At 34.1% G+C, this 66904-nt stretch overlaps 2 protein-coding genes across 2 annotated transcripts; one reads left to right on the top strand and one right to left on the bottom strand.

The window, feature by feature from the left end:
• Positions 1-8320: 8320 nt before the first annotated feature.
• Positions 8321-26911, top strand: LOC136207286 (branched-chain-amino-acid aminotransferase-like protein 1). Its single transcript, XM_065998574.1, has 30 exons — positions 8321-8578; positions 8745-8814; positions 9022-9150; positions 9230-9290; positions 9388-9475; positions 9731-9815; positions 10133-10189; positions 10974-11090; positions 11652-11722; positions 11816-12197; positions 13851-13987; positions 17897-18185; positions 18344-18442; positions 18929-19006; positions 19374-19466; positions 19791-19928; positions 20721-20779; positions 21100-21202; positions 21780-21968; positions 22049-22149; positions 22418-22472; positions 22627-22713; positions 22910-22961; positions 23167-23252; positions 24115-24168; positions 24669-24752; positions 24913-24984; positions 25556-25636; positions 26241-26276; positions 26602-26911. Exons 1-30 carry the CDS (start codon positions 8478-8480, stop codon positions 26719-26721), a joined length of 3174 nt encoding a protein of 1057 aa, XP_065854646.1. The 5' UTR covers positions 8321-8477; the 3' UTR covers positions 26722-26911.
• Positions 26912-35311: 8400 nt separating this feature from the next.
• On the bottom strand, positions 35312-36861 carry LOC136206137 (transcription factor bHLH96). The gene is made up of 3 exons (XM_065997068.1): positions 36227-36861; positions 35680-36132; positions 35312-35582 (listed from the first exon to the last, which is right to left on the bottom strand). Exons 1-3 carry the CDS (start codon positions 36755-36757, stop codon positions 35484-35486), a joined length of 1083 nt encoding a protein of 360 aa, XP_065853140.1. The 5' UTR covers positions 36758-36861; the 3' UTR covers positions 35312-35483.
• Between the last annotated feature and the right edge of the window lie 30043 nt (positions 36862-66904).

Below are 66904 nucleotides of genomic sequence, written 5' to 3'. Positions count from 1 at the left end.
GATCCGTTGCATTTAATCCTAGAGCACGCGAATAACCACCTAGAATGACGTATGCGCCGAATGTGTCATAAAAGCCAGGATCATTGTCGGTTGACAATCCCAAGGCAAAACTGACACATGGATTCGATAAGATCCACTTTTTACCGCTATAAATAATGGGCAAATCTCCATTGTTATCTCTTTACACTTACCGAATTTTTTGGCATAAGCATTCTCTCTCTAAAAACTCTCAAAACTTCCCAATCTTTCTCTGAAACTATGACTAAGGTTTCCATTAACATCTCCGGTGCCGGTCATCCTAAGACCAGTTCCGATGAACCTTCCAGGCAAACTACTTCGCCTGAAGCTACAAAGGTCACTACGTCGAGCAAAGGCAAAGCTGGCCAAGCCACCTCATCTAAGGGAAAGCCGACCAAAGTCAGAACCTACATCAAAGTCTTCGCGGACGTTAGAGAGTGGAAAATAGACTTCTCACGATGGTTCTCTGAGGCCTTCGTAACAACCGAGCAACCATTCTGTGAATGGATATCGAAGAATGGCTGGACCGAGCTGTTCTCCATTAGAGATCCCACTTACCCTGACCTAGTAAGGGAATTCTACCACAACTTACGGGTTGCTAACGATAACCAAGACTACCTAGTAATCGTGGTAAAGGAGCAAACAATCTTCATCAACCCTACCTACCTTGCCAATTTGCTGAAATTGAAGAATGAGGGAACAAAGCTGAGAAGGAAGGGTGATCATGAAGGAACTGGGTACGTTGCCACCTTCTGCAAGCCCGCTGGCCATTCTGGAGAAATCTCAAGTTCATCAATGGGCCAACACCAAAAGATGGCACACTATCTGCTGACCAATTACATCTACCCCAAGATTAATTGTACCAACTCAGCGACAAATTTCGAGCAATGCTTCATATGGCATATGCTGACCTACAAACCCATCAACATGCCAGTTTTCTTAATAGCCGGCTTCCAGAGGAGCACTTGAACTTTAAGGCTGGGCTCACTCATAACCAGAATCCTCAAAGATCATCAAATTGATCTCTTCGAGGAAACTGAGGCCCAAGGCTCTGAGATCACAGCGGCTTCGCTGCGTGCCTTGAAGTATGACCAACCAATTAAGAAAGGCAAAAATGCTGATGAAGCTGATGAGGAGATAAATGTCCCAAAGAAGGGGAAAAGGACAAAGGCTCCAGCTGCCCGAAAGAGGAAAGCTGTTGGGACTCCTTCAAAGAAGGCTGAGCCTCAGGCCAAGAAGCCTAAGTCAGCTGCTCAAAAAGGTCAGGAGAGACCTAAGTCAACTGAGAAGAGAAGCAGGCAAGATGAGCCTGATACGGAGGAAAGACTGTGTGCTGAGCAACCTCTGAAGAAGAAGAAGTCTTCAGAGCTGACCCCAATTGATGATATCCCCACTAACATCATTGTTCCTGATGATTCACACTACACAGAGTGTCAAGGAACTGAAGCTGAGCATCAAGAAGATGATGTGGAACTGGATGATCACTTCATCACTCAGGTGGAAGAAGAATTAGATAACTCAGATCAGGATGATGAGGAAGAAGAAGAAGAAGAAAGCGGTCAGGATGACGCTGAGGAGACAGCTAGTGAAGAGGAAGCTGCTGACCCAACTAACACTGAGTTGGCTGCAGATAAAGGACAAGTACAAGCTAATCAGCCCAATGCTGATCAAGAAGAAACCTCTCCTTCTCACTCAGGAGAATCTATCCAAGCTGATCCCACTCCTTCTCGCAGAAGAAGATTAGTAAAGGCAACTCAGAAAACGGTCATTGACCTCCCTATTCAAAAGCCGACTAAAGATCCTTCTTCTCTTAAGTTTAAGTTTTTTTGTAAGCAAACACCGTCTTCTCAACAAGCTTCTCTTGAAAAGCAAGCCTCTGTTTCTTCACCAAAGGAACAAGCCGACTTGAATGCTTCCGCAAACTCAACGAGTCAGATCGAGCAAGTTCTCATTAATGCTGTTGCTCCAAGCACTGTGCTGACTCAGAACATTCCTGCTCCAGTCAGCACTGACAGCATTAGGATGACTATTTCACCGACCATCACTACTGCTGATCAATCCTCTCTTCCAGAAAATCAAGTACAGCTTGAAAACACACTTCCAGTCACTGACCCTATCATAACTCTGACTCCTCCACAAACTGGTCATACTGAAAAAACTAGGCAACATGATGATGAATCCCTCAACTATCTGCATGCCACCGAGTCTGGTAGAAAACTCATCAACTCGGTGCAGTCATTAATTAAGGACATTCATCAATCTGCTCAACCTACTGCTGGGTCTAGTAACAATGCATCAACTCAGCTGTCCCAGGTCACTCAACTCTTAAATGAGGTTAAAGGACTGAAGGATCTGCTAAGTGATATGATTTCAATTCAATCACATCAGCCCAAGCAGGACTCAATAACCAAGCTGGCTGAGCTCCAGCTGACAACTGTTCAACATCTTAACACTCTTCAAGGCCAATTCCAGACCCTGTCAGCTGCGAATACTCAGTATGCCACTTCTGATAAAGTTAAGATGCTTTTTGCCCAGCTTCACACTGAGCAAATCAAGACCAACAATCAGCTGGCCTCCTACTCTCAATGCTCGGTGGAGCAAATAAGCGAAGCAGTTCATCTGCTGAACTTAAATAAACAAGAGATGGACACTGACCAGATGAAGCAGAATGAGATTCTGGTCACTACCCAAAGGACCTTCACACATGTGCGTCATAATAATATCCAGCGCCAATACTATGACTCAGCACTGCTCAAGACCTTTCATCAAGTCTTTGATGCGCTGTCAGATACAATTACCTGGGTAGGTAAGTCTCAAGCCTACATCCTGAGCCTGCTCAGCGCTGCTGAAATTGGCATACCAAAAGAGGTCTTGAATGAAGGCGTTATTGTCTTTGACGGCATTAATGAAAGTGCCGACAAACTTAAGGAGCTGTCTGCCGTGCTAACCGCCGCTATCTTAACCGACTCTTTTAGAATTCCTGCTCCTCCCGATGCTGACAAAACGGGGGAGAAAGAACAAGCTAGAACTCAGCACGAGGCTCCTAGAAGCAGTCAGTCTAGGCAAAAGAAAAAGAAGTAGAAATAGGCTAGCTCAGTTTTGCTCAACTTAGTCTGTAGTCTATATGTCCTTTTCTTTTATGCTCATCCTTTTCTATGTATGCTGACTACTTCACTTTAATACAATACTTGCATCCTTTATCCTAACTTAAGTTATTTCATATGATGCCGAGTATTATGTTATTATGTATCTTCAACTAAATCAGCTGTGTTTACTGTCTATAATACTTGTTGATTGTATCCCATGCTGATCAAATGTTTGACATTGTCCTGTAATGTTACAAAACATTGTCTCATAAAAACCATTGAACAAAATATTTACCCAGCGCTCTCTGAATGATAAACCTTCCGCTTAAAACTGAGTAAAATAGAATATGTTCCATGAGCTGACCTATATCTAAAAACTGACCTCAGACCTACTCGATTAAACCTTAGAATGTTTAGAGTTAAAAACTAAGTCAGTAGCTCAACCCTGACGGGGGAGTTTGCTAAGCAATAATAGGTCAACTATCATGGGGGAGCTCAACACTGAGTTCCTCGCTGAATAGTTTTGCCAACATCAAAATGGGGGAGTTTGTTGAAACACCTTTCCACATGATTTTGATTTGACAAAATTGTTTAAGTAAAATTAAATATAATCTAAACACACTAAGTTTAAATGCTTTGATTTGTTATACTAATGTGTTTGTTCAATGTTGAGTTAAAATTGTTTATAAGACATAAAGAACAAAAAGCCCAAGGCCCATACGGAAGTCAAGGCCCAAGTCAAATAGATCAAGACAACTCGGCCCGCGTGTGCAAAACGCTGTCGTTACGATCAAAACGCAACTCAGCAAGAGAAGGATCTAGAAGACCTTCGTTGAACAACTTCGGAGTGAAGCCGCTGAGTTGAATCGACAAAGAGTACAAGACAGCAGCTGAGCAAGAACAACTTCCAGACAAAGTGTTTCCACTTTGGGTAAAGTTCAAAAGACACAGAACGCTGTCTAGTTGACCTTACCGTAAATGGAGAGACATTCTGCCGAGCTGACTAAAAGCTGCTCAACACTGACCGAGGACAGAAGATACTCAAATCTGATTGGCCGAGAGTTCTGAGCAAAACTGAGTGACAACGACAGGAAGCCGTTTCCCTCCAACGGTTATTTCGAAATTCGAAATGACCGATGTCTCAGATGTCTCTATAAATAGAGCCCTTTAGTTGCTTCATTCTACACAGAACATTATCAAGCCATTACGCTGACCAAAATTCTGCTCAAGTTCTGTGAAGAAAAGCAAAGCAAATTCTTACACCAAATTCTATATCATTTGTGTAAAAGTCTAGAGTGATTATACAATCATCTAAAGTGTCTTAGCAATTGTTATTTAGGACAAATCTTTATCATTTCTAGAGATTAGAAAGGAGAGGCTGAGTACTCGGTTATAGTACTCAGCAAGAGATTAGGAGTGAGTAGAGGTATAGAGGAAGGTACTCTTGTTATACTCAGCTTCTAAGTTGTAAAAGGTTTGATGCTCTACCGTTAAAGAGCTCAGTAGAGAATTCGAAATCTCGGAACGTGTTCCGGGGACAGGACGTAGGCTTGGAGGCCGAACCTGGATAAATCTGCTGAGTAACATCTTTCTAACCTTAAACTCCTTCATATATATATTGCTTGCTTAAACAAAACTGACCAAGTAAAGAGGTCATGCTGAGTTGTGTGCATTAAGTATTTGAGTTCAGGAATAGACTCAAGTGCTATCTCCTGACTCAAAGAAAGAAGCTGACTTAGTCACCAGTTGACTAAGCTAGTGTCTTATCGACTCAGCGCGCTGTGTAATCCTTTTCAAAGAAAAATAAGCCAGCCTTAACGTACTTAAATTTTAAATAGTTCCTATCCCCCCCTTGGAACTAACTTGTTACGTTATAAGGGACCAACAGAATCGACCCCATCAATCCGCTTGGGGACATAAATCTGCTTCATAGGCCGCTTTCCCTTATCCACCACAACTTCTTTCGGAGGAGGCTGAAACCTAGATTTTTGTGTAAACATGTTGCCTCTGCATGGCCCACTTTAGAGTAGAATTTGCAATAATGAGGCCAGTTTTCATATTCAATTTGCTGCCAAACCCCATAGTTATCATCCCCAATCCACAAGCGCTTCTTAGGCTCTACCGCAACATCCAGCTCAACTAAAACTCGAACCGATTATTATTTTAAATTTTTAGCTTAATTACATATAAATATATAGATGCATTGTGGTTTTGTCTATTTACAAATGGGTATCTGTGGTATTTTTTTTTTTTACAAACGCAATTATGTGGTTTGCAAAATTCTGCATTTGGGTTCATTTTGTCAGAATTTGGCCGATAACGACCTCAAAATAAAGATTTTCAAGAGTTAAATGATATTTTAAACAGCTTTAATTCTGCAACTTTTTAGTTTTGAAATCATTTAGGTGTTTTTTTATGAAGAGAAAACTTTAAAAATGATGATTTAAAAAAATTATAAATATGGTTCCATAGTAAATATAATACTAAACAACTTTAATTCTTGAAAATTTGCATTTTAAGGTTGTTATCGGCCAAATTTGGCAAAGTAAAAAAATACAAAATTTTGCAAATCACATGATTGCCTTTATAAAAAAAATACCATATGTACCCATCTGTAAATCAATGTAACCACAGGACATCTGCTTTTAAGTAACCCTAGTGTAAAAAAATATTAATTAAAAAATAAAGAATAAACGCTTATTTTACAAGCAAAAAACAACTTTCTTTGTAATAAAAAAGCAGACTTAAGTGGAAAAATTAAGAAAAAAAAATGGTTGTTACTTATTTTGATAACAAACCAAATTTAGTAAAAATCATTTTAATGGTTAGTTACAACCAAATGACTTAAAGTAATAACCAAATTACAAATACTAGAGGTGCTCTTAGTATCTATTTAATGTTTTTCTAATTTTCGGACATTTTTATCTTCTCCACTTTTTTCACTCGATCAGGCTCTTACTTTTTTTTTTCCTATCCGCGTGCCCTTTTGCATCATCCGTAGTCTTATAGAGCCAAATGCTCTTGTTAGCATAATTCCATAAACGCCCCACGAATAATTGCTTTTATGGAAAAGAGCACCATCATCAAGTTTAGCATCCTCCACGTCATCATTATAGACAACGACAAGCAATTTGACTACGTTGCATTTAGTACGTACTGTGAGAGGTTGCACATCAAACTTTGTCTATCCTTAGTCTCCCATCTGTAAACAAATGAGATGACTGAAGTAACGAACCGAACCATAGTTCATAGTTTAAAGAAGAGTCTGGGTTATCTCGATTTCTCATGGGCAAAAGAACTACACAACGTCCTATAAACCTACCAAACAACATCTAGGACAACTACAAAAAAGCCATCTCAATATCATAATTTATAAACAGAAACTAATCTAATCCTAAAATACACTTTGGCAGATTGCAAATAGGATATACAAAATAGAAAATAAAAACTAAATTACAAATTATAAATATAGAATTTGAAATTAGAAGGTAAAGAGTAAGTAGTATATCCATATTGATATAGAAAATTTGAAAGAATAACTAATGATTAAACTAATAAAGTTACTGAATTGTTGGAGTTATTGAGAATTAATAGTATAAATTAAACTTAACTTTAGATTTTCTTTAAAAAAGATTCAAATTTTGACTCGTGAAACTTGCTAACCCGTGAACGGTTTTCCAATTTAACGTTTCAACCGGCTGGTTCAATAAGTTTTAAACGGGTTTATTTAATATCTCCGGATTGGGTTGTCTGCTAAATTTGGTTTAATCCGATTGAACAGGCCGAGCCGGTCCAAGTCTTACAACCTTGAATATGAAGGTTTCACAAATAAGTCATTATGTGTTTTTTTTTTAAAGATTGAGATTCTCCCTATTAGCAAATAACGAAAATTGGGTTGACACATAAGTTTGTTTACATGACATAAATGTAATTTTGCCCAAAAATTATTTGTCAAATTCTTTTATTCAACCCTTATTTTATATATATATTTTTTTTTCCTTCAGGGGAGGTGATATAACATACCAAAAAAATTTAGAAACATGACATAAATGTAATTTTGCCCAAAAATTATTTGTCAAATTTTTTTATTCAACCCTTATTTTATATTTTTTTTTCTTCAGGGGAGGAGATATAACATACCAAAAAAAATTTAGAAATTTTGCTTATTGCTTAGTAGGCAAATATAAAAATTAGAATTTAGGTGTCATTTGATAAAACTGAAAATTAAGTGCTGAAAAAATAAATACTGAATTTTAAGTGCTGAATATTATAAGTGCTGAAAATATTGAATGATATAACTTTTATAAAAATATTAGTTGATAATGTTTAATTTAAAATGTTAAGTTAAATATTTTGACTTACCAAAATAAGTGATTTTTAACTTAATTAACTAATTTAAGTGGTGGAAAAACAACCGTTATCAAACGCACTTAAATTAAATAAGTGTTGAACACTTTAATTTAAGTAATTAAGTGTTTTATCAAACAAGGCCCTAAATTTATAGAGACCTAACAGGTAAAAAGAATTAGAAATTTAGATTTATGGAGTACCTTTTGAATTTTGGACAAGCCTCGTAATGGTCCATTTTGAGATTAAAAAAATGGGTAATTAATTTATTAGTCCATATATTTTAAAAAACACATTGTTTAGTCTCTGTATTTTACAAAACATACGGTAAGGTCCTTAACATTTTTCTCAGTGAACTGTTTAGTCATTCTGTCCGTTTGTTAGATTTTTTTTACCATTTATGAATTCGGAAATGACTAAATTATCCTTTACTATTTATCAATCAAAAGCAATTCACACCTCTATGTCTTTCTCTCGCAACTCGCGCTTACAAAAAAAAAATGGAGAAAAGATTGAATCCCTAACCCATAATTGAAGTATGGTCCCCAACCCATAATCGAATCATTCATGCTCACTCTTCATATTTGAATTGAAGATAGAAATCGACTCAAATCTCTCTCGCTTACTCTTCTTGTTAGAATTGAAGGTGAAAATCCAAATTGAATAAAAGAATCTTCATAAGAGTCTAATAGCAGGGACTAAACAGTTCACCTAGAAAAACGTTAGGACTAAACAGTTCGTCGAGAAAAAGCTTAGAGACCTTACCGTATGTTTTTGAAAATACATGGACTAAACAGTGTGTTTTGTCAAAATATAGGAACTAAAACATTAATTACCCTAAAATTTTTGAGACGGTGGGACCGAAACTACCAGGATGGTTCCCGCGGCCGGAGGGGCCGGCCCCCCAGGCCCCCCTGCTGCTAGCTTCAGTTAGCTGTATCTGAACTCTGTAAGTCTAACGAGATTGGACCTACTCGACCCACCGCGATCCTAAATCCCTTCGAAAACCCTAAATTTTCTCTGCCTATGGCGGAACCAATGCTCGACTCTTCTGTCCCTCCGGGCCTCCATTTGATATCTGCATTCCTTGCCATGGAGATTACAGATACTTTTATATCCCTAGCAAGGTACTTCTAATCCCTTGGCTCACTCTGGCATTAACTAATCGCATCTAGAGTTCTCTGAGCTAATGCTAGAATATTCGCGTATCATCTATGTTATACTCTGAGCTTAGAGTTTTGAAGCTGATGAATGTGATTGTTTTATGCATGTATTGGATTGATTGAAATGTAGAGCGTGTGGGGGAGGTTTGGTTACAGAGAGAGTGCAGAGGTTTATTTGGGACAATTGTATAAGCGCTGCGGTAATTAGTTGGTATTACGTGTTATGAATTTTGATTGATAGCCATGATTGAACTCCATTTCACTGTCTGTTTAAATATGAAGATTTTGTTCATTTGCAAAAAAGATTTCGGGGACACTAATTTAGCATTTTCAAAGATAAAAAGCAAATATTGGTGATTAATAGGCCTTCTTCATTATCACATCCTTTAGTTGCATGACCATTGCAGATGGGAGAAGGTAAAGAAGCTTATGTGAAGAATATTGTTAAGAAGCTTATTTTTGAGGTCGAATCAAGCCAGGGTACTGTATTGGATGAATTATATGAACGGTATAGTTATTACATGACTTCATTGAAGGTAAAGTTTATGTTTGAAGATATGTTGATTTCAAGCTTCTGTATTTGGATTAGAATTGACTTGATTTCTGTCTGGCTAGGATGATACATGCAAAGCAAATGTGAGGGTGTGCAAATGCATTTCTTTTATCTTTCCGGATGGTAATAGATTTTATTTTGTGATCATAGAGAAAACTAGATCCTTACAATTAATTAACCTCGGCCCTTCCGAGTTCTATTGATGAATTGACACTTTTAGGTTGTTTTGGAATTCCAAGTTGTCCCAAATTGAGAAAACTGGTGGTTCCGTTGCATAGTTCGCTCAACATGCTTGAAGGTGACACCGGGTATGTTTAATTTTTTCTATTGCATTCTTTGCATGGCCTTGACCGCATTATACCATAACAATGCGAATCAAACTTTAGCTTTGTAATCATTGTATCAAGTGATTCATTATAGAGTACAGTGGATAGGTTCTTCTATCTTTTATAATCTATGTCTACTGCAGTTGAAAAAAAATATCTGTTCTTTCTATTTTGCAAATCCTGTCTATGGCACAAAATAGACGATGTTGTATGACTTCCTGTTGGCTTGTTTCACAGGTGTTCTATTTGGCCCTCAAGTCTATATTTGTCAGAGTTTATACTTTCTTTTCCAGAAAATTTTTCAAATAAATCATGTTTTGAGGTAATTACATGACCAATGATATTATATTCTTATCATTTAATTACTTAGTTTTATCTAAGTTCATACATTTACTGATTTACAGTGTGTATTTAGCTTCATCCCTTAATGTGAACTTTGAATTCTTATGTTTGTCGAACACATACAGTTGTGTTTTATTGCATACAATGCTTTTCCTTCCTTTTATGGATTGAAAACTCTTGATGCGCATGTTTTATTTATGTATTTCCTTCCCCCATGTCTCCTTCGTACCAATATGATTTGTTTTGAATGCTATAATTATTGAAGATGTTTGGCTTACCCAAATATAATGAATGCAGGTTGGTTCTGGTGTTGGTTTGGTCGGTATTTGCCTTTCTCATGTAAAAGCTTCTGAGGTATGTTGTATCAGTATCATGTCCATGTCTTTAGAGAATTCTGCTGCCAACTCTAGTGATACCATTTGTTTGAAACCTAAAATAGCAGAACTTATTCCTGCTTTTTCACTGATTCTTAACTGTTATATGACCTGGTTTTGAGAATTAATCATGGCTTGAGAATAGGAAGAATTTCTGATAATTTAAAGATAATTGCAAGAGGGCGAGCCTTGGCGCAACGGTAAAACGTTGTTGCCGTGTGACCAGAGGTCACGGGTTCGAGTCTTAGGAGCGGCCTCTTGCCAATTAAATTGACAAGGGAAGGCTTGCCCCCAATACACCCTTGTGGTGGGACCCCTCCCCGGACCCTCGCTCAGCGGGGACGCGTAATGCGACCGGGCCGCCCTTTTAAAGATAATTGCAAAAGCTTCTTTTGGGGCTTTGTAGCTGATATGTGCGATTGCTCTGGCTTATATGTGAATTAGATTTCATGCCTAGTTATCTCTCATCTACATAGCTATTGTATCGACTCCAAAAGGAAAATTAAGTTACAACAAGCTCGTTCTGGTGTTTGTTCCTGTTTTTATTTCTAATTTTTCTTTCCTTATTCTTCATTAGTTGTCATTAAATATTAAATTCTTTGTGGTATTCTAGGGAAAAAGAAATAATCAAACCCACATAGTATGACTGGCTTCCCCTGCAGAGCATGGAGATATAAATTATAACATGATTTTCCCTTCACTAGTCTCACATTTAGATGGTATAATGAAGAAAAATGAAAATCTGTTCTGCGTATCTGATACAGGTTGTATTAAGCGATGGTGATTTGTCAACTCTGGCAAACATGAAGCTTAATTTGGATTTGAACCACTTGAAAGCTGACACCAGCATGCCAAAAAGATCCATGCCAGATCTAGATACGGTGAGCGTGAATCTATCCTATTTGTGATCTGATAAGTTGAAGTGGTATTGCATCTGCAATCTTTCTTGCTAGGCAGATGAATGATTTGATCATTTTGCTCCACTGTAACTGTATTTAATTTTTTTCTTCAAGTTAAGATTGAATGTTATAATATATGACGTGGAAAGACCTTGAGGAATTTTGTGACTCCAATTGTCGAGATGAAGCGATCAAGTGCTTAAAAGGGATGCTCTTTCTTAAATCTAATGATTCTTGTTAAGCAACTGTATTCATCTGAAAGTGAGGTTGTCTTACCATAATATTCTCTTATAGCGTGTAAAAGGGAATTAGGGAAGTAATGGGCTGTTTTTAAATCTTGCCACTTCATTCTTTTATTTGTACATTATCTAACTATGAAATGTAGAATTTGCTGAGGCTGTTGGAAATTTATTTTGCTTGCCTTCTTCATGGAACTTAACTTTAATTTGTAAAATTATGTCGGGTATCATTTTAATCCTGTATGATCATGAGAAATATTATATACAAATCGCAGCAAAAGCTGAAATGGTTCATATATCTTAGGTGCACTGCATTCATCTCCCATGGGAATCTGCAAGAAAGACTGAGCTACAGGAGTTCATGCCTGATATTGTGTAAGTGATATATTTTCTGCTATTACACTTCAATTGTCTTTATAATTGTAATTTTTGACCTTATAATGCATCTCCTTTTTCTTTACTTTGCAGCTTGGGTGCAGATATCATTTATGATCCATCATGCCTTCCATATCTTGTTCAAGTACTCGATATCCTCCTGAATAAAGTCAAAACATGTTCTGGGACACCAAAAGACGAATACCAGGTCTCGGAACCAGATCCTAATTGTGTTGCTGTTCAAGCTGAGGGACTTCATTATGATTCTTCAAATGCTGAACAAAAGAAACGCCCTGTGGCTTACGTTGCCTCTGTCATTCGCAATATCGACACCTTCAATTGCTTTCTTCAACTCGCAGAGCAGGCTAACCTTACTGTCACAGACATAACTGAAAGGCAAAAGCCGCTTGACTTGCTTCCATATATGCAGTCATACAAACGATCAAGTATACGGTTATTCTGCGTCGTAGGAAAATGAGAATTCTATGTAACAACAATCTCACTGTTTTGTTGTCTTTTTTGTAGCTTTGCATTTTAATTATCAAATGGATGAAGCTGTAATTTGAATATCATATGCTTTGCCTGTGAGAAGTTTTATGGTATTGCTGGATTATATGCTCCCTTAGCTATACAAAAGAGACTTTTTTTTTTTTTAAATTATATCTTAAAAATCTCTAACCACCATTTTATCTCTATTTTTTTTTTAAAGATCTCTATATTTTTTAAAGAGTATGTACTCTCTTATTTTAGATTTTTACCTTTCTATTTTAATTTTAGGGTCCTGATATTTACAGCCCTAAGGGCTGTAAATAAAACCCCACAAATTACTATATTTAGTGTTAATTTAGTATTTTAAGATAATCTTATAATAAAATTTATTAATACTTAAAAATTAAATTATTAAATACTTATAAAAACTAGTAAACTAATTATATTTCCAATACAAATAAATGCTTTAGAATTAAGATTTTATTTTATTTTATTGAAAATATATGGAGAATTAATGCTTATATACAACCCTAAGGGTTGTATATATCATTTGCCTTAATTTTATACTTAGCGCCTGTCTAATAAGATAGTTGAGCATTTAAAATACTTGTTAGTTTTTAGTTTGTTTGATAACTTAATTTAAAATTTAAGTTAAAAAACACTTATTAAAATAAGTTAATATTTTTAACTTTTTCTAGCAAGTTAAAACATTTTTTTAAGTAAAGGCTGGGAGTGTGCGGGGCTATAAACGGACATCCCAGCCAGGCTGGCACCCCCGCAGTCTAGCCACGTGATCCCGCAAAATATATAAATAAAAGGAAAAGAATGAAACAAGGAAAAGCTAAGAGAACCTAAAAGTTACAGCATTACAGATGTCCTGTAAAATCAAGTCATGACAGAAAGTGGGTGCTGAGTCCCACCAAAGGATCCTCACAGAGGTGACCCCATGTCTAGCAAGCATGTCTGCAGCCCTGTTCCCTTCTCTGGAGATGTGAGAAATTATAATCTCCATGCTCGAGCATTGCATTAAACATTTCAACCAAATTTGTCGCACATTCGATCCAGAGCTTTAACCAACCTTTTTCCCAGGCAATGTCCACTACGAACGCCACCGCTCTGATCTCCGCCGTGTGTGCGAAATCTGGGCTGATCGAAAAGGAGAAGCAGCCCCTTGCAAAGTCGCACGATGTTCTGAATATTCCGCCTGCGCCTGCCGGATCCGGGGCACCGAGCGCTGAGCCGTCTGTATTGACCTTTAGCAAATCCCGCGGAGGGCTGATCCATCTAACGCCAGTGACTTTCTTAAGAGGAGGTATAATTGGTAGTAGAAGGAGCTTGCTTAGGATCCGTTTGTCGTAGAAGCTATTGCAAGCACCTTTACATATGCCATTTGATTCCCGTATCATAGCCTGAAGCAGACGAATAGAGTTTTGGATTGAAGAGAGCTCATCTTCAAACACACATTTGTTACGCTGTCGCCAGATGAGCCATACGCAAGTAACAGCGGCTGCTTGCCAGAGAAGATGAACCTGTTTGCCAAATCGTAAGCAGAGTAAACGATTAAAGAAGTCAACAAAAGTACCTGCAAAGTTTATGATGATGTCGAATGTCTGTCCCAGGTGTTGCCATAATGTTTTAGCAAAAGGGCAGCCAAAAAACAGATGATCCGTCAATTCCACGGAACACAGGCAGAGAGCGCAGCGGGAAGCAAAGCCAATTCCATGTTTCTGCAAAACCTCATGCGTTGCAAGCTTATTCTGCAGCAATTTCCAGCAGGTAATTGCGGGACGGAAGGATATGTCTGCCCCAAATGAAGCCGTACCACTGAACGTCCGAAACCTCATGCTGAGCCTCTTATACAGGTGCTTCATGGAAAATTTACCGTTTTGCTCAGGCTCCCAATAACAGATGTCGTTTTCGTTCCAACCACGTGGAATCGCCTGAATACGAGTACGAACCGATTCCGGAATATGATCAATGTTCATCCACAAATCCCCAGCAAGACATTCGTTAATGCCACTGAGCAAAGCCCGCTGCGCAGGAGGAGTTAAGCCGATTTGATCCGCAACTATCGGCCAAATCCAATTATCCGTCCATAATTTGAGCCCGGTGTGCTAACCAATCCACCAGCGGGATTGAGCTCTCAGCTCTGATAAATGCTTCTACAGGAAGCCCAAATTGATGAGTTGTGAATGTGCAATCTCGGCAGGCCTGGAGGAGACAAGAGCCGATTTTTTTATAATATTAATGATGTATGACTTGCCTTGAATAAGTTTCCATCCGAGCTTCCCCAGCAAAGCCGAATTGAAAGCACCAATATCTTTAATATCCAGGCCCCCCCGCAGCGGTAGAGCGGCAACAAGTTTGGCAGGCGACAGTGATCAGCTTACGTGTTTCAGTGCAACCGGTCCAGAGGAAGTTCCGTAGGTGTCTGTTGATCCGATTAATGAGTTTTGTCGGCCACTTGTAAATGGAAAAGGCGTGCACTAAAGCCCCAGTGAATGCAAATTTAATCAGTGTTAATCATCCATCAAACGAGAGCGAACGACCTTTCCAATGGTTAAATTGTGCTAAAAAGCGGCCAGTCATCCCGCTTAGATGTTTGGATTTGGGCGCGCTAGAGAACAGGGGGACGCCAAGATAGTTGAAGGGGAGACGGGCCTGCTGAATCCCAAGCAATGAAGCCAACCTAGCACGCCTGCGGTTAGAAACCCCGAAACCGAAGAGTATTGAAGATTTGCTCCAATTAACCACTTGACCCGCGATTCTCCCATACAGGCTAAAGAATGATTTAATGCATTTATGATAGTAGCCTTGCCGAAAAGGAGTAAATCATCCGCATAAAGAAGATGTGACGGCATTGTAGTTCGATGGGTGTAAGACATCGGCTTGAATGAACCTTCCGTTTCAAGATGATGAAGCCATCTACTGTAACAAGTTAAAACATTTAACTTAATATTTTAAATTGAAAAGTATCAATTCATATTTTTAAATTCAGTATTTATATTTAATATTTATTAAACTTTTATTTTATTTGATGCTTTCAACATTTATAATATTTCATATTTCAAATTCAGTACTCATTTTTGAGGTTTTAGCAAATACCATCTAATTATCATTTCTGTTTAATTAATTGAATTTTTTTTATGATAATTCTTTAATAAAATAAAATTTATTTAGTAATGACAATGGATAAATACAACATAACTATCACTTCTATTTACAATACAAAGGATAAGTCGTGATGAGAAGTTGAGATCGATGACCTCCTAGTGGGTTTAGATTTCTATATTTGTGTTGAGAGCGGTTCCTATGAACACTCTAACTATTAAGTCAGTAAGGGAACAATTGAATGTAGCGAGAGATTATGAGAGAGAAATCAAAGAGAAGAGTCAGAGAGAAATAATGCATGTCTTGTACCATAGGCTATGTCTTATGATCTCATCGGAGTCACCATGCCCTGCTGATTGCGAGGGGTATTGATTTAGCATATGGACTAGGATTGTAGTGTTGAGTTGAATATCTCCTTTAGGACCATATGCTTGATTAGAAGTCTCTCCTTTAAATGGCCGAGTCAAGTCATTGCGTGCGAGCGCGAGCGTCTTTAGGGGGAAATTGAGTTCCACTGGGATCTGTTTTGAGCTATTGGCGGATGCAAGGTCTTTTTGCTTCTTCTTGTATTTTATGTATCACACACGTTATGTGCCTTAATTTTAGCGTTGAGCCAAGCTGTCATTATGACACAAATGAGGCATTTAATGGGTGTATCATGCGTTGATAATCCTAATTGCTTATGTGTCTCCCAATGTTTGCCCCTGCATTTAGTAGAACGATAGTTGGTTTTCCCCTTTCCGGCTATAAATAGGGAAGATAAATTCAGGCAGTCTGGTTTGCTTTATCTCCCTTTCTTCCCCTTTTTTCTCTTCCCGTCTTTGTTCCCCTTGTGAGTTTTTTGGCGAAGATTTGGTGGTGTTTCCAGCGAGGAATTTATGGTCAGTCTTTCGTTACCTTTGCTTCCACTTTCTTCTAGTACCTCTCCCTCCTTTTTCGTTCCAACCACTTTAGAAACCTTTAAGTGAGAGTTTGATATAACATGTCCGCTAACGAGCTGTCTGGCTCAATAAGTCCCCGGACGGAGGTGGAAGTGGAGGAAGCTGAGTAGGTTCTGTCGAGTCAAGAGGTAGAAGATACAAAAATTCCATCAACCAATGGAGCAGTAGGTAAGAAGGCAAAAAAAAAAAAATGGAACCTAAACTGCCGTCAGTGTTGCCATGATCTGATGGAGGAGTTGTGTGCGAGAATTGGTGGGTGGTAACGGTTGGGATACCCGACATGTACATGGAGCATAGATTGGGTGCTAGGGCTCTAGGGTTGTGTTTTGTGACTAGAGAGAAATGATGTGACCTCGAGGGCTAGAGAGAAATAACAAGTTGACCGAACTTAGGTATGATCTCTTTAAGAGACCGTCGACGCCAAAGTCTAAAAAAAATGGAGGATGCTTATAGCATCATCACTGTGAGAGATTTGGGGGGCAATCATGAGCATATATCGATTGGATCAATCGTTGATCATGGCTGCCCGACTAGGGATGAGAGAGTGAACGACCATTGTGATTGGAATGAAATGTTTGTGTACAAGGATCAATTAGATACGAGGATGAGGTTACCACTTTTTCCTTTTTTGTTAACGTGATTAGAAAATTTAACTTGGTTCCGGCCCAAATAATAGGTAATGGGGATATTATTGATTTTGTTTGGAGATATTATGATGCTTATATAGGTCTTCCAATACATGAGATAAGACATGAAAAAGGTTAGAGAGAGGATGTTGCCCCACTCCGATGATAAAGTAAGATAAATCTCTAGGTGAATATAAGGCTCTTTATGTATATTTGTCTAGAATGAAAGTATGTAACTTAACAATGAGGGTTCGATACATATTTATCGAGAGTTTTCTCTGTGATCGCCTCAAATGGCAGCTAGATATATAAAAAATATATTGTATTCTACTTTATGGCGAATTGCGTAGATTATGGCCGGATACTGCGGGATGTAGTCTAAGTAGGATTCAGAACCACTCTCATTGGTCCATGTTAGAGGGCAAGAAATGTCATGTTTGAGGAGATTAGATAATTACTCTCTTTACGGTCAAATATGAGACAGAGATTAAGACATATATACCGATAATAATAAAAAATGTTATCAACTAGTATAATTTGGTGTTGTCTTTTGAGAGCGATACTATATCAATAGTATCCACAGTCTGCTAGTATAGTTTGAAGTCGTCTTTTAAGCTATTATAGTTATAGGTATGTTAATTGATTGACATTCTTTTTTAAAATAAAACCAGCTAACAAATAAAAAGACGTATTAAATGCAACCAAAAAGAAACGTATTAAATATATATAAAAGAAAAATTTCTCTGTTTTTTTATGGGTGAAAAAATAAAAATGAATTTCAGTTTGCGCCTGAATTCGAATGGAGGGCTGTACATCATACATCAAAAACCATATTCGAAATCTGGAACTATATAACGTCTTCCGATCCATACGGATTCGGGTAAATATTGTTTAAAAGGTACTATAAAACAATTATAAAACGCAAAAGTAAAAATAAAAATGCAAGATTATTATTACTATTAGCTGACTACACTAAGAAAAGAAATGACGGGTGGCTATCGAGACTGACCGCGCAAACCATGCTTTTTGTCCCGAGTGCGTGTGCCCAGAGCGGTTATTTTTGCTGACGTCACCATCTCCTTGTCTATATATACACACCCTGATGACTGTATTCTTCTTCATTTTCTATCATTTCTAAAAGCTCCAGTGATACACTCAACACTACCACAAAAGAGAGAAAAGCGAGATACGAATCGTCGAATCATGGAAGGAGGAAGCAAAAATGAAGTAGAGCTTATCCATTCTTGGTCCGCTCCGAGATCACTCAGCACTTCTCTGTTGTACTCTTTTGCTCAGGTTTCTCTCGCATTATTCCGATCTATTTCTTCAATCTTCTATTACGATTTCTTTATGCTAACTGATAAGGTGTACTTACTTTGATTTCTATTATGGTTGCTGTGTTCTTGATAAACTTTCTTTGATTTTGACTTATTGTTTTCGTTCTGTGTCTGCAGAGAAATGACACGGAAGTTCTTGACGAGCCTCTGTATGCTAATTATCTCAAGGTAACAGGAGTTGACAGGCCCTACGATGACGAAGTTCTGTCCAAACTGGTACGTAGAAAGTAGTTTTCTCATTTTCGTTTTTCTCGTATTCTAAAGGTTATTTAATTCCTCTATTCTACTGTGAGGAAGAAATAACAGAGAGAGAGGATGAGTTTGGTTCTGTATATGTATACGAGTTGGATCTCGCTTATGCATTGGAATTTTCTCTCTGTGGAACGTGAAACAGAATGTTAGCAGGAATATCGTGTAGGATTTGTCTGTTAAATGGAGCTGTTTGGCTTGATTTTAGTAATCAGAACGATCTTGATATTATTTTTCATTTAAATGGACCAGAACGATCTTGATTTTAAACTCTCGCTTATCACATTGATTGTTCTTTTCATTTTATTATCTAGTTTATGCATAAGTTATGCGAACAATTAAGGCTATACGAGTCAAGCATAGTTTATGCATAATTATGCGAACGATTAAAGCATAGTTTATGCATAATTATGCGAACAATTAAGGCTGTACGTTGGAATTGTGTTTTCTCAGGAACTGGAATCTGATGGAAGTAAGGTTGTGAGAGAGGTCATTTACGGACCAGGAGAAAAGAAGTATCGGTTTTGTAAGGTAATAAAGGAGTTATTCCAATTACTGTTTACAAAGTTTGAGAAATGTATCAATGTATTAGCTCGTCATGCACTATACTTTTTGTCCAGAAACTTATCAATATCATACACAATTTTGGTGTGTCGAATTCTCGCTTTCCCTATATAATATAACATTTATTAAAATTATTTTTTCTTACTGGAAATATAGGTGAATAATAAGCGTTGTTAAACTTTAAAAGTTACAAGTACATATATATATATATATATATTGTTAATAAAAAGTGCAAGTTATAACTATTGCTTAAAAAACAAACGAAGCATCACGAGTTTGAAACCTTTTATGTCAACTGGACTTATTGATAATTTTTCCTGCTCTCTTCCCATAGAACATATCAAAGCAGCGTCTGCCTGGTCTTCCCAGTGATTTGATGAAGAAGGGAAAGCACTTCATATTGATACGTAATCCTCTTGATATATTGGTAAGATGTTATAAGTTAATTGTTTATTTATCTAAACTTCAGAAAGCAAGGGAAGCAAATAATTTCTGTTGATTCATCCTAATGCATGTGTCTATATTTGAAATGGTTGTCCTGAGTATATGCCAGGGACATCATTGTTTGTGTCTTTATAGCATAAAGATCAAGAACCTTATTTTTCCCCTGTTCCCTCTTTATTCTTTTTGTAAGATTGATGACTTAACTACTTTAAAATTTATAATGTTAGTACTCTTATTTTAGTTATTCCTGATGTTACAGACTGATCTTTATTCCATTAATTTTCCTTTTCTTTTTCTCTGTCTGCAGCCATCTTTTGAAAAGGTTGTGCCTCCATCCTTTCTTGAATTAGGTTTTGCAGAATTGGTCTCCATATATAGTGACCTCTCTAAGTTGGGAAAGCCACCTGCAGTTATTGATTCAGCAGACCTTGAACAAGATGCCGAGGTTCTTAGGATATGCCACTTATTTGATGCATTTCTTTGCTTAAAACATAAACATAATTACACGTACTTTACTTTTTCATCTTTGTGGTTGAGCATTGCTTCATATTGATTGTCACATGATCCTTTTACATGTATATATTACCTTAATTTTTAAAACACTCCCTTGTTCCCTAAAAAAAAGCAATATAACTTACATGTAGCAAGAAAGTTCTAAATTTCCTGAATGATGTAATATGACTTTCAGCATGCCTAATTGAACATAATTGAATAGTATTTCCAATGTATATCCACAAATACAGCACAATAGCTGTATGAAGCAAAATGTAAGCCACTCTGATAATAGCAGTTGTATTGGCCAAACTTTTACAGGAATATCTTGATTGAGTTCTTTGATTAAGTACAAAATTTTGATTTGAAGTTCTTGAATTTTTGAAATTTAATTCAAGAATGAAACTTGTATGATCTTTTGTTAATGTCCAACCCTTCCTCTAAAATCTGATATCTGTTTCAACATAGTCATGTAATAATTTTGCTTATAGCAACAAATTTAGTCACTACCGTTATTCTGATCTCATGCTTATTATGTTGTATCTATGTCAAGTCTACTGGGAATCCACCACTGTGAAGGAAATGTACAAACCCAACAATGATGTTTAAAAACTAGCAAATTTACTTTACTAATAAATAAAAGAATTCCATCACATCAGTTAGAGATCTGCTATAATTTCTTCATACTGTCATTTTTTTGTTGCGTAAATATGCAATTGTAGATACTGAAATTTGGTACGTGCAGGGTACTTTACGTGGCCTCTGTGAAGACTTGGATATTCCTTTCGATGAAAAAATGCTCAGGTCTGTAGGATCATAACCATTTGGAATTTGATTCATGATGGTCTTTCTTTTTCTTTTGTAACAAAAAGTTATTGGCTTGTCTAGAGGTAGAGTATAGACGGAATATGGATTTCCTTGCCCAACTCCTTAAAAATGACAGTCAAAGATAATTTAGAAAATCATCATTCTTTTCTAATTAGTATCTCAAGTAATTTTTATTCTGTCCTGCCTTTAGAAGCTGTATTTGATTTGACACAGCATAGTCATGCTCTAAATTCTGCATTGATTTTTTTATATTGAAATTCTTTGGACATGACAAGTTTAATTGCTCAAATATTCAGTTGGGAAGCTGGTCCAAAATCTATAGATGGTCCCTGGGCTTCCTGGTGGTACAAAAGTGTGCATCAATCAACAGGCTTCCAGAAAACAAAGAAATATCCTGAGGTATACAAGTGCTTTACATTTTGTGAATAGAATGTTCACAAGTTCCTAGTTCAATTATATATGTTCAAGTATTAGATTTTCTAATTTTAAGTGGTATGTGTTTTTTGTTTCATTAGCCAAAAGAAAAAAAAAGTATTTTAGACACTGCCACTGGTTTTTAATCCTTATTGATATCGATTTATATATATAGACCAATTTCTTTGTGTTGCACTATGATATAATAGTGGTGGAAATTAAATTTCTGAAGTGCCCTCATTAATCGATCGTAGTCTAGATACTTCAGGAAGTGGGGATAGGGGAAGGAAAAGGATAAGACTTGGTCTTGCCTTCCATAAAGGCAACTACTGACTTCCTAGGAAATAGATAGGAACTTTTATGTTCTGTGAATTATGAACATGACATTTTTCTCTGTGAATTATTAGCATGAATTATTAACAATTGGTTGGTAACTTTGTTGCTTCAGAATATGAAACACTTATGCATGTTTTATAATTATATTATTATCTGCTTTGTGATCTCTATGATGTGATTTCTTGTCTACTTGCATTTACATGTCGTCCCATTCATTTCTTTTCAGCCATTTCCATTTTCTCTGTATGACTTATTGGAGCAAAGTCTACCTTTGTACAATATGCTAAGGCGCCATGTGAGAAAGACGACAGCCCTTTTGAAGAGCCCCTTACCTCCTCCAGAGCTTCCATTTCCAAAAAATGAGAAGCTGCTTGCATGGGTTGGAGATGAAATTGTACCCCGTGAAAGTGCTAAGGTATGAATTGTAGGAGAATTTTTGATCCTCTGTTCCCAGAGTTACTGTTTAATTGTCTTGTAACTTGTATGTTGTATCAGGTTTCTGTTTTTGACTCAGTTGTCCAAGGGGGTGATTCAGTTTGGGAGGGACTTAGAATCTACAAAAGAAGGATATTCAAGCTGGAGGAACATCTTGACAGGTGCATAAAAATTTGGATAATTTTTGGCGAAATAGTGGTTATTGTTATGGTGCATGGGAATAACTATAGAATATCAAACAAAGTTTTGAATCATTACAGTAACGAATAAATTGATGTTTGACATGGAGCTAATGATGTACTTTTCTACTTGAATCTTTTTGGCTAACCACTTCATGCTTCTTCTAGTGCATTTCTCTTAACAACGTTTCAGCAAGAAAATAGCCCCTCTCTGAAACTTTCTTTTTTTTTGGATTTAATTATTCATTAGGTTGTTCGACTCAGCAAAGGCACTAGATTTCAAGAACGTTCCAACTCGTGTAGAGGTTAAAATTTTGAAGATGAATTAGAATTTGTGTTTCTGTTCAATATTGCTGGTTCAATATTGCTGGCTCTTTAATAAATATAATAAATACTACTTGTTTGGATGTTTTCGGAGAAGATTATTTCATCTTAGTAAGCATTTTTGATCATTTGCAGGTCAAGGAAGCCATCTTCAGAACTCTAATTCGGAATGGAATGTTTGATGATGCACACATCCGTTTATCCCTTACCCGTGGAAAGAAGGTGTATTTCTTTTCTGTCCTCTTTTAATCTATGTAAAATGTTAAGTACCAAAAACACTTTTTCATTTTTTATTGTGGGAAATTAATTAGCACCATTACATGTTTATATATAAAAGCATCCATGATCTAATTAGCTTTATTTTAACTTTCTAGCATTGCCTTATTTACATTGCTCGTTTCTTTCTTTTCTTCTGCAGGTTACTTCAGGCATGAGCCCAGAATTTAATCTCTACGGATGCACCTTAATTGGTAAGACTAACTCATTTATTTTCTCTAAATGCCATGTGGCTTCATAAGTACTCCATCAATGGTATTTGTATTATGGGCGTATGCTGATTGCATTTTGTCAAGATCACTATTGTAACTTTGTGTATATCCTTTGGGAAGGCAGGGTCACTATAGCATTATCTTTATTAGCTCTTTGCTGATGCACCTTTATTAAATTTAATTGCAGTTCTTCCTGAATGGAAACCACCTGTCTATGACAATACACATGGTATCGTACTTGTGGCTGCTACCACACGGCGCAACTCTCCAAATGTAATATTTTTTCTTATCTTTTTTAATACTCTTGGATTTGCTGTAATTCAAGAAGCAAATGTCTATTAAATAACTTCTATACTTCTTTAATTTTTAATGATTATAGCACATGTGTTTACCTCTGTACCTTGCGATCCTTTAACACTAAAGCCTGTATGAAGGCTCGAAAAAACCAAAAAAAGATATAGTAGAATTTGTTAGTCCATGAGATTTAGTTCTGTGTTCAACTAACTGTGGAGCAGGATTAATTGTAATCGTGCAGTAAGTTACACCCATTTCACGGAGTCTCTGCACGTGTCTATATCTTCGGGAGGGAGTGAGGTCTACGTTGTCAAGTTGGCCTTAATTCTTCATCAATTTGATATAGTCACAGGAAGTCAAAGACTTGTTTGGGATGTCTCATTCAACTCTATTTATGTATTCTCCCTCCTAGTTTCTATAGTTTATTTTGTCATTGCTAGGAAGGCATCTATCATGAGTCTGAGGACAGAATGTCAGTCTATTTTAGCACGAGTACTCAAAAGGAAAACAATAGCTGAAATAGAAATTATAGCTTCCTTGGGAAGTATAACTAGTGGCCAAATAGTTGTCATCAGGTCTGTCGATTATTCTTTGGCCACTGGGTATGATAACCATTACTTAGGTTGATTCCAGGAATTTTGAACTGATTTGTCAATATTAAGTCCAAGATCTGTCAAGTATTTGCATGTGAAATTGGACAAAGAATTATTTTGTTGGGAAGATAGACATGGTTTTATTTTACTGTATAGTTCAATGAATCACTGCTTTGTAATTTAAACATTTCTAAGAGGCTTTCTTTAATGTAACTAATCTTCAGTGTACCTTCTTTTGTGTTTTCCAGACTTTGGATTCAAAGATTCACCACAATAACCTCCTCAATAACATTCTAGCAAAGGTATTCTCCTTCTAAAATTTCTGGTGCTATAATGCAATTCCTCATGTTCTATGTATTGTCACTTCAAAGTTTCTCAGATATACTTGCAGCTATACTGACCTGATGTCCTTATCATTTTCCAAATTTATGGTGTTATAGATGAATTTTAATTAGTTAGATAACTAATTCGGTTGGCATGCCAACTGGAAAATTATGAGGTAGTTTGTAATTTACTACTTCCTCCGTTTTTTCATTATACGACTTTTAAGGTTTATCAATTTGTTCATTTTTATGTGCCTTTTTTTACTTGTGAACTTATGCAAAAAAAAAGCATGGAAAGTAGAGCTTTAGGAGATAAGTATTAAGGTAAATTATTTAAACACTCCAATTAATACTTAATTGTCTGTGATAAAAAAAACCTTAAATGACATGTAAAATAGAACGAGGGAGTGTAGAACAGCTACTTACCATTAATACGAGGTTTTGTTGAAAAAATGCAAATTTCATTTGGGGTGGTGCAGGTAGAAGGGAATAATGCAGGTGCAGCTGATGCGATTATGCTTGACAAGGACGGCTTTGTATCTGAAACAAATGCTACGAACATTGTAAGCCTATGCTTGTGTAGTATTTTTCAGAAAAAAAAGGAAAATTGCATTTATATGCAGAAAGTCATGTCTTCCAATCACATAGATGGACCTTGAATGCCTGCATCTTCATGTTCTAGATTTTGTTGAAGAATGACTCGTGAATGTTACTTTTTTGTAGTTCTTAGTGAAGAAAGGCCGTGTCTGTACTCCACATGCTGATTATTGCCTACCCGGAATCACCCGAGCTACTGTGAGTTGCTCTAAATTAACACATATTATCCTATTTTATTATGTATTTTGTCCTCATGGAGGACTAGAATTGTATATCGTATTGAGATTTGAGAGAATCTCGTTGGACAAAAGCCAGTAAATAATTCCAACTCGTAAAGAGAAATTAAATTGAAACCCCCTTGGTTCATGCATTTCTGCAGTTTCTCTTCATCTGTTTCCCAGTAGTATGTGATTTGACGCTGATTCCTAGAATAACATGCATCTATTAGTAATCCATCAAGTTAAAATAAGGTTATACATGTCAAAATTCGGAGATGTCCAGCTTTTAAAACTATGAAAATCTTGCAAAAGAGACCTTGCCTGGTAGTGGAAGTGCAGTAAATCACGAGAAATCAGGATGTGATTCAACACTTTAAACTTCTTCCTTAGGTATTTATTTAAAAGCACACCAGAAGTACAATTATGATCATACAAATTCTGTTGCCTGATGATAATGATGCTTAAGATCCAATATTCTTCTCATGTGTCTGTGATTTTTTTTTTTTTTTTTTTATCAGTGGAAGTATGATCAGTTATTTCTTATGGTACAGGTTATCGATCTTGTGGTAAAGGAGCTGTTGGTCCTAGAGGAACGAAGAATCTCTCTATCAGAACTCCACACTGCAGAGGAGGTATTAATACCTTTTGGATTCTGTTAAGATCAACTCTTGAAAATTGATAGGAAAAAAAAAGGAATCGTTCTTTACACTAATAAGTAACAACCCTTGTCTACTAATTGGTACTAATGCACATTGTAGCTGAAAAGTTAAAGACAGCAAGATTGCTACTTTTGCTCTGAAATAAATTGACTCAAATGGACATCTATATGTCATCATTTTTATGTATTTGATTGATTTAAGCTATGTACTCTATCACACCCCATGAAAAGAGCATGCTACACAATGTGGAGATGGAAGGTGTTCACCAGTTAATGTAAACTGATAATATACTTGCATTGTAAATATTATTATCAGCTGTCAATTTAAAGTGATATTTACGACTTCACTTTTTCGGTAATACTCTCAAACCACTTATTGTGATTGACTACAGAGATAAGCATGTCCATTGATCTTGTGCTTCGATCAACAAACAATATAGATATCTTTTTTGAGCAATAGTTTCAGTTTTTGTCACTAGACCAGTTATGGAGATGAATATGCTTATCTTGTTGATGGATGCTTTCCATTTAATTGTTATCTGTTTTTATTTCTTACTAAGAATACTCATGTCATGCAGGTATGGACAACAGGAACTATGGGAGAGCTTACCCCGGTTAGTGTCTTATTTTTATTGTGTAAATTATGCACTCATGCTTGCATTTAAGGGGGTCAATCAAAGATTCTATGTCTATTGGAATCATATAAACTCTGCATTCAGAGCGGAACGAGTAACTCTGAAGCCTATTTGCATCATATTGCAATCTGCACATGTCGTTCCCATTTTATCATATTTGTCTTAACTCCAAGCCGGAATTAGACATATTTGATATTTGATGATCTATTAATGGCATATCTGACATTTGAATGATTTGATTATCTTACTTTGTTAATCTATAGAGGAACAGAATTCTCAAGTATATTTTTTTATCCTGTTGCAGGTTGTGAAGATTGATGCTCGTCTAATTGGCGATGGTAAAGTGGGCAAAGTGACACAGAGGTTGCAAGTTGCTTACAAGAAGGTGACAGCAAACTCAGGAGTGCCTATACCTTCGAATTAGGCAAGTTGATTTGAATAGGTCCTTGAAGGTATAATCGCTTCTCGATACAGGAATAATCATATAGTATAGTAGCTTACTTCTGGACTTTCACAACTTTGGAACAACATAACTCTGGTTATTGTAAGGAATGTGGATTTGAACCTTTTACAAGGATAAGGAAATGTGAACTTATCTTTTTGATGTAGTTATAATCATGTTTGTTACAAGTACTCAATCATGTTGTCACGGTTATTTTTTGGAGTTTCACGCGACTAGTTTAAAAATACATATAAAATGTTTATAATTATATAGCATAAAAAAAATAAAATATTAAAACTAAAACTTAAAATCCTTCAACAACAACAACAAAGCCTTAGTCCTGAAATGAACTTTAAATCCTTCACCATTGTTAAAAAAAAAATCTTAACTTAAGAACAAATATCCCCCCCCTCTAAAAGAATTAGTTTAATTTTTATTTTCTATTTTGGTAATTTTAGAAAATATAGCTAGTATACGATAAAATTGTAATTGGTTGCCAATGTTAATGATATTTATACATCTAATACGTTTTCAATTTAATAGTTGAGACTTATATTGAATAGATGTGTTTATAGATACTAATATCTAGATTTGTATTCAATGAATCGAGTTTGAATAGGGAAATATTACATTAAGCTCGGTTACATCGCTAGCTCTCTATTTCTTGACTAGACTTGGAAATTGCTAAAATAGCATGTGCCGTTTGGTCCTACCCTATTTGAATGGTTGAGTAATCTTAAGTGCTTAGTTTAAACAACAATATTGGAGGTTTTCTACATGAAAGTCATAATTAAATATAGGCAAATGATATATACCTTTAGGGTTGTATATAAGTATTAATTATCCATATATTTTCAATAAAAAAGAGAATTTTAATTCTAAGATAAATATTTATTTGTATTAGAAATATAACAATATATTATGACAAATGCATCTAAGTATTAAAGTATTAACAAATTTTATGCATTGAAAAACAAAAATAACATTAATAATAAGAATAATAATTTTTAGGTTTTTATTTACAGTCCTTAGACTGTAAATATTGGAACCCTTAAATATAATACATACAACTAAATTATTCTAAAATACCGACCGAATCAATCTATTTTATATAAACCACAAAATTGTTCACCCCTTATATCTAAGAATCATTATCTTTTCATATTGTTTTATTTGATTAAAACTAATGTCTAATTAATTGGATTTGTTATTCTAACTCCAATTAGTAACTTTCTATTATTCTATATCACCATTTACATCCGCTTTTTTTTTTCAATATTCAAAAGTTATGTCGTTTTATCTCTAAATTTCATATTCAATGTTTATATTAAACCTTATACCCGTATATCCTATTTCATAAACCCTAGATCATAAAAAATTTCCTAGACCCTAATTATAGATCCCGGCCCCCCAATATAAATCTGAGACTTCAAAAAAAAAAAAAAACATAATGTATCGTTTAATGAATATCATAATTAAGTATAAAATTACAATTAAGTCAATATCATCAAATTTAATTTTTAATATGTCATTATTTTCTATAATATTCAAATTACGATATTTTCATTTGTTTTTTATAGGTTGTGCGCAATGTACTTATATTAAATAAATGAAAATTACATTAAAGACAAATAAAAACCTTTAACACATCTCATCTCATGTGATTCAAACTCAGTAAAGTAACTTTTTTTTTTTAAAATTGCGCAATGCGCTTACATTAAAGAAGGAAGAAAAATCCCCACCAGACCCGGATGTGATTCGAACCCATGACCTCCCAAGGCATATGTAAGCTCTCACCCGCTAGGCTAATAGTAACTTAATGTATGTAATTATAATTAATTAAAAGTTGAATATATCAAATTGAACAAAATGCAAACTTAATTTATAAAAAGTAATAATAAAAAAGAGTTAAGAATTATTAATTTTTCTTATATCTGAGATGCATGCTATACCTATGGAAAATATACAGATTGATAAGCCCTGGACCCACATGTGAAATTGAACAGTAAGAAACATCCCCCTACTTCACTTTCTATTCACTCAGTTACAGTACAACAAAAAAGAAAGAAAAAAGAAAATTATTTACATTTGGGAATTTGAGGCTTTGGCTTGGCTAGTTTGTTTATTGTTGGGATAGTCCCTAAAGTTTAGGATTAATTTCATAAACATCACTGAATTTCGTTTTGTTTTAATAAAATCGTTAAAGTTTCATATTTATATTAATAAAATTAATATTCTAATTATTTCAAACAAAAATAACTATTGAAATAGTGATGTGATAATCACGTGAGAAATAACTGACTCTTATATACGACATGATAATTATAGGACAATAATTATTTTTTGTTATCAAATAGTATATACACGTGTTGCCATGTGACTCTAATGTTATATGTAAAATAAGCTCTTTTTAACGTAGTTGTTGCATCGTTATATATTCTAATAAAAAAAATTCCAATTTTATTAAAATAAATAGAAAAACTCCATTATGTTATTGAAACAAAATAAAGTTTAGTAACTTTTTGCAGGGTGTATGTAATTTACTCGTTTAATATTGCTATAAAAGATCTTATAAAAAAATATTGCTATAAAAAGCCTTGTTTTAAGTGTGATTGCAAAATATATATATATCAAGGTGGTACTAAACATTTTAGAGCTTTGTGTTAAATAAAAAAATTGGGTTATATTTATTAAAAAATAAATATAATAATAATGGTTCTATATAAAATGAAATATCAAAATACTTTGACTTGGTTCTTTATGTAATAAATATAATAAAAATAATTTAATTAGATACTCACTCCGTCTATTATATATGTCATCCTAGAATGTTTCATACAAATTAAGAAATACAATTAATATAGAGTCAAATTAATGAATTTACATTGGTTAACTTAAAACAATTCATCTCTCATGTAGTGGTTAGAAAATAAGCTTTAGAATGTTAAAAAAACACATGAATACATTGAAAACTAAGACAAAAATTCAATGTTTGAACCAAAAAAATAAACTAAAATTTTTTGGAAAACTAGAACGACTTATATTTTGTAAAAAAATTCACTTTCTAAAACAAGTTATATAACGGAAAAAATGAAGTATTGTATAACAATAATAATGGAAGGGAATAGGGCAGGTGATTGGATGACAAACTACGCGGGGAGTTTGAGTTTAGGTCTTCACGAGTGTGATGCGCCTCTTGCAGACATTCAGGACATTCTTTTTTCTGATTTTTGTGGATCTGGACTTCCCAGAATGACTCGTCTTTAAGTGTCGGTCTGTTTTTTGTGTTTTTTCGGGATTAGCCCCTCCATTGTAACAAAAAAAAAGTTGGACCCTTAAAATTCTTAGACCATTAAATTCTAGATACTTCCCGAATAAATTAACATTCACTTAATATTTAACGTAATGAATAATAAAATAATTTAGTTAAATATTATATAATAAAAAAAATTTGGATCCCTTCAATTTGAGGTCAGGTGAGGTTTTTGTACTCTCTTTTTACTCTTAAGAATATGATAGCAATAATTTGATTTATTTTGGAAATGTTGATAGTACTCTCTTTCTCTCTCTACATATAAAAAAAAGAATAAGAAATTATTTTACAGTATGAACATGTGAATATGTGTTGTCTTCATGTTAAATTTGGATCTGAAACCTCCCCAGGCCAACTGTTAATAGGAAGTATTGCAGTTCAACAAATACTTGAATGGTGAATCAAAATCAATACATATGATTATCAACTTTTAACTTTGTTTATTATAATATATTTTAATTTTGATAAAATTAAAATTTTAATTTCCCCACAATTTTGAAAAGAAGCAAAATCAAAATTGCCCACTTAATTCACAAGGCTGAATTATTTACCACTTGAATTACCAAGCATATATATACACTAAAATATTAACAATTAAGAAAACTGTCCAAGTGACAAAAATATTTATTATATACTGAATTGTTTTAGTTTATCTATCGATAAATTTATTTAGAATGTCCAATATAACAGTTAAATACCTATCAAAATTAGTCTGTTTAATTTTTCCATTAAATAAAAGTAAAATTGATATTATTTAAAAAGATTAGAGGTAAATTTATACAATTTCATAAGTTAAGATTTACATTTTCTTTAAAACAATAAAATCATATTTAGTCCTTATCCATAATAATAATAATAATATATAATAATAATAATAATAAGTCTCACTCATCAACTTTATTTATTATTTATATGCAAAAAAATATTTTGAAATTAGTGCATCAGTTTCATTTAAGTGGATTGAGTCTCAATCTTTTATTTCAACAAAAAAAAAAAAGTCTCAATCTTTTATTTCAACACATCATATATGTATATGATTATTTATTTTTAATCATATCAAGCTCTTAACTGTTTGACAAATTAATTAGTAATAAACAACTAATTCAGTTAAAAGATCATTATTCATTTTTTTTCAGTACCAACAATTATATTTTTAAAAAAACAAGTTCTTTTATAAACAAATCAAACATAAAAAAAACTATTTTTCAACTATTAAAAAGGCAAACTTAAAATACATTTAAAATGAATAACAATCTATTAATTAAATTTTAAGTTCAAAATTAATTTATCTAGAGTTATTCGTGGTTAATGTGACAATAATAAAAATAATTAAGGTTCTGATGTGTTGAGGAAGAGATTAGACCATAATGAGAATGATTAAGCATCTAATTATTATTATTATTGCCTTATTTATATATATTATGTTCTCCAAAACCCCAACAATCCCACCAGCAAATCAATATTTTATTTGCCTAGGGATTCTACCATTATTATAGTACATTTTTAATGATTCTATTATTATAGCTTCAATGGACAAATGATTTTGATTTGATCCCTTCTTTTTATATAATAAATAAATAAATAATAATAATAATATTATTATTATTATTTAAAACCATTGTACACAAAAATATTTGAGTGAAAGACATTATAACTTTTGTATGATATGATTTGTCCAGCTGGGTTTCAGTCATTCGTATCATAATAAAATTCAACTCTTATAAAAAAGTTTTCTATATATACATGATCTTCTTCACAAATAAAGCTGGACTCACTCTTCTAAAGCTGTTAATGGCAGCCTTAATGAAGGAACCTTCTCTCTTATCAAAATAACTTAACGACAACAACTGACTTACTTATAAATAGACTTCACACTTAACTGGCCCAACAATAAGGCTACGACTTCCTAATTGAATCCCCGGACAGAGTGACGAATACAAGACTGTTCGGTTCTGTTGAGAGGCAAAGCTTAAGAAATGTTGCATTCGGTTGGGATTTAGGGAGAAACTTTAAAATACTAGTGATATCGGTCGAATATAAACATATTCATGTGATATTTATGAAGTTCGAATCACCATCCGAGAAAGAGAACATGTGGAATCATTATAGAGAATTTGTCTTCAATATGACCTAGTCTTAGGTTCTTGTTTTGGGTAATCGCAAAAGTTTCAAATAACCCAATATTGTTATCCAATTTCATTTAATAGCTTCACAATTTTTAATAGAGTATGTTGGATGTAGAAAATGAAAGACATGTTCGGTCACGTGTGTAAGTGCTTGTCAATGTGTCAAAAAGAAAATGTCAATTAGATAAATAATTAAGAGTTTTTAAAAGTTCACGAGGCACTTGAAGTTTAGGTTGTCGAATCCAATTAGATAAAAATAGATGTCATTTGTAATTTTTGAAAGTTTATAAAGCAATTGAGATTTTGAGCCGAACACAAATACATGATTGGTCGGTTGGAAGGCCGATTTTGCACGTACGTGATTTTTTTGCTAAATCGTACTTGTTCAAATTTTTTTCGTATATATACGTGTTATAATCTGAGTGGTCAAGAACTAATTTTTAAGTATCAATGTAAATTTTTTCAAAATTAAGTTATATTGTGTCTAAGATTCTTAACATGTAAAAAAAATTATGCCCAATAAATAAATTTGGATTTCGGTACGGCCTAACAGGAAAATAAAAAATTAGAAATTTGGATTTAGGGGGCCTAACAAGCAAAAAAAAATTAGAAATTTCGATTTAGGAAGACCTAACACTTCTCTAGCCATCTTGGGGATACTAAACCAGCACGCCATTAATATTTCTTAGAGACCATAATCAGGTTAATTTATCAAATACGCAATCAAAGTTCTAGGTCAAATGCCAATTTATCAAATACTTAATCAAAGTTTAATCAAATCGTCAATTTAACACTCTAATTCTTAAATTTTGTGGAGCCAGAAGTACCGAAACTACCCCTGGTCATGTCGGTTCCGGCGGCCGGAAGAGCCCGGATCCCTGTATACGCTCCTTGAGCCGAGTAAATAGTAAAACAGATACATTAAGCCCATAAATACATGTTAATACATACATCAAATTATTAAGAGATGAAAAACTCTAATTCAACAAGTTATTATACAATAAATAAAAGATCTAATTATAAACGGTACAGGGACGAAACATATGATCAAGAGGAATGACTGATTTGAAAGGTTAAATTTTCGTAAAGTTTCATCAATGGCCCATTTTATGAAAACATATATATACTCTCAATTATAATTATATGAGAGACAAAGACAGAAAGCAAGATTGAAGTGACTAAGCAATATTCATGTTTTGAAAGTGTGATAATACCACCATTAATATACTGAACCCATCGTAACGTAAAAATTAAACGCGGTTGGACGAGTGCAGCACGGAAACAAGAAGATTTAGGGGCCACGCCTCTCGAGTGGTTTCGGCCTCTCGTGTCTCTTATAGACTAACGTTAAGGAGATTAATTAGTTTATTGAGTTTGTATGTAATTACAAAATTACGATAGGAAATAATTTCGCTATAAATTCGTTCAAAATGATTCAATTTTATTTCTATAATCTGTATCTAGCTCGTTCAAAATGATAAAATCTTGCTTCTATAGTCAAAATCCAGTTCCATTTTAAAAGGTTTTCTAGTGATACGGAAAGACGGAAAGATTGGTCTAAACTACTTAAGATTATAACATGTGTATGAAGGAAAAAAAATTGCACGAATTTGATTTAGTAATTTTTTTTACGCACGCAGGCGTAAAAATAGCCTCCTAGCAGAGGATCTTGTATTCGCCTTTGGACGATAGTAATATTAAAATAAATAATCTCTTGATAAGTTTTCAAATTGTACTCATAAAATTGTACTAATTAAAGTTGGTTTGAATGTTTAAAGGATCCAAATTGCTTAAATTAGAAATATGGAGTTCGAGCTTTAGAAAAGAATACATCCAAAAAATATCTAAAGATCCTCAAATCAATTAATCGGAATATATATAGGTTAATAACTCAAAATAAAGTGAACACTTTGAATTAGTTTAAATTAGACCTCGTCATGGGCCGATGAGCCCGCCCACCCGGCCCGAGCCCAGGCCCATTTAGCCGGGCCTGGACACATAAAATTAGTGTCAGGCCCGGTCCGGCCGAAGCTCGAAGAAGCCCGCCTAGAAAATGGACGGGCTTGGGCTATATAAATACTCGTCGCCGGCCGAAGCTCGAATAAGCCCGCCTAGAAAATGGACTGGCTTGGGCTATATAAATACTCGTCGGACCTTGCCCGGCCCGGCCCGTTATCTATATATACATTTATAAATTTATTTAAATGTCTCATATTAACTATTATGTTTATTATTTATTAAAAAAGTTAGTATTTTATTTTAATTGAATTTTTTTTAATATAGATATGGGCTTGGGCAGCGGGCTTGGGATTCCTTTTTTAGGCTCAAGCCCGCCCGAACCCGAGCCCGACTCTAATTAGTGTGGGTTTGGGCTGAGCTTGGGCTTATCAGGTTTTATCAAAAGCCCGACAGGCCCGGCCCGAGCCGAGGTCTAGTTTAAATCACCCTCTCAAAATCCTAAGGCATCGTTTGATTCACGGAATAGAATAAAATATGTATTACTAAGGAACATAATAGGAGAAAAAGAATAAGTATTCTTTAGAAATAATTATTCGATGGAATGCGATTATATGGAATAGCTAATGTTGTTGTTCAATAGACAACTTTACCCATCAAGTGCAATTTTTTATTTATTTTTAAAATTTAATTATTACCATAAATTATCAAATATTTAATATATATTATTTAAGGAATAACATGAAAAATGAGAAAAAAATGGTACAAACGTAAAAAGCATAAAAAAAAAACAGTTAAAACATGAAAAACAAAAAAAAAAGTGAGTTAACATAATTTTTACCATAATTATTCACTTTTTCACCTTTTTTACATTTTTCACGTTTCACATTTTTTTTATCGTTTTCACGGTTTAACTGTTTTCACTTTTTTTTTGTCTTTTTCACATTTTCTCGTATTATCGTTTTTCCAGTTTTCCTATTTTTTCGTTTTTCACGTTTTTTCTGTTTTCCGTAATTTTACCGTTTTTTATATGAAATGTAAAACAAATTATCAATAGATATGAGATGGTCAATTTTTTGAACGACGCACTAATTATAAAATACAAATTCAATGGAATAGACGGAAAAAATAAAAAATAAAATTAAAAAAAATAAAAATAAAATAAAATTTTATAATAATAACTATTATATTCCTAGTTTATTCCATGAAATAAATATCACCTAAGATCTCATTAAATTAATTAAAATGCTCACATTAATTAATTTGGTAATGTACGGAAAGGAAATTTTAAAATAAATACAAAATACAAAAAAAAAAAAAATTAAAACATTTTTTTTGTTTTGTTTTTTTTAATTCATCATACAATATTCTTCTTGAATCCTACCTAGCATCTGATACACAGCTGTTGCAATCTCGTCCACTGAACTCAGTTTACAATCATCTTCTACCTGCATTAATGGTTAAAACAAATTTATCAATTAATTATTTCTTTTGAGAAAATAAAATAAATTAATTAAAATTTAATCAGTTAATTACAAAACTAACCTTGACACTTAGAGAATAAAGCACAATTTGCTCAACTGTTGTGACATTTAAATGAAGGATAGTTAAACGCAAAGCATGCAATCCTGAAACGACCTTCAAAAGCTGTTTTGGCCGTCGTTTTGATCTTATTTTGAGACTAGCATGACTTTCAACCATGGTTACTTCTATATCAGCTATGGTAGACTGAGTCACACTACTAATCGAATCATTCCCGCCGGCTACCGAGTTTTCACTCCGAGCCGGACTCGTCGAGTACTGTGGAAATGAGAAGAATTCAGAGAAAGGCAGAGAATTAGTAGAAGCATGTAGCTGCTGCTGCTGCTGCTGATGATGATGATGATCGGCACCGTCGCATTTTTCCGTTACTTCTTTCTTTCCGCCGACTGATTGCAACCGCTGCTCCAATTCTTTCACGAAATTGATCGCGCCGCCGATTATTGACGCCTGATCTCCCTATTTTGTGAGTTTAATCATCAGAAATTCGATCTATTATATCCTATTTTGTACGAATTCAAAAAAGAGAAACGAAGAAGAATTAGGGAATTACTCTCTGGACGTAGGATTCCGGCATTAAAGATCGGAGAACCGAGAGATACTCATTCATCTGCTTTCTTCTATTGCGTTCTACTGCAATGTGAGTCATTCTCTGATTCTCAATCTCTTCTTTGTTCTTCCTGCTCCTAGATCGACGTCTCTTAGCTCGAACAGGCACAGTAGATGATGAATCTAGATGATTTTCAGGTAAATCGGAAGGAGAATTAGTCGTTAATCCATTGGCATTATTACTGTAAGCATGATCTGGCGATGGATTATTCTGGAGCATTTGAGCGAAATGATGAGGAGGAGGATACATGGAAGAATTCGGCGGAGAGGCATGAGAATGATGGAAACTATTTTCTGTTTGGTTGATGAGAAAATTATCGAAAGAAATAGAATCGACATCATGGACATTTTCAAGTAAGGGGAAATCGAAAAGAGAACTAGTTTCCCAAGTATTGCCGCCGAGAAGAGAGTAGAAATCTCTGGCAGAGTGAGTGAAAAGCTGGTCTTGCTGATACACAACAGCCTCTAGAGCCATTGATTGATCTTTCTTTTTTCTTTCGTTTTCTTTTCACTTTTTCTCTCGTGTGTTCTTCGAGAGAGAGAGATAGAGAGAATTCGTGAGGAAGAATGGAGAAAGTGAGCTTTTTAAAGACCTTATTGTACACGAACAAAATCTACAGGATGTTTTGCACGTGAAATAGTATTCAATTTTAATATTTTATATTTAATATAATATTAAAGGAATAATATACAAATTTACTCTTGTGGTAATTTGGGAGAATCAATTTATTCTTGACTTAGAAAATAGTGTCATTTTAACTTAATATGTTTATTCCACATCGTAGTTATAAATCTTATTAAGAGTTCGTTTGTTTTATCTACTGTTTGTTGTTGCTATTTGCTGTTTAGTGTTACAGTTTGCTGTTTGTTGTTGTTATTTGCTATTTGCTGTTGGAAAAAACTGTTTTTCCAAAAAGTATAGATTCTTTGTTTTTGTAAAAGGCCGCTTTTCAGGTGTAAAAGGCAACCATGAGGTCACTAACCAAACACTCAATACTGATTTTCAGATGTAAAATGCAAACAAGATGTCACTAACCAAACAACTAAAACTCTCATTTTTAAAGTGACAAATCAAACATGAGCATGAAAAGGAGTAACCAAACACCCCCTAACACTCTTTTCGAAGCACCCTTCATGTCCTTCTTCGAATTATCTGCAAAACAGAACAAACAATTAGAGAGAGATCAGAGTCTGATGAACTCGCTCTAATGTCTAAGTAAGAGTTTGAAGGGTTGAACGTGATTAAATAGTAATGTTAACGTACCTCTGTCATACAGTCTATATATAGTGTTCCGCTGAATCGCTCTTTTTTTTAGTAATCGTTCATTTAATTAGGAATCATTCTCCCATTAGGAATCCTAGGACTCGTCTTCTGGACGATCTCATCTAGCTGGTAGAAGGATTTTCATTGATGGAAAACAGTTTCTGGAAGTCTACTGGATCCGAAAGTCTTTGGTGTTCCACGAGACCGCTCGATTCGTAGGCTCTTGATGCTCCACTCGTCTTCTCAAACTTTATTAGATGTTTACTGTACAGTAGTTTTCACCTGGTCAGTCACCGTTAGATTTAGGTTTGTTAAAATCATATGGTGGAGATTAAAACAATCATATGGATTAGATTTATACCTCCTAAATTTAACAGTGACTGACCAAATTCACTTGGTCAGTCACTGACCAGGTGAAAATCATTAGTTTACAGCATTCCGAATTGGAAAATGGTCAGAATGTGAAACTACAAATGATTTTTTTTTATTATTTGAAATTATATCGCTTAATAAACGTTAAACTTAACAGTGTGCTTAAATCCGATCTACGCTAATAATGATATGATAAAATGTGTACTTTATGTAATATATATGTATATTGGTAAAGGCTATCATTACTTTGTTTTTTAACAAAGTAAGTCTTACTTTGTGTGTTTTCACCATTGGATTAATTTTCTAATCCATCATCCAATGGTGAAAACACACAAAGTAATAGTACTTTGTAAAAAAAAAGTAACCATAAAAAGCACCCTTTATATTTATTAGCATATTAATTTTAGAGATATTTTGGAGGAAATATAAATATATCCTTAATGTAATAAATGGTAAGATATATTTTTTAATTTTATAAATTTGAACAATTTTGGTTAGCACCGATTCTGAAGTTTTAGAGGTCTACAAACGAAGTCACAAATGACAATCTTAATAAATAAGTATAAAACAAATAGAAAATTAATTATATAAAAAATTTTGTTTAAAATGACACTTTTTTTTTTACAAAGGATTTAATAAAAACAACTAATTTCATATAAAAAATATACTTTATTTCACTTTAAGTCCAATCATTAATACAAAAAATTGTCTATAACATTTCTAGATGGAAGAATACGCTAATATACTTTAAAAGTAGCACTTCTATATTTATTTATTTTTGTAAAACTGTTATTTTTGGATCCTCCTTTTCTTTTCTTGAGTCATGATTTACACCTAAGACTATTATCATTGTATTTTTAAAATTTAATTTCTATATTTTTTTTTTATAAAAATGTTGTTTTCGAGTCCTCAACACTATGGAAGCGCGCCTCCTATCCAGGTCCAAAAACAATAATGATTTTGATAGAAATAACACGTACGACAATTTCCATGAGATATAAATGTTAGAAATCTTAGATTTCATCATAATATTAGATAAACACTAATTGCCCAGATGTTCGAATAAGATGATTTTCACAAACACTTAATAACAATCAGAAGAGCGTACCTTGATCCATGATAATTATAATCGAGTTCTTCTGGAATCACGGGAATTGTGTTTCTCTCACTTAACCCTTTAGACTTTACAGATTTTCTAGATGGAGAGAAAACGACTTTTAGATAAGTTAGAGAGAGGACCAATTCTGATTTATGTTCTATAAATATACATTCCATCAAGGTATCTCTTCATCCATAAGGTACCTTTTCATTAATGAATCAATAGGATTCAACGTACCCTTTCGTTTATCAAACATGATGATTCATCATACCCTTACATGAACTGACCAATCGGATTTATTGTTTTATTTTATCAAACATTAAGTATATAATATACTAGGACCATATTTTAACTTGATGTAAATTATGGAAAATCCAACATTCTCCCACTTGGTCCGTGTGAAATTATATATACAATTTAATAACAAACATAAGGCGCGCATTAAAAATAAATCCATTATCATACTGGTCACAACATAAAGTCATTGTTAAGCAATAAGACTAATAAGGATCATAGCGGTTGTATGTTAGTTCATCGACATAGTCCCTTCCATGTATCACAATATAAATCTTATACTCAAAATGAATTATAATAAGGTTTTCATGATGGTCCAACAATAATGTCTTGGTTAGAGACTATATCCTGTTTAATTCCCATAATGCATTCATGTATATATACTATTCATAAGAAACATGATATAAAAATTTATATCAGAAACAATATGTAAATGAGCTCAGAGTGTCAAATACATTATATCATAAAATATAATTATAACATCATCATTAATGATATTTGATAATCCCCATTCTTTCAACATGTTCACTAAACACCTTAGGGGATAATCCTTTTGTCAACGGATCTGTAACTATAATATTTGTGCTAATATGTTCGATTGACACTCTTTGTTTCTGAACTACTTCTTTATCAACAATGTATTTGATTTCCGTATGTTTAGCACCTTGAGAATACTTGTCGTTTTTAGAAAAGAAGACTGCTGCAGAATTATCACAATAAATTTTCAGCGGCTTGGCAATACTATCAAAAATTCCAAGTCCTGAAATAAAGTTCTGCAACCATATGAATCGTGGCCTCAAAGCATGCCACGAAGAATCCTTTTAATATATGCTTTTCGAGGCAATCCCAATAATCTTTGTGATCTGTCATGAAATATTTCTATTCCAATCACATAGAATGTCTCACCCATATCTTTCATTTCAAATTTCTTTGGTTTGACGTAATAAACCAAGATTGTTAGTTGCAAGTAAGATATCATCAACATACAGAACTAGAAATATAAACTTACTCCCACTGATCTTCAGATATATACATCGATCAACAATATTTTCCTTAAATCCAAAAGATGTGATGGTATCATTGAACTTAAGATACCATTTCGGGGAGCTTATTTTAGTCCATATATTGACTTTTTAAGTTTACACACCATATTTTCATTTCCTTCAACCACAGATCTTTCTGGTTGAACCATATAGTTCATATGAAATGGACCATACTCGGGAGGTAAGGAATTAAGAACAAACGTTACTAGGAAATTTTCATTCACTTCCATTCCCATAGACTTTAGTCTTGTAGAAATATTAGACATTTCAATAATATCTTGATGCATGGTACAAGAACCATCAAACTTAATAGTGGTTAAAGTACCCATTAGTGTCCCAGCAAGAGACTTATCAGCATACTTAGACTAGGAACATTCTTCCACAAATTTCATAAATTCCCTAGCACTTTCTGTTTTATTTATTGTGGACTTGATGTTGTTTGCTACTGTCATTCGCACAAACATTAAGCTTAGTCTGTTAGATTTTTTTTCCCCATGTTTTATAGGCAGATCTTTGTTCGGCACTACTAGTATCGGTAAGTGCATCAGGTGCATCAATTAAGAGTGCCAAATCAAGATCTAAAACACCCAGGTAAAACTGGATTTGTTCACACCATTCAGAGAAATTAAGTTCATTGAACTTAGTTACAGACGTAGCTTGTGAATGAAGAGAAACATGAACAAATGCTTTAAAGATATATAAATATACCCATCCATTAATGCTTTGAGTAATAAATTTAATTTCAATAATATAGATCCATAATTTTACCATCATCAAATGTATATTGAAATTCTCCTTTGGGTAAAATAACAATATACAACAATGAAACAAAACATAATTGATGCTTAATTTAATTACACGTAATTTGTAATTAATATACTCCAATTAGATATATTTGTTATCTTTGGATATACTAAACATGTCTAACCAAGTATATCAATTAACACGTAATGCTCATAAAATTATAAAATAACTAATCAACCTTTGGGTGATTCAATAATATTTTATAACAATGAACGTCAATATACTCAGGATAAAATGTTTTGATATATCATAATATCATCTCAGTTATAAGCATCACATACACTTGAGTAATTGAAATTATTTTTTTATGATACCTACGAAATCTTTCTAATTTGGCCACTTTGGTGACTAATAAATTACACATAATATAGATATCAAATTATACATAATATTATACAATTAAATATGTATAAGACCTTAATATTTAATCACTTTGGTGATTAAATTCATTACTGAATTTTAAATTATATATATACTCCACTTCATATATACATCATGTATATAGATATTGTAATATACACAAAACAAATATGGACAGTAAGCATAAAAGTAGAATAAAAACTGATTTAATCCATAAGGCTTTGCAAAACTAGAAAATATAATTGCCCTTAATCAGCACAAACCGATTTGCCCACTAAACATTAATTCATAATTAAGGTAGTCATCACATTTGAATAGAATAAAACATAATGGAAAACAAACAGAGATAAGAAAATCTGATTAATGGGTTTCCCAAAACAATCAGAGATAAAAGAAATCAAATTAATGGTTTCATCTTTCTTTTAATAACAAGTAATCAAAATCTCGCATAACATCATAAACTTTCATAATCAATATTCATGATTCAACAAATCAAAACAATTACAGGAAATAGATTTTGATTAAAGCATATGACACAACCATTTAAAACAAAATTGGTTTCTGTAATAAGAAACAATGATTAAAACATAACATCTCATTCTTATAACAATCAGAAGAGCGTACCTTGATCCATGATAATTATAATCGAGTTCTTCTGGAATCACGAGAATTGTGTTTCTCTCACTTAACCCTTTAGACTTTACAGATTTTCTAGATGGAGAGAAAACGACTTTTAGATAAGTTAGAGAGAGGACCAATTCTGATTTATGTTCTATAAATATACCTTCCATCAAGGTATCTCTTCATCCATAAGGTACCTTTTCATTAATGAATCAATAGGATTCAACGTACCATTTCGTTTATCAAACATGATGATTCATCATACCCTTACATGAACTGACCAATCAGATTTATTGTTTTATTTTATCAAACATTAAGTATATAATATACTAGGACCATATTTTAACTTGATGTAAATTATGGAAAATCCAACAATAAAATCCTAAAGTATGATTCTTTACATATATTCAAAGGCATAGATAAAAAGTTAATCGCATGACCACCTTTAGCCATTCCTTATCTTTATTTGTGAAGTGCTAATTACACCGTCAATAGACGAAAAGTTGTGTATGAAAGTGAATAAGGTAAGAAATTAAATTCTGAATTTTCTCATTAAAAATTATAATTCTAACTATTATATTTATATATTGATGCTAGGTGTGCTAAGCAAGAAATGTGAAGGTTAAGTAATCAAGGACAAAACAAATGTCACAATCACAACCATTGATCATATTCTCTTGTAATGGATGGTGATGATTCACTGAATAAAAGATGAGGCGTGATAGAGTGCATTGTGGAAAGATGGACTGCTTCTGGAATATACTAAGGATGCTGAAAGTCTAAAATACCCCCAAAAGTTGCGCAAAGACAAAAAAGCCCCTGGGCAAGTGAAAGGTCTGACCGACATAGCATTTATACGTTGAGGCTTTGTACTTGAGTGTTTAGACGGATAATCTTCTTATCTTCTCCATTCTTCCAACCTCTACATCTCAAATGATTTTTTTTATGTTTGCGATTTCTCTGTATTTCATCAACAATTAAAAACTTTTATGCCATGTTTATGTTTTTTTTTTGATCCATTATGCCATGTTTATGTTTGTTGCTTCAATATTGTGTATTCTTTTTTTCTTCTTGTAGGGGATTTTTTAAAAAATAAACCTAATTCATAAGAGATGAGCTTCTTTTTTCAACTCTAAACCATAAAAAAAAAAAAAGCTAACTACCATTTTTGGGACTAAAATTGATCAATATCAAAAAAATTGAAAACAAATTTTAACTATTCTTGATTTAAAAGTATTTATGCATTTCTCCAAATATATTAATATTATTTTTTAATTGTTTTTTTTTGTTTGTGCACGTTAAGAATTGAAATCATTTCTATTCAAATTATTTTTAATTAGTATATAAATATACAATATTTCATTTACAGGATGATGCATTAATTTCTATATATAAATTTAATTTGATATTTTTTTTTTGGTAAGAAGGGAAGAAAAAAAACAAACAAACAAAAACCTAACCCGGGATCAGTCTAGGAAGACTGACCCCAATCCTATCCTCAAGAAGAGAAGGTAACAGAAAAGAAGGAGGAACGGAAAGGGTAGGAACACCTAACATCCCCCCATGCCCAGCAGCTGCCAAGCGATCCGCCACGCGGTTTTGCTCCCTATAAATATGGGAGAAGGTAAGAGAATCGAAGGCAGGACGAAGCCTCAAGATGGCTTTAATGAGATTCTGACTCTTAAGACAAACAGCCTGTCTATCCGAAATCCTGTTGATAGCCTCCAAATTGTCAGACTCCACCGAAAGTCTTTTAATACACATGCGAATAGCGAGTTTAATGCCAGACAAGATCCCCCAGAGCTCTGCAGTAAAGGAGGAGCCCGTACCTAAGTTATGGGTAAACCCAGTCAATGGCGCGGTAGTTTATTATATGATATATCTAGCTAAAAAACCTTGGCCCAGCTTTATTTTTTCAAAGAATATTGTATAATGAGTTTATAAAGTTTGTAGGATATATATATCTTTTGAACCGTGCCTCTTTAATTATTCAAATAATTTGAGAAATATTATTTAATTATATATTATACATATAAATATATATGTATAATTTTTTATTAGTTTGTTTTTTTTAGAAATTGCTTGTAATTTTATTAGATGAGAAAAGAAGAAGTACAACAAGCAAAATATAAGGAATAAAACCTCATATAATTACAGACAAATGCAATATCTACGAAGTGATGAAATTAACTACAAATAGCAAAAATAACCCATAAAAAGCATAAAAAACACAAAACAACAATATTTCTCGTAAATCTAAATCTGTAGAAAGACATCTGCAATTCAAACTTCATCCTTTAGACCATTTCGAACATTAGGATCCGAGTCCTTTTTTTGTTGCAACCACGTAGATTTATTGATATATGGATAAGATAAATCATTTCCGCTTTTGCTAAATCTGAAAAAACATAAATGAGAGAATAATAGAGAGCATATACAATCAGACGCATAAAGATTTAAAAAAACAATAAAAATACAAAAATCTAATCCGGTATAAGGAGGAAGAAGAAAGACCATTCGTCCTCTCAAAGTAGATCAACAAAATAGAATAGAAAGATCGATGAAAAGGAAAAGAAAAGGAAGAAAACGAACATCAGACAACTTTTTCTTCTAATTTTTTTATTAGTTGGTTCCTAAGAAAATGGTCGGATGGCGCCATTATTTTTTGAATAAAATAAAATAAAGATAAATAAGATTTATAAATTCTTTGATTAAAGAAACATTTATAAATTCTTTCATTTTAAACAATAAATTCCTAGTTCAAAAAAAAAAAAAAATTAAATTCCTATTTTTTATTGTTTAATTAAGTCTCTAATACCAAAATGTCACACCCGACCCTAAACGGCATCGGGTATGAATGGAAGATAGGATAACGAACTTCTAACAGTTAAAAGCCAAATGTATTTTCTAATAGATAAAAATTTATTTGGACTACCTAAAATTTAATTAATTATTTGGCTTGGACTCGATAATTCTATCAAGCTTCCTACGTATCCCGAACGTATTTTTAATCTTTAAACCGGGAATCAAAGCCACGTAGTTCTACCTATTTTATGTAGTTCTCTTGACTTAGGTAGTTCTCTTTAACTTATGAACTCGTTTTAGCTTATTGACACGTTGAGTGACACGCTAATAACTTAATTATATATTTCACTTTGTTACTATATAAGCGTTGGCTTAGTGGTAAAACAGTTTTAACTACATCTTGTTAACATCCTGGTATTTATAAGGGAACCAATATCGATACAACAAACAACTTATAACAATAACAAATATCAACCAAGAATAGATGAACCAAACCGCCTCTAAATTAATAAAAGAAACTATTTTCTAATGCGTAGTTCGAGATGTAGATAAAATAAATATTCTCTTTTAATCGAGTTCTACTCTGACAACCAATTAAATTGGTGATCAATAATTTATATATGATATTTCAAAAAAAAAAAAACAATTTACATATGCAATTATAATTAATCGAGGTTTAATGTATCTTTTGAGGGTGGTTTTAAATTTTTAATTTATACACATTAAAAGTATATAGTAATTTTTATCATATGATTTTATTCACATAATAAATATAAAATTAAGACATAAAAAAAAACACATAAAAAGAATAAAAGAAAAGAAGTTAGTACAAAGCTAAAGGTAGTTCCTACTTTTTAGCTAAATGCAATAAATCACATTGGTAATTTTTTTGAGGGATCAAACACAAGAATCTTGGCTCGAGATCATAGAATCCTGAAATTAGACATTTCAAGGTTTCCAGAGACTACTCGTGGAGCTTTAACCAATTAGTGGTGAAGAAGATATAAATTTTCGAAGCTAAAGCAGAAAACACACAAAGCAATACGGGTTCAACTATTTTTAAGGTATTTTTGTAGCCACTCTCCACACTTCATAGCCACATTTTTCTCCTGTAAACATAGCATAATGTCACTTAAGTTAGTGAAGAGTGAAGTTAGCTAATTATTAAGGAGATTTGGGTTTGTGGAAGTTGATTTTCTTGTTCACCAAATCATTTTTTCTCTAAACCGAAGATATTGTATTCCTTGTACAACCTCAATCAATCCAACCAATCAAACAATCAATAACACAAAACACTCTTTAATCAAACCAAATGTCTAACTTTTTATGTCCCTTTTAGTAGTCAATTCCGTTCTTCCTTTGTTCCAATCTCAAATCATCACTCAGTTTAAGTTTCTGTTTCTTAAACAAACTGTTCCGATCAACTACTTTGTTTAAATCTTTACCTGTCTTATACTACTCTAAATTCAAAGTTCTTTATCTCTAAAATTACTCCACATAGCCATCTTTAATTCTTATTTTTTACTTCTCCAAAATCAGTCCAGAATCTCATATTTTTTAGGCTTGAAAGTCGTAAAAAATTCAGTCTTTCTAACCGAATAACATAGTGTTTTTGAGCTGTGATTTCCCATAAATCTTTTTACTTCTTTCTAGCCCTACTGTGAACCTAATTTTTGTGCAGCCACATTCCGAACATCCCAAAGTACATTTTCGTTTTTACAGAGTCCAAATCTCTCAAAGTAAATTTAGGATCCTTTAGATATCTAAACTCCTAAAATCTGCCATTTGTATGTTCTGTGTCCTGCCATTCGAACCCGATTGTGGTCATTTTCAAAAAAGAAAAAAAAATTCACATCCTTCCGACCCTACTTTGACCCAAATTTTTGTGCGGCTACGTTACCAACATCCTAACGTAAATTTTCGTTTTTACGGAATCCAAATCTCTCGAAGCAAATCTAGGATTCCTTCAGATATCTGAACCCCCAAATCTTTTGTTTGTATGCTCTGTTTTGCTCAATGCCCTGTTTAGCAAATAGTTGTTAGCTGTTAGCTGGTTACCTTTTTTGTTAGCTGATTTGACCACTTGATTTGATTAACTGATTGTGTAAACTTGTTTGGTAAAACTTAGCTGATTGCTAATGACTGTTTGTGTAAAATGACAAATAAGGACATGGTAAAACCTGTATTTGGAGTTAAACGATAGTAATTAGCGGTAAAAATATCTTTAAAAAAAGATGAATCAATAAGCTGATTGAAAAAGCTTCTAAAACCAGCATTTTCAAAATTAGGTTTTTGGATCCAATATACTCTTTCAAATATTTCTTCACCAAACACTATTATTAGAAATTTTACTAGTCAAAACCTCTAAAGTGGCTTAAACCTTTAATTTTACCTTAAAAAGCTATTTACCAAACATAATCTAAATTTTCCGAAGTCCTTATTTCTAAACTCAATTACTAATCTCTCCATACCAATACGACACAATTTCGATCCTCGGATTCACGGTTCACTTCAACAATCAAGACATTAAACTAGGTTTGTTAGTTTAGTTCGTTTAATTTTAATTCATATATATCCATTGTTGTTATTCATCTTAGCTACAATTCCAATTCCACAATTTCCATTCAAATTACGTAGTTTAATTACACGAATTACGTGATTCATTGTAATTATTGCTTTATTTCTACAGACATTACAAGAAATAAAAATGGATTGATTCCGCTGGATTAATTCCATCGGTGATCACTGGCAGAATTAATTCCGGGTATTTTAAGTTTTTCTTGTAGTGTAAAAACCCTTTTTGTATTGATTTTTTAAGCTTTCTCGTGAATGATTGTAGATTAGTAAAATTTCTATAACGGCACTAAGAACCTAAAATGGATTTTTTCTCAATCATTGAATCTGTTAATTTAAATCTCAAAAATATAAATTTAGCCCTTAAAATTGAAGTATTTGATTCTCATAAATTGCTGGGTGGAGAGTTTGAATTTAGTCGCCGCCTTTGTTAATTAATTGCAACTTCAGAAAATTAATTAAGTTTTGCAAAAGGTTTTGAAGAATAATTAAGTTTTTTCCCTTCAGAAAAAGTTGTTGTTTAAAAAAGAAAAACAGAAAAAGTTAAACACGAGTGGGACAAAATTTGACATGAAAAGATACTAGTATAATTTTTCATTCTTATTTCCTATTCTTTTCAAAGATATGAAACTGATATATTTACATTTGGTGCATTCATTTTAATTAGACACTACATAATTGATTATAAAAAGTTTCACAACATTATAATAAAAAAAATAAATGCCGGATTTATTGTGATACTAATCAAAATAAGTATACTGTATCCTTTCAAAAAAAATTAAGTATACTGTATAAAATACTAAGGTGATCATTCAATTTTGACTATTGTTTTTTTTTTTTTTTCTGTTTTACTATTGTCACTTGATATAGACTGGTCATAGATAGGGGTGTTCATCGGTCGGTTCGGTCTGAAAACCGAACCGAACCGAAATAACAAAAAACCGAATAGCCTCAAAAATAAAAACCAAATCTAACCAAATAATAATAAATCATCCAAAGAACACAATGACTCATCTTTTCCAATACAAATTAGTAGCTAAACTCCTCCAGGACTACACGTCCGTATTTGAGTTACCGGTTTTGATCACATGGACCTTAATGATCATGTAAAATTTGGCCATTCACCGTTAGATATAGATTTATTAGAATCCTAGGATGAAGATTCAACGCATCCTAAGGCTTATAATTAATAAGCCTAGATCTAACAGTTAATAACAAATTCATTTGGTTATTAAGATCCATGCGAATTTGATTATTAAGGTCCATGTAATCATATTGACCTTAATGACCATGTAGAATTTGGTCATTCACCGTTAGATCTAGGTTTATTAAAATCCTATGATGAAGATTCAAAGCATTCTAAGACTTAGATCTAATAAGTTTATATCTAACGGTGAATGACCAAATTCATTTGGTCATTAAGATCCATGTGAATTCGATCATTAAGCTCCACGCGTTTAGTTACTACTAAATGGCCACATTGAAAGAACTTGTCCTCCTATGAATTGTAACTCCTCCTCTCTCCTTCACATATAACACATCATCATATAACATGTATTGCAATCTTAAAACCGCATTTATTTATTGAACTCCATGATAAATCAAGGAGATATGAACCTTGAAATCACAACATGATGAAAATTTAGAAATTTGTAACACTAATTTCCAAATAAATATACTTGCTCGAACACTACAAATTGGGTAAATTGCTTATATGGTGTATTTGTCATATTTTACATTTTGGTGTGCAACTTTCATTTTGTCATACTAAAATCTACAACCTCATAGATAACCTCACACTATGATGTACTGGTAAACATCTAGTCAACATGTCACCTTAATATTTTGCATCATACCTATTTTATACGTTAGAATTAAATCTGCACTTCTCTTAAAACATTAAAGTAAAAATTTGGTCCTAAAACAAAATTTAATAGTGGTTTAACATATAACATTATATTAAAAAAAACCAAAAAATTAAAAAGATGCCTTTCTAAACTTTTATTGCATTCTTACTTTCTAATGCATTTCCATCACGATCCCGCATCGTTACTATTCCTAGAGTACACTCTTCTTACTTTTTAATTTGGTAATGATATATAATAGGTATAAGCAGGGTCAAATCCCCCCTTCATCCAAAAAAAAAAAAAAAAAATTTAGTCCAAAACGACGTGGTTTTAATTCCCTTCAAAACGTCGCCCGTTTTACCTTGTGGGGTTTTAATATAAAAAGAAGGGTTAAGGTGTAAAAATACTCCTAATATTTTGGGTCAGAAGCAAGTTTATCCCTAACGTCTAAAATTGTGTAATTTTATCCCTAATGTTGGAAGCCAAGAGCAATTTTACCCCTAACGTTGATAAATTGGGTCAATTTGAAAAATAATTCATCAAACTTTCTTCTCGGTCATAAATCTTATCATCTACACTTCACGCATGCGTTATTTTATCAGTAACAAATCACAAACATATGTTGGGATGTGAAAAAAATAAAAAAAATATTAAAAATATACTGTCTTTTGTACGAATTAGACAAAAAAAATCAAAAAATTCACCGAATTTATAAATATTAATCTCCAATTTTATTATTAAATTACAAAAAACATTATATTCTTTTTTTAGAACAAATTAATATGCAATTGGTGCAAAATAAAGAAAAAAAATGATTGTATTTTATAATAATGTCTGAAGTTGATCCAGTTTATCAACGTTAGGGTTAAAATTTGTAAACTTACTGAACTTATAGTGAGCTTTACCACACCATAACATCACACATTCTCATCTTAAACCGTTCATCTCTAGACTCAATCACAGCCACTAGTTACTAACTAACTTTGTAACAGTTTTTCTTATCCAGGATATAAGCTCACCAAGCTTCCCTCCATGATTCATTACGTTCTTATGTTGATTTGTATCTTCTTCTTCATCCTTTATTTGTAATCTCTCAGTTTTCATTAATAAAGGTCTTAAGTTTTCATGGTATCAGAGCAATTGTGATTAACAATGGTGAAAAGGAAGAACAATAAACCAAACAAAGCTCGAGAGCTGGCAGAAGGAGAAGAATTCTCTGGAGAAGAAGAATCAGCTTCAGATTCGACTGGAAATGCATCAACAAGAACAGCTAAACAAGATAAGTCCGATAATAGAGACAATCCCGGACTCATCATCAACAATGTAACACTTACTGGCAACAATTTCATGTCCTGGAGCAGATCCATGATTAGAGCTCTCAAGGTCAAAGATGTTGCTGATTTTGTGAGTGATGAAGGCGAAGTACCTGAAAGAGGAACACCAGCCTACAAAAAATGGTCCAAAACTGATTGTTTAGTCACTCAGTGGATCTTAAACTGTATAAGCAAAGATATTGCGGAGGGCTTTCAGTATGTGCTCTCTTCCAAGGAGTTGTGGAATGATCTTACACATCGTTTTGGAGGAAGCAATGGCTCTCAGATCTTCAAGCTTAAGAAAGAGTTAAGTTTACTCAGTCAAGGTAATTCCTCAATTCTAGTTTATTTTAATAAACTCAAAAGACTTTGGGATGAATTGCTGTTTCTTAGACCTATGCCCACATGTTACTGTGAGGCATCACAAGAATGTGCCTGCAATGGTTTTAAAAGATTGTCACAGTTCTCTGAGGAAGATCAATTGTATCAATTCCTTATGGGGTTGAATGATCAATATGATCATGTCAAGAACCAAATCACTTTGCTAGAACCTTTGCCAAATATCAATAAAGCTTATTCAATGGTACTGCAAGTTGAAAAGCAGTTTGAGATTTCTGTTAGTCAATCAGTTGAAATTGCCAATTTTTCTAGAAATGATAAATATGGCAAGACTAATGGCAAAGGAAAGGCAAAGAGAAGAGACAGTGAGGATAAGTTTTGTGATCATTGTGATATGACTGGACACACCAGGACAACCTGCTTCAAAATTGTGGGGTATCCTGACTGGTGGAGGGAGAATAAAGACTCTAAGAAGAAAGAGTCCTCAAGCAGAAATAGAGCTAATTCTGCAAGCAAAAAGGTGTCTACACCAACTGAGTCAGATAATAGTGATTCAGATGCTGATGTTAGAGGAGATAAAAGCATGAACCAGATGGTAAAAGAAGTGTACAAGATGCTAAAATCCAAAGGGAAGAACAACAATAGTGCCACACCAATAGATTTTACTGCATTTGCAGGATGTACAAGCAGATTTAATACACACATCTCATATGTGCCCCAGAAAAGATCTAGTAGTTCCTGGCAGTGCTGCTAAATGCAGTCAATCAGTGATATTGCCTGATGGAAGCAATCAACTGATAAAACAAACAGGGTCTGTGGTGTTGTCAGATACATTAGTGTTGCATCATGTGCTTATAATCCCTAATTTCCAATATAATCTTTTATCTGTTAGTCAGATAATGCAGGAGAACAATGTTGCAGTTATTTTCTACAAAGATCATTGTTGTTTGAAGGATTTAACAACTGAAGTTGTCATTGCAGTTGCCTGGATGATCAATGGCTTGTATCTTCTTGACCATATGTCCTTTTCAAAACAAATGATGGAAAAGGTTAGCATGTGTTGTAATACTGTAAATGCAGATTCAAATGAGTCTGATTTGTGGCATCATAGATTGGGACATGCATCCCTTGATGCAATGAGTCATATACAAGATGCACAAGTCAAATGTCAAAGTACATATTGCACAGTTTGTCATAGTGCAAAACAGCACAGAACACCATTTTATAAGTGTGGTATATCTACTGCATCATCTTTTGCCTTGATTCATGTTGACCTCTGGGGTCCATATAGAAAATATTCTTGGACTGGTGCAAGATATTTCTTGACAATAGTTGAGGATTTCACAAGATCAACATGGACAGTTTTGCTTCAACACAAGTCACAAGCACATGCAGCTTTAGAAACTTTCTTTCTTATGGTCAAGACACATCATAATGCATCAGTAAAGGCAATAAGAACAGACAACGGCACAGAATTTGTGAATAGATCCTGCCAGGAAATGTTCAGACAGATGGGGATTAATCACCAGAAAACATGCATCTACACTCCACAGCAGAATGGCACAGTGGAGAGAAAGCATAGACACTTATTGGAGGTTGCTAGAGCAATAATGTTTCAAGCTTTCCTACCAACTGAATACTGGGGGGAATCTATTCAGATGGCAACAGCCATCATAAATGTACTTCCTACAAGAGTTCTACAGTGGAAGACACCATATGAATTGCTATACAACAAACAACCAGACTATGCTTCTTTCAAAGTGTTTGGTTGTCAATGCTTTTATTCTGATGTTCATCCAGGAAAAGACAAGTTTCAACCTAGAGCATACACAGGGTTGTTCATGGGTTTTGCACATGGACACAAGGCATATAGAATCCAAGATATGCACACAAAGAAGTTTGTCATTAGCAGGGATGTTCATTTCCAGGAGACAGTGTTTCCATTCAAGCATCTTAATACTGCTGATAATCTTGTTGCATTTCCTATGCCACAAGTAACCACAAAAATGGATAAGGTACAAACTCCCTCTAGTACTTCAATTGAACCAATAAATCCTGCTTCACCAACCTTGGTCAGAAGATCAAGTAGAAGTAAGCAGAAGCCTAGTTGGATGCAAGATTTTGTTGCACATGTTAACACAGATCTTATGCTTTCAAATATAGCCCTACTTTCAAATGAGCAAATAGTTTTTCTAGCTAATATACAGCAAGAGAAAGAGCCAACACATTATTATGAAGCATGCAGCAATTCAAATTGGGTTGCAGCTATGCAATGTGAGTTGGAGGCACTGGATAAAAATCATACCTGGGATGTAGTTACTTTACCAGAGGGAAAGAAACCCTTAGAAACAAGGTGGGTTTTCAGGGTTAAATATAAGCCAACAGGTGAAATTGATAGATATAAAGCAAGATTGGTTGTGAAGGGCTACAATCAAGAATATGGGGTAGATTATCATGAGAGTTTCAGTCCAGTGGCAAAGTCAGTTACAGTGAAACTTTTCTTTGCTATTGGTGCTGCAATGAAGTGGCATATTCAACAGGTGGATGTGAACAATGCCTATTTGCATGGTTCACTGGATGAAGATATTTACTTAAAGCCACCATTAGGATACTCAGGTGCAAAGCAAGGCCAGGTATGCAAACTTGTTAAGTCACTTTATGGACTTAAGCAAGCTGGAAGGCAGTGGCACAAGGAGATCTCTTCAAAGTTGATTGCATATGGTTTCATTAGATCTAAAAGTGACCATTGTTTGTTTACTATGGAAGCATCTCCAACATCAAACTTTGTTGCCTTGTTGATGTATGTAGATGATATCCTGTTAATGGGAAGTTGTGATTCAGATATTGAAAGAGTCAAGAGCCATTTACACCAGTTATTCACTATTAAGGATCTCCATTCAGCCAAGTATTTTCTTGGAATTGAGGTTACAAGGTCAGATGCTGGTATTTTGTTAACACAAACAAAATACATCACTGATATATTAAGAGATGCAGGTCTTTCACAAGCTACAACAGTAGCAAATCCTATGACACATGGGATTGTTCTAACTGATCCAGGGATTCCCATTGAAGATCCTGCTGTTTTCAGAAGACTTGTGGGAAGATTACTGTATTTGCAGTTTACAAGGCCTGACATCACATTTGCAACTCAGCAACTCAGTCAATTCATGCAGACACCATGTGAGCACCACTTGCAAGCTGCAACTCATGTCTTAAGATATCTTAAGAAAACTTTGCAATATGGTTTGCTATACAACAGTAGTACAAATGTTAGTAGGATTACTGCTTATTGCGATGCAGACTGAGGGAGGTGCAAAGATACTGGGAGGTCATTGACAGGTTTTTGTGTTTTTCTTGGGAATTCACTTGTGTCATGGAAAACAAAGAAGCAACCTACAGTGAGCAGGTCTTCAACAGAATCTGAGTATAGAAGCATGGCATACACAAGCTGTGAATTGAAGTGGATGCAGTTTATACTTAAAGACTTTGGCATCACAGTTGAAATGCCTATTAAGTTGCATTGTGATAGCCAATCTGCTATTGCTCTAGCAAAGAATCCAGTCTCTCATGATAGTACAAAACACATTGATATAGATTGCCACCTGATCAGGGAGCATATTGAAGCTGGTTTTATTGAAACTCCACATGTAGCAACTACAGAACAACTAGCTGATCTTTTCACTAAACCACTCAGCTCAGAGAGAATGGCACCAGCTTTGAAGAAGATGGGATTAGTCAACATTCAAACTGCAGTTGCTGATGGAAGTGTTTAAGAATGCTGTTGAATGATGTTGTTTGCTTCGAGGAGGGGGTGTAAACTTACTGAAATTATAGTGAGCTTTACCACACCATAACATCACACATTCTCATCTTAAACCGTTCATCTCTAGACTCAATCACAGCCACTAGTTACTAACTAACTTTGTAACAGTTTTTCTTATCCAGGATATAAGCTCACCAAGCTTCCCTCCATGATTCATTACGTTCTTATGTTGATTTGTATCTTCTTCTTCATCCTTTATTTGTAATCTCTCAGTTTTCATTAATAAAGGTCTTAAGTTTTCAAAATTGCTCTTGGCTACAAACATTAGGGGTAAAATTGCACCATTTTAGATGTTAGGGGTAAAATTGCTCTTGACCCAAAATGTTAAGGGTATTTTTGCACCTTAACCCTAAAAAGAAGCTGTATGGTAGAGACAGCAGATCGTTTTCAAGCTATGAAAGATCGTAGATGTCAATTATCATCTCGTAATCGTCGATGTACTTAGCATTAGAAGTTTTTTTTTTTTTTTAATTTTAAGACATTTTGTATTGAATAGCTTGTGAGTACACTCTTAAGACCTAACCAACTCTATACAGAACGAGTTTGTGGGAATAAATTTTGGGTTGGATTTTTACTAAATGGAAGAGTGAGGAATCTTAACTGTAGTTAAACCCGAACAAAATTAAATATCTATGGTTTGGAGCAAAATAAACTATAAACTATAAATTAGAGATTTTTTTTTTGAAACAAAGAGAATATTATTAAGAATCATGACGAAGAGACATAGTTAGAAAGTCAGGAGGTACAGACTACTCACCCCGACAATTAGAAAATTGAAAATTTCTAGTTAAACAATGAGCCACACCATTGGCAGCGCGTTTAACAAACGCAATAGAGTAATTGGTAAGCTCGTTTAATAAATTAATACAATCTCTGACTATGGCGCTAAAAGGCGATGAAACCCCTAACGAGCTGACCATTGATTGAACCACGACTAGACAATCTATAAATTAGAGATTTAATTGGGGTTTAAGCCTGAAAAATAAAAAAGATTAGAAATAAAAAAGATGGAAAAGGAAGATAGTCATTTGGTAATAATACGGTCGGAAGTACGAGTGAGGGAGTTTTGAGATTTGTGAAATAATAATTAAAAAGAAGAAGAAGAAAGAAAGTAAGCCTGAAAAAGGCAGAGATTCTTACAGTGATGTAAACAGTGGTAGTAGTGAAGTAATAATGACAGTGACAATTTTGAGTAAAAAGTTGTATTGCTTTTTCTCTGTCACAAGTACATTAGGAATCCATGTGATCATACCATTTTTTTTTTACTTATTTCACTACCAATCCAAACTTTACTTAATTGGGTTAATATATATATTTGTCCCTGTATTTGTCCGTTTTAGCACATATGTCCTTATATCAAATAAACACAGAAATATATCCTTATATTTTTCAAATAACACCAAAAATGCCCAAATCTAACACACTGCTGATATGGCACTAACGGTGTAACACGTCAGCGTCCACATCACTTGCCACGTCAACTAAAAATATCACATTAGATTTTTACCGACAAAAAATTTTGTGGCAAAAAACATTTCGCGACAAAAGTTTTAGCGACAAACTTTATGCGACGAATCTGTTGCCAAATGAAACAATATCTACCAATTAGCAACGAAATTCGTCCTCTATAATAATTCAAAATTTGCCGCTTTAGTTGTAGGGACGATTTTAAGTGCCCCTTTTAATAATTTATTTATTTTTATACCTAATAATAATAATAATTGATCAATTACTTAAATTTAAATCAACAAAACTTTCGAATCATTTGAAAAAGAGAATTTAATATCAAAATTTTCAAATTTTGATAAATTTCTAAATTTAATAAATTTTATAAATGGATCCAAAAAAATATATTACAAGTGTTATTTCTAAAATTACAAAAGTGATAAAATTGATTCCTAAGTATACATTTGTCTCCATTTGACAGCTAACGAATATACATCTAGCCATGCATTATTTGGAATCACCGCTGAGGTTGCAGCATTGAAGAAGAGCTTTCAGTCATGAAGTTGTTCCATTTTTGCATTTAGTTGTTCCATTTTCTGCTAAGTATACACTATTAACTATTCCAATAACGTGTCTTACAACCGGCACCCTCTCAGGTAATGCACAATTTCTCTAATTAGAGCTTCACTAGTGATCCTCTGATCCTTTTGAATGACTGATCCTGATAGTGTTATACGTAGCCACATTAGACTCCAAAATCTATAGCAAAGAAGCGATAACGTATTAGGATGCATAATCATACAAGAATTCAAAACTTTTAATAGTCATCATGTATGACACCAAAAAAATGGATTCAATGGTGCAAATAAAAGTCCTTGATTTAGATCAACAACATATATTCGATAAGAAACCACGTTTTCTAAAATTACAAACAGGTTGCAAGCTAAAAAACTTCATTAGCAAATATAAATAAGTGAAGTTCAGGAGTGAGACCGTATGTCCTTTTTGTCCCCCTTTCTTTAAAAAATTGCACAGATAAGAAATTGAAACATAAAAACAAAGAGCAAAAGCACAGATATCAAGTTAACATAGTCAACTTCCAGATATAAAAGTATGGAGTAAGCTTATCATACACTTATCATGGTATGACAGGTTCTCTGGTCCTAACATGACTTTGCTCCAACTGATAATGGAAAAAACAAATTAGTATATTGTCATAAAGGAAAAATCTGACTGAACACTATAACTTACTAGTTTTTATCACCATAACTTACTAGTCAGACGTAACACTATAAATCCAAACATCAATAAAAAATATACCCAGTTGAAGGCTTTGAAGACTTTGAATAGTGGAATTATAGACTTGAATACAAGAAACATTCTCTTGTTAGTTCTCGCTGAAATTTAAGCACATTAGTATTGCTGGAGCTATACAAGCTATTTTCTCAAGTTGGCAATCATGTTATTAAATTTGAAAAAGTAGTAAACAAATGACTCTAACTGAGGAGTGTACTTACCATTAAATTGTGGCAATTACAAATACGGCTATGAATTTGTTGTCTCCCTTTGGCAAAAGAAGTGCTGTTGATAATAGTATTATTGCTTTGCCGACTTTGACAAGAAAGGATATTAATGTTGTCCAAATCAGATGTTGAATCCCTATGATGATCTAGAGTGTGTGTTGTTGTGCATATATAAGTTCATATCATTGGGCATGGAAATACAAAGGCTGATATAGTGACTACAAATTGGGACATCATACTTAGGACCTGAAGTACAGAACTGGAGTAGCTTTTATTATTAGTATGATGTGTAGTTCATTTATTTAATTAGATATGATTCATTTTTGGTGAAGCAATTTGGGGCTTCTAAGAAAACTAAACCAGTGATCTTTTAAATAAGTGGAATCCTCTGATCCTCTGATCCTGATCCTTTTGAACAAAAATTACTGAACAATTATCAGAAAACATAACCCTTCCCATTCAGAAAACATAACCTAAAGGTACACAATTCTATCAGATATAGAAAATTACACGATTTCTTTTATTACTCCGCATCCAAGTTATAAATACTACCAAATAAGCACATACAATTATGTCAGAAAAAAATCAAATATCTATATCAGTTGAAAAAGACTAGGCACTAGGAAGCTCCATATCCATACTGCATTTACAATAAAATTGTATCCAGGAATAACAAACAGTTAAAGGAATGGGGAGAAAGGAGCGGAAAACCAAAAGATTTAACAGAGACAATCAAGTCTAAGCTTTCTTGCCCTAACCATTGCCTAGCAACCAAAAAATTTGAAAAATTAAACCTAGATCTGATATAAAAGAAACGAGTTTTTGGCAATCAATTTCAGTTCCATTCCAATCAATCAACCAAATCCTATACCCCAATCCCTAAACAACAAAATAGAAACTCAAAATCACCAATAAAATCCCCAAATCGCAATAAAACGAACCCAAATACAAAAACAGATCCAGATAAACAAATAAATAAGTCTTTTGAGCCTTTATAATGAATTCAAAAATCTTACTGGTGAGACAATGACGAGGGTTTTGAAGAGCCTCAACCAAGAAAGGATCAACCATTTTCCAACCGCCTTCGTTCTTCTCTCGCCTGCGTTTTTCCACATACCAAACATAAATGAGTTAAACCTTAACTTGGAGCAGCTGATCAACTTGGGAGAAATTAGAAGAGTAGTGAGGGAGAAGGCGAAGAAGAGAAAATAGAGCAGTCTCTGTGAATGAGAAAGAGAATCGGAGAAGAAGAATAGGGAGACTTCGTTTCTTTCGGTAGGTTTGGAATTGGGGGCGTGAAATGCAGGTGACTTAGGGTTGCATATGTTTTAAGGTGAGGTGGCAAATGTGGTGGAAATCACGTGGAGTGAGGTGTTACACCGTTAATGACATATCAGCAGTCTGTTAGATTAGGGCATTTTTGGTGTTATTTGAAAAATATAAGGATATATTTATGTGTTTATTTGATATAGGGGCATATGTGCTAAAACGAACAAATACAGGGGCAAATATGTATATTAACCCTTACTTAATCAACCAATTAAATTGGTTTGAGTACTTAACAATCACAAGTCACTTAAGTTAGAAATCTTGAATCAAGAAATCACACTAAGAGGGTGTTTGTTTCAGCTTTTCGGATGAGCGTTTAGCGTTTCACTCCAAACCGCATGAAATATGACATTTGGTTAGGTTTATATAACCGCAGTGTTTAGCATTTTCTCTGGAAACTGCATCGTTTTGCAGCGTTTCACGAAAAGCTCCTATTTGGAGCTTCTCATAAACAGATGTTTGCAGTTAGTTATTATTGACAGAATTATCCTTCTTATTTCCACAAAATATATTTATTCTTTAACATTATTTATATTTCTACAACATAATTACCGGAAAACAAGATTTTGTTGCGTTCAATAATTTTTTTTATTTTTTATATAGATTATTTTTTATTAATTTGTGTAACACATTTTTTATTTTATAATAGGATAAGGTGCAAAAATACTTCAATATTGTCTTTTTGTACAAGTTGGACAAAAAAATTCCGATATTTCGTCGAATTTATAAATATTAATTTTCAATTTTATTATTAAATCACAAAAAATATGAAATATCTTTTTTAGAACTACTGGTATGTGCAATTGGTGTATAATAAGAAATAAAATATCTATGTTTTTTAATAATATCCAAAATCGACCCAACTTGTCAATATTAGAGGTAAAATTGCTCTTAACTACCAGCGTTATGGGTAAAATTGCACCATTTTAGACATTAAGAGTAAAATTATTTCTAGTTGTAAACGTTATGTCACATTTTTCTTTTTATAATTTCTTCGTTGATTAATTTAAAACATGTCCATTTTAGACATTTTAAATCCGAATAACAACAGTTCAATATAATTTTACCAAACACTAGTAATTAAACAGCTAATAACAAACAGCTAACAGCAACAGCTAATAACTTACTGCAATTGCAAGCAGCTAACAGCAACCTCAACAGCTATTAGCTAACAGCTGAACCAAACAGACCCTAAATGTCTGTTTGTTTCACCTATTACCGTTACTGATACATAACAGTTATTGTTTGATTTTTTTTTGTTGTTAAAAGTAACTGTTTTGAACTTTTATCATAAACTTTTTGTATTATGTTTAAAATTAAACAGCAAAAAGTAGTTTGTAAAATAAAAACAGACAAAAACTAATTAAAAAATAAAAAAAATATAATAAGTGTTAATAATTAACTTTAATTAACTTAATTTATTAATATAATTAATATTGAATATATTGAATATAGAGAATAATAGAATAATAGAATTCTATTTAATTTAATTTAATTTATTATTAATTAATTAACAATCCAATTATTAAAATAAGAAATTTGCAATGGAATTAAATATTTTTTTCAATAGAAATATTATATTAATAGAATTTACTAGAAACAGAATAGAATTTCTATTTTTATTTTAATAAAAAAAATAGAAATAAAATTAACTCTCTATTTAATATATTCTATTCCATTGTAAATACTCTTAACTAGGATGTTAAGAATTTTACTAACATTATCATTGCACAACTATACAACTCAAATATCATAGAATTGTTATATTTTTTTTTTTTGGTAAGAAAGGAAAGGAAAAAAAACAAAACCAACAAAAAACCAACACCGGGATCAGTCTAGGAAGGCTGACCCCAATCCTATCCTCTAGGAGAGAAGGCAAAAGAAAAGAAGGAGGAACAGAGAGGGTAGAAACACCTAACATTCTCCCATGCCCAGCAGCTGCTAAGCGATCCGCCACGCGGTTTTGCTCCCTAAAAATATGGGAAAAATTAAGATACTCAAAGGCAGGACGAAGCCTCAAAATAGCTTTGATGAGATTCTGGCTCTTCAGACAAACAGCCTGGCTATCTGAAATCCTGTTAATAGCCTCCAGATTATCAGATTCCACCGAGAGCTTTTTAACACTCATGCGAATGACGAGTTTAATACCTGACAAGATACCCCAGAGCTCCGCAGAAAAGGAGGAGCCCGTCCCCAAGTTATGGGTAAACCCCGCCATCCAATTGCCACCAGCATCCCGAAGAACTCCTCCAGCAGCAATTCTGCCATTGCTAAGGCAGGAGCCATCAGTATTCAACTTAGCAAACCCTTCTCTAGGCTTACTCCAGCCAACTAGCAGGATCTCTTTATCCGGGGAGGGGCGAACAAGGGAATCTCTTTCAAAGCTTTGAGTAATAACAAAGAGCTTCTTCGAGAAGAAAAACAGTAAATCAGGAATAAGGACAGCCTTACCCGCAAATAATTCTTCATTCCTCCACTTCCAGATTTGGTGACAAGTAATAGCAAAGAGGATGGCTCCTGATACGGTAAGGGATCTTGAGGGACCATATGGACTTCCAAATCTCCAAGGGAGGATCAACCCTATTAGGGGTAAAAGCTTCATAGGCCGATTTACAAGAATAAGTACCATTATTCGTCAAGGCCCAGCAATGTCTATCCTTATCCTCCTCTTGATTGCTAATCTTCACTCCTCTAATGTTAAGAAGGGTCTCCAGACTAAAGAAAGAGTCGAACTTTGACCAGATCCAGTCTCCCCCCGAGTCCACCACATCAGCAATTTTCCAGGAAAGGAGATCAGCCGACGGAGGGGCATTACACACATCAATCAGCGGTTTATCACCAATCTAGGTGTCATACCAGAAGCTAATAGATCTACCATTACCCACCTCCAGGCCAATCCCCGTACAGAATTCAGCAAACACGGCACTGAGCCCTTTCCAGAGGAAGGAACAGCTAACAACCCTCTCCTTCGGGCCACCAAAGATTCTATCTTTCCGATACTTCCCGCACAAGAGACGGACCCAAAGGGAGGAGGGGCATTGCCACATTCTCCAAAGAAGTTTCATTAACAGGACTTTATTATTGTCCTTTGCCTGCCTAATACCAAGACCCCCCCTGTTTTTAGGCTGGCAAGCTTCCTTCCACGGGACCAGGTGAACCTTTCTCCCATCTCCAGACTCACCCCACAGGAAACGCCGATTTATCTTATCCAGGTCACTAAGGACAGGCTCATGAAGCTTACAGGCCTGTATGATGTGGTTCGGAGCAGCGCAGTTAACTGACTAGATCAAGGTAAGGCGACCTGCAAGGGAAAGAGAATTAGCTTTCCAGCTAGCACACAAACCATTAGTTTTGTCCAAAATATCCTTGAAAGAGGCTTTGGAAACCCTGTCACTGTGAAGAGGAACCCCAAGATACTTCCCCAAAGAGTTCGTCAGAGGTATGCCAGAGAGCTCACTCAGTCTTCTGCACAAGCTATTGTCCATATTTTTGGAACAAAGCATACGGGACTTTTGGATGTTAACCTTCTGGCCAGAAGCCTCGCAAAAACAATCAAGGATATCCATAACTGTTTTAATTTGCTCCTCATTACCCTCAACGAAAAGCATGACGTCATCAGCAAAGAGTAAATGGGTAATAGGGGGGCAATGTCTGTTGATAGAAACAGGGTGGAGAGTCCCTTTGCACACCGCCTCTTGGATCAGGTGAGACAGTCTTTCCATGGCAATAACAAAGAGGAAGGGACTCATAGGATCTCCTTGACGAATTCCTCTGGAGGGAGAAAACTCATCCGACATGTCCCCATTGATCATGACCTGGAAAACATGAGAGGAGATACACTTCTCAATCAAAATCCTCCAGTTCTCCGGGATGCCAGCTTTGGCTAAACTATCTAGAAGAAAGCTCCAGTTCAATCTATCATAGGCTTTCTCCAAATCCAGTTTGAGGGCCACAATCCCTTTCTTACCTTTCTTAATCTTCATAGAATGGACAACCTCCTGGGCAATAACAACGTTATCCATCAATTGTCTACCAGGAACAAAGCTCCCTTGGTTCTGGCTAATTATATCCGGAAGGATCTTCCGGATTCTATTAGCCACAATCTTAGTAATAGCTTTATGCAAAACATTACAAAGACTGATGGGTCTCATCTGGAGGAAGGAGGAAGGCTTAACAACCTTAGGAATCAAGACAATGAGGGTTTTATTAACCGACCTGATATCGTTAGAGCCACCAAAAACATCTAACACAAAACTGTATATGCCCTCCTTAACAGTATCCCAGTGTTTATGATAGAAACTAGCGGGGATACCATCAATCCCAGGAGCCTTAGTGGACCCTATGCTAGAGAAGGCCAGATCAATCTCTTTAAGGTCAATAGGATGGAAAGCATCTTTAATAGCCTCCTCCCCCAAACGAGGAAAGGAAATACCAGAGTGGGCACTCTCTAAGTCCACAGCTTCCTCTCTAAACAGGTCCTTGTAGAAATCAAGGGCTGAGCGACGAATGTCTTCCTCCTCAAAAATCCACTCGCCACTAGCGTCCTTGATAGCATCAATCCTATTCCTCTGTCTCCTAATGATCGTAGAGAGATGAAAAAACCTGGTATTCCGATCCCCGTCTTGAATCCAGGCCTTCCTAGACTTCTGGAACCAAAGAAGCTCTTCCTGTCTAAGCACAGCTTCCAACTCGTTCTGGAGAGCTCTAAGGTGACCATTTAAGCTATGGTCGAAACGAGCCTCCAAGCAACGCTGAACGCCTTCCATCCTCCTCAAGAGTTTATTCTTCCTCCTGATAATATGGCCAAAGATGTCTTTATTCCAAACAACCACCTTCCTTCTGAATTCCTCAGCAGCGCGGAGAACATCAGAGTGGGGATGCCAATTGGTTTTCACGAAATTCCTAAAGTCGGGATGAGAATCCCAAGCCACAAGATATCTAAAGGGTCTGTTACCTTTCAGCCGGTTACTTTTGACCAAATTAATGAGGATAGGGCAATGGTCAGAGTGACGGAAGGGGAGATTCAGCACCTTGACCTCAGGAAACCTACAGATAGCCGCAACATTAGCATACACCTTATCCAACCTCACAAACAAGCTATTTCTTTTCCAGGTAAATTTGTGGCCAGCAGCACCCAGGTCTGAAAGCCCACACAGATCCATACTACGCTTGTGGTTAAGGCACCGGTTCACATGATGATTACCCCCTCCTCTCTGATCACTTAAAAGGGCAATATCATTAAAATCCCCGGCCACCAACCAAGCCTCCACCATGTTAGAGCTAATAGAATGAAGGATCTCCCACAACCTTGTACGATTAGAAAGAACAGGATCGACATAAATAAAGGTAACAAAGAAAGGTTTATTACCAGGGTAGCACACCTTACTATGAATGAACTGACAGTCCATACTAACAATATCAATATTAACAAGACCTGGCTTCCAAAAGAGCCAAATCCCCCCAGCCCGGCCAGTAGCCTCCGATCTGACACAATTCCAATTCTTAAACTTTCTAACCACCTCGTCTGCTTTGGCTCCACTGACCTTGGTCTCTAGAAGAACAAAACAGGAGGGGTTAAACTGTTTAATAAGATCATTAACATGAATGCGGGTTGTCTTGCTCGCCGCACCTCTAACATTCCAAACAAAGAAATCCATCAGAAAGGAAGACTACTAACACAAGCCCAAACCCTAGATCATGTATTTATTCGGGGCTCCTGAGAGCCTAGAGGAAGTCCCAGAAGGTCCCCTTTTAGCCCAAGAGTCTAACCCATTAAGGTTCTTCTTAGGTTTCACTTTAAGTTTCTTCATGTTCATCTTACTCACTCCTATAGCTTTTCCAATAGGAGCATCCACAGGAGGATTCAGAGAAACAGCCTTACTACTCGACCCTTCCCCTGTAGAAAGGTGAGACTGGAAGCTCCCTTTATCCTTAGCATCAGAGACAAAGAGGGGATTAATAGATTTACCCCGACTAGAAATAGGCTCGATCGATTCCAGACCAGGCATGCTCAAATCAATCTGTTCATTGGAAGGGTCCGATTCCCGACCTTCCTCCAGGGATAAGACACCGAACCTAGACCCCAAGCCAGAAGCTGAGACCACACCGAACCTAAACTAAATTGTTATATTAATAATTAGCACTATTTATTTCTCATATCACAATACACTATTTATAAAAATAATTTACTTGACCTAATTATTATTTGGATTGATTTTGTATCATATATAATAATTATAGAATACCTTTGGTGGGGATTAAATGAAAACGGGAAATGTAGTATCCATTGGAAGTCCTCAGACCGGCTGTGTACTAGGAAAGATAGAAGAGGTTCAAATAACCGATAAAACCAATGAAATTTAGTTTTTCGGTCTATTTGGTTCGGTTTCGTTAATGAATTATCTACAATTTTGACAATTCAGTCGGTTCGGTTTTCACAAAAAAAAAATGTGAATTAAATGAACTGATTGATATAAATTTAATACTCAAATAATAGTTGAATTTAATAAAAAAAAAAATCAACATTTATGTGATAATATTTCTGAACTTTTTCATGTAACTGAATCTATTTTTAAAAAATAATGTTTTATCAACATTACTTATAGCGTTTTCTGCATAGTTGAAATTAATTTTTTGAAGTTTCTAAAACCGTATGTTGAACAGAATGTTTCATCAGACATGTTAGGTTGAAGACAACATAAATATTTTGATCTATATAGTGTTTATATACCTTATGTGTAATGCACATCTTATTTATTTATAGTGGCTCACAGGGATAACATCGTAATCCTAGGAATGTGCCCTAGTGACTCATCAGACAAGTGTCAGCTTTCATTTGGTTTTGCAATATTCAGACTACAATGACGTAGGTAGTTCACCCTGTCACATAAGCGTGTTGCCAAATGTCCTCATTTCATTGGGTCTAGGGCCTTCAGACCGTTATGATGTCAGGCGACGCATATTGTCTTGTACCTCACGTCCTTTGTGCAACCGTTCCTCTTTCTTAGCCATACGGATACTGGGACGGGCAGTCATTATTTATCTACGTGACCGAAGGATACCGTTCGCATTTTTTGGGAATTTTTTTTTTTTTTTAAATCGAACAGTTTCTATGAGTCTTCTGAATTTGAATAGATGTTTTCATATCATTTTTAGGGTATCAATTCATGTTATAGTATTCTTAGGTGATTGATTTTTCCATACAAAAAAATTGATAGAATTATAATTGAATGAAGATAGGGAGGTATACTAGAAGCCAAAAGGTCAAATGTAATCCAACATAACTAGATTTTTCGGTTTGTCATTAAGTTGCATATGATTAAATTTAAATCAACCAAAACTAAGACTAATCTTAAAATGATCAAGAATCTATCAATATCTTTTTCTATAATGTGTATAACACCAAAACTTAACCAAAATAAATGAAATTTTCTAAAAGAAAATGGAGAAAATTTGGTAACAGTCAAACCCTAACCATCTCTAATCCAATAATATAATTAAGCATAATCTTTAGGAATTGATTAGTTTCCTAATTAGAAAAACAAAATGAGACTCAATTTCACCAACCTATCTAAAAAATATTTAGACCCAACTGGCTCTATGGTTTGATGTTTGAACATATCAAATATATGGTTGGTGTAGGGATTCTAATAGCATTATTAAGTCTTCATTAAAGACTTCAAAAATATTAAATTTTTGAATATTTTTCTTTGTTAAGAAGTAATTTAAGCTCCCCTAATTATTTTGATTTTAATGATTGAGTTCTT

The sequence above is a fragment of the Euphorbia lathyris genome, chromosome 9 (assembly GCF_963576675.1).
Source record: "Euphorbia lathyris chromosome 9, ddEupLath1.1, whole genome shotgun sequence".
NCBI lineage: Eukaryota > Viridiplantae > Streptophyta > Magnoliopsida > Malpighiales > Euphorbiaceae > Euphorbia > Euphorbia lathyris.
The sequence above is the reverse complement of the archived record's forward strand: the minus strand, read 5'-3'. Positions and strand labels throughout refer to the sequence as shown.

Coding starts and splice junctions, on each gene's coding strand:
- LOC136206137 (XM_065997068.1), bottom strand. CDS start 36,757: ATGGCTCTAGAGGCTGTTGTGTATCAGCAAGACCAGCTTTTCACTCAC. Junction 36,133..36,226: donor CGGAATCCTACGTCCAGAGA/GTAATTCCCTAA, acceptor CTCACAAAATAG/GGAGATCAGGCGTCAATAAT. Junction 35,583..35,679: donor TTTATTCTCTAAGTGTCAAG/GTTAGTTTTGTA, acceptor CCATTAATGCAG/GTAGAAGATGATTGTAAACT.
- LOC136207286 (XM_065998574.1), top strand. CDS start 8,478: ATGGCGGAACCAATGCTCGACTCTTCTGTCCCTCCGGGCCTCCATTTG. Junction 10,190..10,973: donor CTCATGTAAAAGCTTCTGAG/GTATGTTGTATC, acceptor TATCTGATACAG/GTTGTATTAAGCGATGGTGA. Junction 21,969..22,048: donor TACCCCGTGAAAGTGCTAAG/GTATGAATTGTA, acceptor ATGTTGTATCAG/GTTTCTGTTTTTGACTCAGT.